The following is a 71,364-nucleotide window of genomic DNA, read 5'->3' on the forward strand; positions in this document are numbered from 1 at the left end:
GCCTCTAACCTGTGTTGCTATCACATTCTCTTAGTTCCAATAGATTTACGACGAGACTGGACACCAATGGTTGAGTCCTTTATATCATTCTTCAAAATTGTCATGGCTCTTCTCTATGATATTGTATTTTCCAATCCATGATCATGATGTAGTCTCTATTCAGCTGTGTTTTCTTTTGTAACTCCCAATAATAGGGCACTTTCTGTTTCCTCGATGGTACCTTTCACTGTAACCTCACATGATAGAAGGGGTCAAGGGTCTCTCTGGAACCTGTTTTATAAGGGGTAATCCCATTCATGAGGGCTTTGTCCTCATGGCCTAAGCACTTCCTGAAGGCTCCACCTCCAAACACCATTGCTGTGGCCTTAGACTTCAACATAAGAATTTTGGCGGGATATCAGGATTCAGTCGGTAGCATCATTCAAGGAAATTCATGTGTCGAAGCAGTAAATAGCCTAATCTGAGTAACAAGTTAAGAGATAAAAATATAAGAATAGTCTTTAGAGAAAAGAAAAGGACATACATAGCTTGAAAGGGTAACCCCATCTATTAATATGGAGGAGTTTCAGCAGTGCTAAACAGCATATACCATTTCTCCAGAATCCTACATCCTGAATGAAACAACCCAGTTTTCTATTTACTGAAATCTGAAGAAGAGTTCCTGGAAATTATTTTACAAAGAGATAACCCTAAATCCTTGGGGCCTCCAAGAGCAAACCAAAAAACTGGAGCCAAGTGAGGAAAGAGAATTTATGCAACTCTCAGGCTTGGTGTGAACTAACATGACCCTTGCACAACTGTAACTTTAATACACATTCTAGGAGCAGAATGTGAAACAGGTGTTGTTTGCATATATCCCTAGCTTGACTCTCAAGTGATGATGCATTTAAATGGGTGACAGGGTTAAAAACAAAGAGCTCAGAACAGGAAGAAGGCTGTCAGGAAGGAAGCAACTAACTTGCAGAGAAAATCCAGCCATTTGTGTCCTCTCTCCAGCACCTTCCCCACTAAGTTCTCAGTTGACTTTTTTTTATTTTTTTAATTTTTTTAGAACACCTCTGCTTGGAGAAATTAGGCATTTATTTATATCTGGAAGAAACTCCAGTGCCTAACTAGTTTGACCCATTAATTTTCCGGAAGAGGAAATATAGGTGTGAATTATAGCCCTCTGCTCTGGGCTGATCTCCATCTCCTGAGCAAAGTGACATGGAGGAATGGAAAGAATCTTGGACTTGAAGTCGAGAGCCTTCAGTCTCTTTGAGCCTCAGTTGTCATACCTGTCAAATGCGGACAGTCATACCTTTCTCACCTGACAGATTGTTTTAAGAGCCAAATGAGAAGATTTAAGAGCAAGTGTTTTGTAAAAGAGAAAGCAAATTGCAGATGGAAGTCGTTATCGCTGGTCTCACTCAGGACCACACAGCGAATTAGTTCTTTCCCTTCATTCTCTGTTGAGTTCCTTAACACAGTACGGAGAATCCAAGGATCTTGCTTTATGTTTTGGCCTTTGGAATCAACTCTGCCATGTGTCCCTTCTTTGCATTCCTCCCTTATAGGTACTTATGTGGCACATCACAACCAACTGTGTGATTACAGCAAAATAAATGATGCCCAGGTATGAGTTTAACTACCTTAGTTCAAGAAATACATACTGAAGACCCCTTAGGTGACAGAAAAGTTGAACTGGACTCATGAAATCTTAAAATTGGAAGGAACTCAAATGTTCTGGATTAAGTAGAGCACTCTCTCTGGTGACACAGGGAGACTTTTTGCAAACATCTTTTGCAGGTGATCAAGCTCCTGTTCCTCTCATGCTTCCAGAGAGAGGCAGCTCCCACCTCACCAGACACCTCATCCTATTTTACACTATTGAGTGGACCGAAGTAAACATGGGAGCAAATTCTGCCCATTGACACACAACTACCATATGCCACAAAAGTCCTAAGTGAAGATTCTTTGCAAATAAAGACTATTTAAAACTCTCCAGTCTTGTCTCTTAGAACCAGTGAAAAGGTGGAGTTCTAGCATACCATTTTAAATCTCTGAAAATCCTCAAAAGTTGCGATTCTATTTAGAGGTAAATAATTATTGTTGAGCTCGTTTTTTTTTCTGGACTTAAGCCATATCTTTGTCAGAGATCTATTTGTTGCATGTCTGCAGAGGTCACCAGGAGATGGATATGGGAACTTATTTGGTATTATTTGGCTTTGTTGTCAAGTGTGCAGACTTCTGGATCCCACCCCAAAAGCACTGAATAAGGGTCCTGAGTTACTTATGCACATTAAAATTGAAAACCACTCATCTATGCTACATGTTAGAGTTTATATTTTTGGTAAATCAATATCTCCTAGCAATAGCCCCAAATATTATAGATATTTGTGATCTATGCTTAAAATTCTTTAACTCCAAGGGGTGTTCTTTTTCAGAACTGTCTCAAGCTCTTCCCCTAGTAATAAAGATGAATAAAATTTACATTTTAAAGGCAAAAAAAATTGTTTAACGCTTAATGCAATTCCTTATCTTTCCATTAAAGTTAATATGCGTGGATCCTCTTTGGAGGATGATTATGAGTTAGATACATAGTACATTGCAAGAATTGAAATGAATGAACAATGCATTTTAAAGCCAATACAAAAGCACACCTGGGAGTGCTTTGTGATATTTAGGATATAAACAAACATATCTCAGATTTTCATTTACCTTTCTAGAGTAAAGGAATAGATTGGGGCAAAATTAATGAGTAAAATCATCTAAATCTACCTTGAACACCTAGAGCAATTGATTCCATAAAAGAGTAACTACACTTACGGAAATAGAGTGAAAGTTTACATTTTCAGAAGAGGTGGGTTTTACCCAGTTTCTGAATATTTCCCTTCCCAACACACTTGAGTCAGTCTCAGTTCACTACCTAGAAAAAAATCTCACTGTTATTGTAAGATAGCCTCTCATATGAAGAAATTGATCACTTGCGTGTGTGCGAGCATGCGCGCGCACACAGACACACACATACACGCACTCGCACAGACACACACCCTATGTGTTTAACTGCCTGATAAGCTATAGTCATTTGTTCTGTGTTAAGCAAACTAATCAATGAAACTTTTCCTTATCTGCCAGGATAAACTGCCAACTTTCAAGTATAAATTTGTTTCCCCAGGTGAATCATACACCTTTCTGCACCTGTGAGCCCGGGGCTGCCCATGCGTGTAATTGAGTCTTAGTTCCTGACTTGGAGAAGGCATGTTAGAAGTCTTCGTATGGCCTAACATCTTTGTTAGTTGTCACCTGCCGTTGTATTCATTTTTTGCACAAACCTTAAGTGTTCAGCAGGATGAATTTTCCACATGCACACACTATGTATGACACCCCCCAGATCAAGACGTGGACCATTCCAGCCAATTCCACCAGCTCCCTGGTGGCTCATCCCAGTCAATTCCTGCTCATCTTACTCTCCCGTGACCTCTATCTGGATCTCTATCACCTTAATTTTGCCTGATCTTGAACTTTGTGTAAATGAAGTCAGAGTCCTAGGTTTGATTTTTGTGTTGACTTTTTTCACTCAACATGATATCCGTGAACTTCTTTCTTGTGGAAGAATGTAATGATGATGTTCTTTCTATTGTTAGGTAGTATTTTTTTTTTTTTTTTTTTTTTTTTGGATATACTGCAGTTTGGTTTACCTGGTCCAGATGATTGATATTTGGGCCATTTCCAGTCCAACATTTGGGGTTATTATGAATAAAGCCGCAATTCAATTTCTTGAATGTGTATTTTAGTGGACTCTATGCACTCATTTTTCTTGGGGATGCAAAAAGTTCTAAATTATCCCCAACTTTTTCAATACATGATATTGTCAGTCTTTTTAATTTTAGCCATTCTGGTGGGTGTGTAGTGATATTGTATATGTTATCTTTTTTTATTGAAGTATATAGTTGGCATGCAATATTGTATTAGCTCCAGGTGTTGTTGGGGTTTTTAATTGGCATTTCCCTGACTAATGATTTTGATCACCTTTTCATATTCTTTTTGGCTATTTGATTAGTGCAGTGGCTGTTCAATATTTTTCTTTTCTTTTTTTCTTTAAGCATCACAATTTTTATTGATAGACACAAGTATATGAAACAGGGCATGAACACGACTTATTAAATTAAGCAGATTTAATTTCAATACTCTTATAAGAGGGACCAATTCAAATTTCGCATTTGTTTTGCATCCACAAAAAACACTTGAAAGACTTTAACCATCTCTCAAAATTGATCGGCCTTGTGTAAGTAAATTATGCTTCTTTAAAAAAGCCTGAGGACCTTACCAGGCTCAAAAATATCAAAACCCGGCTTATAAAGATAGCGCAAGAGATTTGTTGATTTGCCCATTTCTGGTAACAGCCACCAATTACAGTTGAGAATTTTTGTGAACGACCAAGTGGATCATTAAATATTGCAACAAGTCAAATACTATGAGCAAAGTACATTTCTATAGTAGTCACTGACCATGCTGCATTCTAACTTAAAATGGCCTGTGCTATCTGGTAGCCAAGAAGAGCTGTGTACTAAACTGCCTCTGCTTGAATTTAGGGTGGAATCTTTTTATCGAGTCATAGGATTTCTTTTATTTATTTGTTTATTTGGCGAGGCAACCCTTGGTTGACCTCACTGATTACAAGGACCTTGTCAGTTACAATCCCTTATTTTTTATTTTTTACGCCTGCAGCACCTGGTCTTCCTAGGCGGTCTCCCCTCCAAGTACTAACCAGGCCTGACCCTGCTTAGCTTCCGAGATCAGACAGGATCGGGCATGTTCAGGGTGGCATGACCATAGACCAGGATTTCTTTTTATGTTCTGGATATAAGTCCTTTCTTGAAAATATGTGCTGTGAATATCTTCTCCTAGTCTTGGCTTGCCTCTGCACTCTTAATGCTGTCTTTTAATGAGCATAATCTCTTAATTTTAACAAAGTGCAATTTAATCTGTCCTTTATGGTTAGTGCTCGCTTTGTCCTATTTAAGAAATCTTCGACTTACTGTGTTTTTGATTGTTATATTATTTCTTAACAAATTTCCCATTTTGTCTGCTCTGTATTTCTGACCTCTCGCCTGCTGGGATCCCATCACGATCTGTATTCTTCAAAGCCTTTCATATCTCTCCAGGTCAATGATCTACTGACTGATAGATCTCTTATTAGCTTATTAGTTCCTGTTTCTTGGGTCTGCCTATGCAGTTTTTTTCTGGCTTGCCCATTCACAGTTTTCCCATTAGTACCATTTCTTACAACTAACTATCCTTTCTCTGATTTGGTGTCACCATTCTCAGAGGAAGACGATGTCATTGTCTTGATGTGGTCTTAAGCAGAGCTCTGTGGAAATACACAATCAGGAAAAATTTACACGTGTCCTTGGTCCTGAGTTGGAGGGCACAGGGGTCAAACTTGGGAAGAGGATAAGATCAGAGAAGCAGTTGGGATCCACACAATTGACAGAGCTGGGAGCCAGCAGGCACGACAGAGTGTGGACAATCCAGAGAGCAGGTTAAATTGAGAACTTTAAAGTTGAAAGAGTAAAAAGAGCTCCATTCTCCTACTGTTTCGGTTATCCGATTAAGGCAGCATGAGCGCTACGGCTGGGAAGAGCTGGGGTTTTCAGGTGGAGCGATCGCTATGGAGAGGCCGGCAGCACCTCCCTGGAAGACTGCATCTTTCCTGCCTTCTTCACTTCTGCCATCTTCTCAATGGTGGCATGTAGTGGCTTTGTCCTTAAGCATGAGCCCTCAGCACCAGCGAAGCCGAGGAAACTCAACCTACCCTAGTAATGACAGGCAAACACAGGTAGCTAGCTATCGGCAGGTAAATATAACCACTGGCACTTTTGGAACGAGTATAGCAGGTTTTACCTGTTAAAGTGCCCCTCAGAATTAAGAGCATGTGCAGAAAAAGGTTACATAGCAAGCCTGAGATGGTGGTCCTCAGATAGGCCTGCTTCCAGGATTGGCCCTTGGCTGACGTCTGGGAACTTGGATCTCAGGAGGGTCCCCACCGTTCTTAGAACTGATCAGAGTGGCTCCCTGTGCTTGACTGTACAAACAGCGTGGATGAGCTGAACACCTGATTTTCCCATGGGAATTTAGGATTTTGGTACGTGGCAGGCAGAGGATGCTCATGTGGCTGGCCCCCAATAAAAAACTCCTGTGCACTGAGTCTCCCTGGTAGACAACACTTCATCCATGTCATCACAACTCATTGCTGGGGCAATTCAGTGTGTCCTGTGTGACTCCACTGGGAGAGGACTCTGGCAGCTGGCTGGTGGCTGGTTACTCCAGACTTCACCCCACATGCCTGTTCCTCTTGCTGCTCTCATTCTGTATCCTCTCACAGTAGTAACTCACAGCCATGAGTGGAGCTATATGCTGAGTCCATGAGTCCTCCTAGTGGATTACCAACCCGGGCTGTTCTCAGAGACCTCCAACTCAGAGAAGTATAAAAACAACACACCTCTTGGAGCACAGAGAGGGTAGGTGACTTTGGGTTTCTCAAGAGTGAGTCGATATCTGTCCTCTCAGCACAAACATTTCAGAATTCTCTTGAACCCCCCTCATGAAGCTAGGGCTTGGAAAGTGCGAAGCTAGAGAGGCAGGGACTCAAAAATGGAAAAGCGCTCCCCCCAGAAATCTCCTCACCAATTCCCTTACCTAATCTCTAACCTCCCTAAACAATCTCATTCCATCCTCATTTATCCTAAGAGGAAGGAATGATTAAGTTGAACCATATGAAACCACCCTTCCTGTAGATGAAAAACAGTCGAATATTGGCAATTTTACATAATATTACCACCAACACCATTATACAGATGAGGAAACTGAGGTTTAGGAAGATTAAGTCATTTGCTCAAGGCCATACATTTAGTGAATCGTGGAGCCTGGATCTGATATGGGGCTTGACTCCATAACCTATCATTCTAACTGCAGTGACAGGCTGCTATCCGTGGAAATAGGGGTTCCTGTTGGGTGATGGTAAGAGATAAAGTGGAAAAGTACGGCTTTTCCGGCTGCGGTAGCCATGGGGACATCATTGTAGATAAAAAGGCTTCAAGTGAGGGAGCAAAGAGTAGGATAAACAGGGACATGATATGAAGGCAGGAAGGTGAGTAGGCTGCTGTAGAAATCAGATGACACCAGGATTAGGAGATGCTGGCAGGTAACCGGAGAGGAAGGAATGATCAGAGAGACACTTTGTGTCTTTGGTCTCCTCTTCTTGGCACGTAGAAGTGGCTCAATAAATGCTCATTAAATAAGAACAGAACTAAATATTCAAGGTTAGAATTTGCTTCTAGGTGGTGAGGAATCACCACGTGGAAAATATAGGGTTTCAGGAGCAGTTTAAATGCAAGCCGGTGCACTGTGAATGATTCCTGTAATGTATATAGTGACACCTACTGCCAATAAAATATGCTGTGACCCATCCACTGCTGGCTTCTCTGTGTGCTTTGCTCCTACCTTTACCTAAGTGGAGTGGCTAGTGGAAACTTGAACACACATCTTTATGCAGGGACAGCTGTCAGTAAGCTGTGAGCTTAAGAAGCACATTTGTGAAAAGATATGAGTATAAACATACACAGCAGGCTGTTTTAAGAACTTCTTATGTCCTAGGTACTCTGAGTTCTGGAAGCTCGTTGCACATCATAATAAACATATTAAAATACCCCCACATTATCTAAATGCTCTTAAAGACTTTGACCTTTAAAAAACAGTTTTCATTTAAAATTATTTGGTGACAGGGAACTGAGTTAATTTATGATTGCTGTGACTTCTCAGCAATCATGGTACTAGGAAATTCTTACTAAGTGATTTTTAACTTACACATAGTTTTCAAATATAATGAAATGTTTATCAATAAATAAATTACGATTATGAAGTTGACATGTTATGTTATGGAGATCATTCTTTGACCATTTATGAATTTTAAATTCGCAGAGTACTTATTGCATTTGGGGACCAATAAAATTTCTTTTTCAGTCTCAAACATTTTCATAAGTCTTTGAAAAACCTAATGAATAAAATGGCCCTGTAACTATCGCTGCTTGTGTATGACTGGCTAACTAGGCAATAAAAGTCGGTGAAGACTCTCTTTTGCCTCTATTCTAAGTGTACCTCAGAATAGAACATGGGAAAACTTGTCTTTCCCTTCTGTTTCCAGGACTTTGTCCTCATTTCTTTTACAAGTGTTGTTCCCTCACTCCACTCTCATATGTACAATAAATGCCAGCTAACATCGAGGAGAGGCTGGACACTGAAGACATAGACACACAGGGACCCTTCCTCAACACAACTGCTGTTTTCTGGGGAAAAGGTTTATGATGATAATTTCCTTAATTGGACATTCTAGCGCTAACATGCTAGACACTCCTATTTTAGTTCTGATCTTCAGAGGGCAGTGGTTTCAGACACGTTTGTTTTGTTTTTAGCTGGGCATTTTTCTTCTGCCACTCTGGGTCAAGTGTAGACGAATGGTCATCTAGGACTCGGTCTGTAAGTGACTGGTCCTTTCCGCATCTCAGGTGGACTGTTTGCGACTATCTAGGGGCTTCATTTTGACTGGGGAGGTCTTCCACGTATCTCTGGAACTTCGGCCACACTTGATGAGATAACAGGCTGGGTGGGTAGAGGGGGTCACTCCGCGGGGACTGTCTGCAGCATTGACCTCTGGGTCCCCACCATTTCAGCCTTGACCTCTGCTATCTGACCTCCACCTCGGACCCTATCTCCGCCGTCTGGCACCCACCATCCAACCCACAGCCCTGACCTCCCTCATCTGGCCTCCGGCTGGGCCCTAACAGCCAGGCATCGCCTTGACCACCGCCATCTGACACCCATTATCCTCCCTGATCTTGACCTGAGCCGGCGGACGCCCCCGCGGCCCCGCGGGAATTCCAGCGGGCAACCCCGTCCCGCGTCTCCCCCGGGACCCCCGGCGCGGACTCCGGAAGACGCCGGGACCTTCAGCCTTCGCAGTCTCAGCCCAAATTGATTTCTCGGAAAGCCGAGCTCTTCAAAGAAGGCGGGCCGGGTGGGCCGCGCCCATTGGGAGGTCTCCCGCACCCATTGGCCAGCGCGGCTGTCGCTCGGAGCGCCGGGCCCTCCTCGCTCTTAGACCCTTGCGGGCGCCAGAGTTTGCGGCCGCATCTCCCCAGCCTGTCGGCGAGCGTGGGAACGCGGGCGGCTGCGAGCAAGGCGGGCGGCGGGGCGTCAGCGCACAGGGGCAGGTAGGTGGCCTGGACGGGCAGACGCGGGCTGGGCGGCGCAGCCAGGTCCGGGCGGGCTCAGATGGCGGGACCGCGCGAGTGCAGCTGCCTCTCGGTCCCAGGGCTGGCGGATCGCCGTCCCCTGTCTCTGTTTTCTCATATCCTTCTCTTTCTTTCGAATCCAAATCAAAGGGTCAACCTGTTGATCATTGTGTGGCTGCTCCCAAGGATTGGCTGAGGCTTAAAAAAAAAATCTCACTTTTCTTAAAATCTGGTTTGCATGGACAACTTTAGAATGGCTCACCTAATGAAGGGAAATATTGACCCTTTATTCTAAGACTTTCTTCGTCCCACTCAAATCCTACTACATGGAATAATGCTTGTCGGGTCATAACCGTGAAACTGCCCAATAACTTTCTCCTGTGAGTTAGATCGTGAAGGGGCACGCACACTGGATTTTAAAATTTTGATTGATGACATGATTTCTCAGTGGAGTTTGAGGTCCTTTGCTTTCATCATAGCCCAATCGTCTTTGGCAAGAAAGTCTGTAAAGGGTCACAGCTAACAGGAACATTTGGTGTAAAATGACCCCAAAGCAGAGGGCAGGCTCTCTAAGTTGAGAGGTTACTTACCCAGAGCTTTGAAGTGCTCTGTGAATGGAAACTAGAGACCAAATTTTCCAGGATTTTAAACTATTCCCCTGACAGATTCAGGGATATAACACAATTTTAAAAACCTAGATTAGAAGCTTTTCCTTAAATAAGAGTTCTCAGCAGGTCCTTTGGATTATGTCAGGTTTCCCCATGAAAAGAATGGGAGGGTGGGGGGTAGTTGAGTCATTTCAGCAAGACTGGGGCCAGAGAGAGAAATGGCTGTGATGTATGTTGGTCTCGTGGGGATGGAGGTTTGTGGTGGCCCTGAGAAGTGTGAGAGAAGATGAGTCCTGCGCCACCTCTCAGATATATCTTGAAATCCGTTGGTTGGGCCCAGGGCAGCATCTTATCACCTGCCACCTGGGAAGCCTGACCCCCGGACCCATTTATAGGGTGCAGATTAGCTCCAGATTGGACTTGGGCCATAACAAGAATTATTACCTAAAAATCAGGGAAGAGGAAGTTATAAACATGTGACTAGGCTTATAAATATATCCTGGCTTGGCATTTGGTGGAATTCATTTGTTAGTGTTCAGTGGATCATAATGGATCATTATGATATATGTATCATTCATCATATTAGAATCCTAGGCTTCTTATGCTGCTTAAAATAATGGAGCCGATTTCGTGAAAATTCACATGGGGCTGCCCATGTGCTGAGATCCCATAACTTAACCATGGCTTTTCTCTGCAGAGTGAGTAAAATGAGAACCCCCTACTAGGGTGTCTGGGGGTCAGGGTGCCTCTCTGGGCCTCAGTTTTTCCTCTTTCGAATAAAGAGAGGCCGGATTAGATGATTTCTAAAATATTTTCCAGCTCTCATATTCTATGACTCACTCTTCCTCTTAATACCACTTCTCTTACTTTCTTTTCTCTTTTCTTTTTCTTATAAATCACCAAAACAGTTGTCCTTAACAGTTTTAGGGTTATAAATCCATTAGCAATTCTGGTGAGAAGGTGTTGACCCACTTTCTAGAAAAACGCCCATACAAACCAAATTTTGCTTTTCATTTCAGGAGGCTCCTGGAACTTGGACTCTAGTTTTATGAACCTTGTACCAAGGGGGTGAGCAAAATGCTAATGAGTGGGCACATCTCCTTTAATTGACAGATCCACAGACCCTGATCCTTCTGTTGTATTCTGGCCCCGTCTCGCTCTCCTCCACGCTGTTCCTTCCTGAAGCAAGGGAAAGTCTCCTGCCTTTCCTCCAGGAAAGATCTGTAGGAATCTGTACCCTGTCAAGTTCTTTGCTGGAGGGAGCTTAGCGGTGACATTTCATTTCTCTCACTAGATACTCCTCTCAAATCTGTCTCTTATAAACACAAGGGACTATTTTAGAATTCTGGAACACTTGAGATCCCAGGGATTTGCAGGTGAGGAGAGCCTCAGAGAGAGGTGTAGTGACTTTCTCGAGGTCTAGTTAGAGAAAAGCCTTTGTTAAAGTTTACAGTTTCCAAATCGAAGTCCCATTCCTATTTCATATACTTCACCCCTTTTAAATCTACAACTGGGCAGCTGGAGTTATTGGATGACAAAGTTACATTTGATGCTCATGGGAACTCACCGCCTCCTCCCTGGCACCTGGACCCCCTCCCCAACCCCATGGTCACCTGCAGGATGGCAGGAGTTTCCAAAATGTGCACTTATTGCTTTAGGGACCAGTGTCGCTCTGGATGTCACCATATTCTTGGGGATATTATGTCTTGTCACTGCTGATTGTTTCAAACTTGTTTGCCCAAAGAAGTCACATTTTAATCAGAAGAATAGAAATGCTATTTTTTTTTTCCCTTTGGGTGGGTGTCTGTCCAACTGCCTAGGGGATTTCCACCTCTGTTCTTGTAAATGTGGGCTGTGAGTTGATATGGTGTGATTGTTCTCTCTCTTTCTCTGTGCTATTGGGACAGCTGCCTGCTCTGGCAAGAATGTTCTTCCAAAGGATGTCTTTGGGTGTCCTGGGATGGTGAGGTTTCCTGATTCTGGTACCTTCTCGTACAGTCTAGCCCAGAAAACTTCGTAGCCACAGTCGATTTCCTCATTTCTACCCACTATCTCCAAGATGGTCATTAGAGTTCCTAAAGAAGAAAGATGGGATAATAATAACAACATCCGTTATTTAGAGAGAGTTTTTGAAGCTCCAGGGACTCTCTCAGGTCCTTTGTATGCCTGTTGGAGCCCTCACTGCAATGACACCAAGTAGACCCAACGTTTCAGCCAGTGCAGCTGACATTTTGATGTTAAATGATGCTCCCGGGTCACCCAGCTGGAACTCGAATAGGACCCAAGCTCTGTCCTTCTTAAACTTATGCTTTTATCATTAAACCAACTGTCAAGGAACAATCTGGAGGATAGCCTGAGGATCTCCTCTTTCTCAGAGATCACAAATGTCATATTTGCTCATGAACGCTGGTCAAACTGGGCATCAGGTAATGGAACTAACTGGCTTTTAGAGTGACGGACTGCTCATTGAAGGGACCTGAAAATGTAGGAGTGATTTTTCCTTATCTTGTGCTAAGAATGGAATGATGCCAATAGATGTTTTTGAAAGGGAACATGGGGGTGAGAGCTGGACAGAGCACAGCCAGAACCGTAGGTGTGGCCAACATTTGGCTAAAGGGTAGCTAAAGATTTCCCAGGGAGTTTTCAGTTTTCATTCAAGGGTCTGAGGTCCTAGAGGCAGGAATTATCTTCTCACGGCAGGTGGTCCAGACCCCCTGGATCTATGCTCCCCCCTCCCCCAGCCCCCGCATTCCCCCCAACACTTGTGTTGTGGTCCTTTGATTTTTCTGTTAGCAATTTTGACAGTTAAGTACATGGGGTACTGTGATTAATGAGACAATATTTGTAATGTCAGAATATATATTTTTTCTTTCCAAGGATGTGTGACCGGAACGGGGGCCGGCGGCTTCGGCAGTGGCTGATTGAGCAAATTGACAGCAACATGTACCCAGGGCTGATTTGGGAAAATGATGAGAAGAGCATGTTCCGGATCCCTTGGAAACATGCTGGCAAACAAGATTATAATCAGGAAGTGGACGCCTCTATTTTCAAGGTAAAGACTGGACCTCACTTCCCCCACTGTGAGTGCAGTTTCTGTTTTCCATCATGGGCCAGAGGAGGTGTTGAGTGACATCTTTCTTATTTTCTGAAAATAAATCCAATTTTTAAAAACAAACATTGATTGAGGGCTGAATGTATCTAAAAAAAAAAAAATCCCCACATATAATTTAATCACTCTGAGGTCAGTTGTATATTGGTGGCATTTTTCCGATGAGAAAACTGAGGACACTTTCTCCACCTATAGACCATTTCTTTCCCATGAAGACTAGTAAACTGAGGTGGCAAAGGGAGAAAATACTTCTCGGAGGCCCTGAGACTAAGACCTTTACCCCCCTGGCTACCATCTAAATTTCATTTGGAATTTTAGAAAAGGTTTAAGGCTTCATTCTTGCAAAGTTATTACTTCTGTTTGGCAATGTAGGGTCAGTTCAAAGGAGAGAGACACCATCTGTCATTACTTCTTGGCTAGTCATGTGGGATGTCCTGAACTTGCGGCAGATGTCTAGAAATAGTCTGGCTTCCCTTGAGAATAGTGAGTACTCCAAGCATGGAGGGACTTGCCATTTGGTTCTGCCATTTGCATCGTGACAGCCAATGCTGATTGAGAATTTGTTCTGTACCAGGCTTAGCCTCACAAATTTTGTGTTCTCCTCTCACACAGTCTTATGCAGGAGGTGCTGCCCTTGTCCTTGTGCTATAGAGGCACTGGGAGGAGAAATGACTTGTCTAAAATCTCACAATTCTTGGATGATGAGGCCAGCATTTGAGCCTAGGAAGCCCAACCCTGAGCCCATGCTCCCAGCCCCTAGTAGTACTGATAAACAGAGCTTTCTTTTTTTAGTATATGTGCTACCGAAGTGAATACAAAAAGAGGTTTCTTGCCATTACATCTAGGCAGAGGAGTCAGGAGCCAAGGCAGCACAACTCTGTAGTCCAGTGGGGTCATCAGAGTCCTCCGTGGGCTCCTCTAAGGCTCCAGAAGTGGCTCTAGGGTAAGCGAGCCCAGGCTTCCATTTTTGCAAATGGAAACGCCCTAGGTGGTCTGACTCAGAGCCTACTTTGCAAACTGCTGCCGTGTGGGCTTGTTCTGTGGGCCTTTGGGAGCCAGGGGCAGGGAGGGGAGAGTGAGTGAGCATGCGGGAGGAGTGAGGAGGCTAAGTTATGGAGGGCCAGAATCAGACTTGAGACCTTTGATGAATGAGGGGAGCAAAGCCCTGTGCGACCCCAGTGCAGCACCAGACTCTTAGCCAGGGATGACGGTTTTTTGACACAAAAAACCAAAATGACAAAAGATTATACCTTGGCCCCAGAGGGGAGCATAAATGGGTCAAAGTTGGCTTATGAGGCATTTCGGCCCTTCGAGTCTCTGTCTGATGTTTGCAGTGGGGCTGTGCATTTAGCAATTCTGTTAAATCTGTCACGTGGGTCTCAGACCTCTTTGAGAATCTGGTGCCAGTTATCGGCCCTCTCCAAGAAAAGTGGGCACGTGTGGGTGTTTTGCACTCACCTTCAAGGGGACCCATGTGGCCTGAATGTCCAGAAGATTTCTTTCCATCAATGACCCTAAATCAGGAGCCTGCACACTGCCAGGTTTTCGAGCCGCTAGTAGTGCCTCCGCTCTCGTTCGTGGAGCTTTTCCTGTCTCGTAGAGGTTTTTCTCCTTTAGCATCATGGTGAACTTCTCTTGGGAATGACTCTGGCTAAATTTAAATGGTGCCCAAGATCCATTCAGTCAGCTGGGAATTCTAGATTATAGATGGCTAAAAAACAGAGCTCCTCAGCCTCAGCACTGCTGATAGCTAGTACCAGGTAGTTCCTTGTTGTAGGGCTGTGCACAATAGGATGGTCATCGATGTCCCTGACCTCGACACACTAGATGCCAGTTGGCACCCTTTCCCCCAGTGTGACAACCACAAATGCTTCTGATATTACCAGATGCCGCCTCCTCCACAGACAATCCCACTAGGAGCTGACCATGGCCAGGATGAACAGATTTAAGCAGAGTTGTGGGTGCTGAGGGCACAGTTGAAGGCTGGCCATTGCCAAAGCCTCTTCAGGAAAAGATTAGAGGGGGCTGGAGGAGACCCAAGGCCTCTCCCTTCACAGTACTCCCTGCTTCGACTTATGCTCTGGGGGGTACTGAAATAAAGCCCCAGATTTATACATCTTATGCAATGTTCTTCATGGCCGTTTCAACAGTGTTGAGAAAAATGTGCAAGATTCCCAATGTTTCCGTTGATTACGCAGTCCCTCGATGTGGCAATCTGAAATGAGTGTACAATCTCAGCAGGAATGGGGGCGGGAGGGAAGCACAGGTGCCCACCCAGAGCTGGGTGACCACTGGGAGGGCGATAGACTGGGCCAGTGAAATACAGATGGGGAGAACCCATCTGGTGCATCCCTGAGTTGTGCTCACTCACTCCATCCTCCGAGGGGCATATCTCTGCACTGCCTACCAAACATGTTTTTGCCATTGGAAGAAGTCAATAGGTAGGCCTTGGTTAGATATCTCTTTTTCTGTCTTAATAAATGGATTATAAGAAGCCACTTATACCAGAGAATCCTTCATTGTTTGCAGGAGTCATTCTGAGGTCAGCTTCATGGTGTAGACCAGGGATAGGTGGGGGATTGTACCATTAGCTCATTTTGTACCACCTCCGAGGATACTGACGAGGCCCTGACATCAGCTCATCTTTATATTTTTTAAAAGTATTTTGCCTCCTTTTCATAAGGTGGGGAGAGAAAATCGAGTTAACAGAGGGTTGTAATTCATTGGTTGCTCTCTCATTGACCAGACATTGCGATAGGCCTAAATGAATTAGAACTTACTTAGTAGCACAGATATTTCAAATTCAGTAGGTCTTCGAGGAAAAAAAAAATAGCATTTGATTTTTAAAACACAAGATGAGACAATAATGTTAAATTAGGAAGAGTTCACGGACCCGATGCCAGCCTAGGGCATTTCCAGCCCACTGGCCCTGCTTTGCTTTATGATGTCCTGGCTTTCTTCGTGGGGTGAGTATGAGGCTTGAAGAAACCGGTAACTATGACGGTAGGCTGGGCAGTTCCGGGTTAATACCATCTGGTCCTAGCATTGCCCGCAGATCCATGCTCTTCAAAGTCACCTTGGAAAATGGATTAACCCAGCGGTTCTCAAACAGATGTGTGTATGTAGCACGATTTTACCTCCTTGGGGGACACTTGGCAATCTCTGGAGAGACGTTTTTGATTGTCACAGTGGGGGTAGGGGTGCTACGGGCATTTAGTGGGTGGAGGCCAGGGTTGTGGCTAGATATCCAACCACACACAGGATGATCCAACCCCAAATGTCAATAGTAACGAGGCGGAGACACTTTTATTTATTTATTTATTTGTTTGTTTATTTATTTTTAGACACTTCGGTTTAATGTAATAAAAAATTTTAACTACTGTTCAGTGTGTATGCGGTTTGCACTCACATTTCTCTGAAAAAAATAAATTTATGCATGGTCTATGATGCAGTTAATAAATGATTGAAAAAATATTGAAAAGGATTGAGAACCATTCACTTTGAAACATAAGGGGAGTTTTGCATAGATGCCGGAAAAGGAAATGACTGCTCAAGCTCATTAACAGGAGTTTTCTAAAAGTTTCTTTACTTCAGACAGAAATGCTAAATCTGAGCTCTGGGCAATAAAAGAGGAGAGAGCTGGAAGTGAGCTGTGAGGTCTTGTATTTTAAGGGGAAAATACCCCAAAACTACTTTAAATGGAGCTGTGACAAACAGGGGAGTTTTGGAGTTTCTAGAAGTGTGGCCTCCTAAGTCATAATCACTGGGGTGCTGGCTAAAGATGCAGGCTCACAGACCTAACACGCACCGATGATGAGAATTTAGAGGGGCAGGCCCAGGAATCTGCATTTCACGTGCTTTCCAGAGGATTGACATTAAGCTCGGGAACACTTGCCTTGGTGGAAATCCACCATGTTAGAAGTTGGAACAGTCGGCGTTTAATCCCAGACCGGGTCATGTTGGGAAAGTTATCTCTTGGAATTGCGTTTTTCTGAGTGGGGCTTGAGAATTCCCTGTAGATCTGGTATGATTTTAGGTTGGAAGATGTGTCTGATTTTGCCTAATGCCAAAGGTTATTTTCACCTGATAATAGTGACCTCCTAATTGATGTGTCCTGTATTCCAATTTTGAACTTAAAACTATGCCGGTTCACATGTTTAACTTCTAAAAATATCTCCATGGCTATTTTGTAACTATCAATTTGTACTTCTTAATCCCCTCCTCCATTTTTAAAAAATACTGCCCCATTCTACATTTTGACTTTAAGTTATGAGTTTTGAGTCTCTGGTCCTAGTTTAGAGTCTAAGGTTTGGAGAGGTCAGAAAACAGAGCCATGAAAAAAACAACAGAGAGGGAAAACATTTCATTGCATTGTAAGCGGTGCCCAGGGGAGGTGGGGGGCAGGTTAGAATAAATGCCAAAATGCAAAACAAAATTTCTATTAAAAGTAGCAAGGGAGTAGATGGCCACACTCTGAATGTTTAGCTAAATTTTTATGTTAGGGGTTGATTAAAAAAAAATTGTTCTTTGTTTTGAACATTCTAGTGAAACCATGTGAGACTTCCTCTTTGTATTACTTGACCTCAGGCTCCTCCTGGCTCTCTGGTCCTGGGAAGGATTTGTGTGGGGGAGGAGCTTTGGGCTTGGGTTCCAATTTCAGCTCAACTGGGTGATCTTGGGGGACCCCTTCCTGGCCTTTTCAAATCTGTCTAAGAAAATGGTCTGATTGAGGTGTCTGAGCTTTAAAAGTTTCTTGAATGAGAGTTGATGACCAAAAATGACTTTTAGGATGGCAAGAATGTGCTGGTCCTGGCCTGGGCTGTGGGAGTCCACTGTTGAGGGGCCAGCTGTGTGTTTCATGTGCTCCTTTCTCTTTCTTTAGGCCTGGGCAGTTTTTAAAGGGAAATTTAAGGAAGGCGACAAAGCTGAACCAGCCACGTGGAAAACAAGGCTACGCTGTGCTTTGAACAAGAGTCCGGATTTTGAGGAAGTAACAGACCGGTCCCAGCTGGACATTTCTGAGCCATACAAAGTTTACCGCATCGTCCCCGAGGAAGAGCAAAAATGTAACTATCCTTGATGGCTTTTCAGCCTGATAGGGGCTGCCCGGCTTGCAGCTTCCTGTAGGAGAGCCTGGGCCTGGGGTCGAAGCCGCCGCCCACAGGATCTGGGTCGGGTGGTTTTAGCTAAACAAAATAGTTCTCTCCTTTGTATAAGCAGATATGGAGCTCTCTTTCCGCTGACCTCACCCGCCATCTGCTGCTGACCAAGTGGCAGCTTCCAGATGAGTGAGACGCAGCCCTGATGGGAGGAAAGGGCGGGGAGATTGGGCGGCAGCCTGCTCTGCTGCTCACCGTCAGACCAGGAACGTGTTGTAGGACCTCACTGGGGCTCAGTGATGAGATTAGATAGGAGCAGGGATCCTCTGACAGTGTGGAAGGAATTCCTCTTGTTTTCTGGCTACTCTCAGAGGAGGCTGGGGAAAATCAGGTAGACAAAAGGGATGGCTGACTAAAGTAGAGGGTAAGGTTCTTGAATGAATTTGTGGATGATCGCACTGTTGGTTTCATTACTGGAGATAGGATATGACTCAATATATTGTTAGATCGCGCCCATTGTGTGGGAATGCAGGATGTGATAATTCCTGAAGTCTCTTCCAGCTCTAAAATCCTAGGAAAGCATTTGTGAAGAGTTTAAGGCAGGGATCGCAATGGAGTGCTGCACGGGCCCCAGGCTCAATTCCTGTGCTCTGGTCAGACATCACTAATCAATCAGGATATGTGGCACTCAGATCTGGCCTCAGAATCTTTTCAAAGTGGTGTGCTGTGCAGCTGCTCTGAATCAGAGCTGTCCCATAAGAGAAAATCTAATTGCCATCTCTGGTTTAAAACATTTTTTTAACACATCGATTTTCTTAGCCATTCGATATGGCAATTAGAATATTGGTCCGACATCCTTATCTTCTTAAAGGTCCATTAGTTGCCTGTAAGAAATAGAACCCCCCAAAACCGCTTAGGGTTGTGCAGAAATTCTGAGTTTGAGCTTTCCACTGTGGGAAGGTTGAAAATATTGATGTATAATTTTTAAAAAGTAAAAATTGTGACCCTAGCAAATATATAATGAGCCTGAGTCAGAGATTTATTTGACTCATCGACTAGGGAACTAGGGGGATGACAAAGGTTGTTTGACAAAACATGACACTGGTATACGTGGTCAGTGAAGGACAGAAGGCTGAGCTGAACTGACGAGTGTCCGATCTGGCAATATGACAGTAGTTTGGGGGTTATCATTTCTACTGGTCATTTGTAGCTTAATCGCCTATAAATTAACACCTGCCGTTACTGAGTCTGAAGCCTATTTGATAGTCAATACTAAGTAAAAAAAAAAACCTGACCTTGCCTTGGAGAATCAGATGATCCTTAGGGGAGACCTTTGAGAATTCAGCGGTCCTCAACCTTTTTGGCACTAGGGACCAGTGCTCCTATGAGAATGTAAGGCCTGATGATCTGAGGTGGAGCTGAGGTGGTGATGCTAGCGCTGGGGAGCGGCTGCAAATACAGATGAAGCTTTGCTTGCTCACTGGCCATTCACCTCCTGCTGTGTGTCCTCGTTCCTAACAGGCCACGGACTGGTACCAGTCCATGGCCCGGGGGTTGGGGATCCATGTCTTAGATGATCCTCTGGAATGATTTTCAGAGACCAGTTATCTTTCTGCTTTATTTCCCAGTTTTGAATACTTTTTTTGTCATTATAAATTGTGATTTGAAGGAATAGAGTTTTTCTTAGTCCCCCACCCCCAGGATTAGCCAAGCTTGAACTGACAGGTGACCCTAACTTGTTTATAGCATGGGGCACAGCCAGCATCACCTGCAAGGGTAGGTTCTCAGGGGGCATAGAAATGTTACATTTGCATAATGCCTACATGGACCATTCTCCTCTGTACTTCAGTGATTTGCAAGCTACATTGGGGGTGCCCCACCTGCCCCCTACTTCCCCCATCAACAGCTTCTAAGTGAATTCTTGAATCTATCAAAATAGAATCAAAATTCAGTGAGGATGACATAATAGGTCAATTCTATAGATCGCTGGGACTAATGAAGTCCAACAAACAGGTATTTGTTGTTTATAATACGTCTCATGCTGATAAACTTAATCGGGTGAGTTTCTGGCTGGCAAAGAGGCATAAGAGTGGAGAAGAAACTAGGCTGGTCCGGAGTGCTTGTTGTGGAATCGCTCAAGCACGTGTAGTGGTTCCCGATGAAGATGGGTTCAAACTGGGCCTGGGCGAGTCTTTGTGGTGTGCCGTGTGTGTGCATGGTGTGTGTGTGTACAGATGCGTGCGTGTAAATTTGGAAAGGCCAAAAAGAGATTTCCTGCCAATTGTCTTAAAAAAAAAAAAAAAAGACTTCAACCTGCAAACACATTTTGCCAGGAAATCTTTGAGTGTCTTCACATACCCCACCTTGTAAATTTAACCTCTGTTGGGTGGTAAATGCCTGGTGTAAAAGATATCTGACATGAATTCATTTGAGATCTCAGCACACAGAAGGAAGAGACCACAGTGTCCTCCAAGTGTTAGAAAGAACCACCACCTTCTCTCTTTTGACTTTACTGATCAGATGACTGAAGAAGCATGGGAAAAAATCTCTAGGCTTTTCCCAAGCTTATTGACTATTATTTCCCTCAACTCAGCACTTAAAAAAAAGAAAACATACAGGTTATGGCCTCGATGATGGTTGTGATGCCTCATGGTCTTGTTTTGTCATGTTTGTCTGATTTTCCGTAGGCAAATTAGGCATGGTGACTCCTGGCTGTGTGAATGAAGTCACAGACATGGAGTGTGGGCGCTCCGAAATTGATGAGCTGATCAAGGAAGTAAGTGGGGGCAGCATTTCCAGGGGTCTAGCCCTGACCGCAGAAGCCTCATGTGTTTTGGTGAGCATGTCTCCCAGCAAAAGTCACCTCCACCCTGACAGAGATGGAACACAAGGTCTGGGCCAATTAGAAGCCTTGGGAGGCTTGCCTCTGCTACCTGGTTAGCTCCTTCATCCTGAGGGCTGGGGCAGAGCTGTGTGCTCAGTGTCAGTGACATTCCCTCAAGCTCTAGACTTCAGATTTAGACATTCTGAATGGCAGTCTTTTATAATGCAGCCTTCTTAGCAGGCTGCAGTGAACAGAATGTAAACTCTCCTTTCTGCTTGGGGTTGTACCTATGGCATGATTATTGTGCAAGTTCTTGTGGCTGGTGGGCTGCCTGTTTTCTTCCAATATGCAGCTTTTCATCTTTGTTGGGTTAGAAAGCCATGTAACCAAGCTTGTTTGAATTGTATGTAGAGTCATAGTTAATAGGCTATAAGTAAAGGATTAACCAAGTTTTAGGCAATGGGTTTTTGAATACCAATTTTAGCTATTTGGATGCCATTTCTTCTACCTTTAGCCTCTTATTTATTTTATTTTATTTTTCATGGCTCTTACAAGGCGTAGCTAAAGTAATCACATAGCTCTTGCAGATGGTGGTGTGGGGGGCTATAGAAATTCTTCTCAATACTCACGCAGCAATGCTAGTCTCCTTAGGAGTAGCTCGGTGGTCCAACAATATGGCTAGCAAAATGTAACCTCCTCTAAGCTGCCCGGCTTTTCTGTACATAGCAGCTGTTACGTTTCTGGGTGGTCTTTGGCGGCAGACTGAGTGAATTCCTGGCTCCATGTCTATCCAGCAATGTCCTGTTCTCCGTACGAAGCTTTTCTGCTGACTCAGCTAAGGGAGTGAGATTGTTGGATTGGCACACCAGGATCACAGGAAAAGCAGATCTTCAAAAACGTTTCCTTAACTGAATTTATCGACCTTGTTTAAGGAATAGGGCAGAGAGGGAAAATCTAGACATGGCACATTGAGTGAGATTCGCTAAAGCATGGCGGAGTTTGTTCGGCGTCACTGTTCAGTGATGTCCCAGAATTTTCAACAGGCAGTTCCACGTAAAAGCCAATAAACTTATTAGGGGCTGTGAAGGCGCTAATAATTCGGTCATGTGGTTTGATCACTAATTCCGCTGGACTGTCTTGGATTTTTCAAGATGCAAAGTAAAACTTCCCTTTTGTTTCACGAGATAAAGATGATGATGTGGTTTCAGTTAGGCATTAGCTCTTCATCTTTACAACACTGGGGTCCTGCTTCGGAAGCTCAGTGACTGCACTGCTCTTCTCTCTCGCCCCTAATCGCACAGCCTCCTGTGGACGATTACATGGGGATGGTCAAAAGGAGCCCTTCCCCACCTGAGGCCTGCAGGAGTCAGCTCCTCCCCGACTGGTGGATGCAGCAGCCCAGTGCAGGTGAGGATGGGAGCCCAGAGCTGCCCCAAGTGGTGCCGGGGCTGGATTCGTTTGAATGGGTTCAGCCTTACAGCATTTGGGGTCGGGGCTGGGTGAGGGCGGAAGTACTGCTCTGATCCCTGTTTTACTGAAGGTAACAGCCCAGGGAGATGGATGGCCCTTGAGGGCAGAGCCCAGCCGTGCCCTTAGCCTCATTCGCACGGCCTCCCAGAAAGGTGCACGTGTCCACCCTCCCCTGTACTCCGCGGAAGGTCGGATCGGAGGGACGGTGGGAGCTTCCCCAAGATCAGGGAGGATGCGCCGCTCCGGGTCATGTTACGTCTGTTAGGTCCACCATCTGGTTCCTTAAGACATTAGGGACCCCTCTGAGCCCTTCATAACCCAAAGCGTCTGGGGAGCACGAGTACTCAGGCCTGGATCTGAACCCCCTGTCGGGAAGTTGAGCATCTTATATGAGGCTCAGTTTACTCATCTAAAAGGCAGAGACACTGGTACCTGCCCCATGGGGTCATGAGGCTAAACGAAGCATTCACCTGCTTATTAGTTTCTGATGACTCTGTGCTTGAAATGACCCTCCCTCCATAAGCGTGAATGCCTTTGCTTCCTTCCCTGGCTTCTCTCCCACTGTCCCCTATAGGAGGCTGGGACCTGACAGCAGGCCTGGCGGGCCTCCAAGGTTGCCAGGGCGTGGGGTGGTGCCAGTCAGGGGCTCTCCGAGAGCGTCATCTCTCTGTGCGCAGCAGCACCTCTGGGAGAGCTAGCCTGGGCCTGGGCTCCCCTCTCAGACAAGGTCTGGATGATGGTCACACAGTCCAGCGATATTTCGGGAGCAGGCCCTCGGGAGGGAAGGAAATGTGGCCCCACAGTGTCACACTGACAAATGGTCAGAAATCCCACAGCACAGAGGAAGTCTCCCCCCCGTTCCATGCTGGTTGGGTTGAGGTCTGGTTTTTTGCATTTATGAAACATGGGTCGCCACACTGAGAGGGAAAAACATCAAATTCAGCGGAAGCCTGTGGCAGGGCCTCAGGAACACGCCATATGCGGCTTTTTAAGAAACTTTTGGAGAGGGGGAGAATTTGGCCTGGTTCTCCGCACACAACTGGGTCCGGCTGTGTCTGAATCTGCTTTTCTTTCTCCGGCAGGCTTGCCGCTCGTGACAGGGTACACGGCCTACGACACACACCATTCAGGTACGAGGTGCCCTGGGCTGGGCAGGGGACGGGGAGGGCACTCTTTGAAGACAAAGCTCAAAGGACCTGTGTGGGTTCTCGAGGGTCCGCGGACGAGCCGCAGTTTGGTGTCAGAATTTGGACACCCAATGCCTCCTTTTCAGTCTGGTTTGGCAGTGAATAAGTGGCTGGCCTTTTTGAGTCTCTTCTTGGACTGGACCAACAAATAGATCCAAAGAGCTCTTTACAGATGTGATTATGTGGGAGAAATCGCGTGAGGACAGACACACTCAAGGCCTCGCTCTGCCCCTCTCATGTGACCCCAGGCAAAATAATTGGACCACTCAGAGAACCTCAGACCCCTTGTCTGTAATAGGAATAATAATAGCAACTACCTTGTGGGAGTGTTCTGGGGATTAAACATAGTGTTATTACAACTTTCTGGTAGGGACATACTGGTCAAGGAATGTCACCAGTGTCATTTCTTTTACTCTCTTCCAGATCCATGTTTATAACAATAATGATACTAATAATGATCATGGTAGTGACAGTGGTGGTGATGGTGATGATGGTGATGGTAGTGGTTATTATGGTGGTGATAGTGATGGTGATAATAGTGACGATGACAGTGGTGGCTCACATTAGTAAATGCTACTGGGCCCAGGGTCATCACTAGGACGGACGTACATGGCCTCATCTCATTACCCTTTTCTACCACCTCTAAGTGGGTGCCATTATTCCCATTGTACTGGCTTGGAAACCCCTGATCTCACAGTCTGTAGGCTGCAGAGCTGGAGTGTGGCCCCAGGCTGTCCTACCCATGCTCCTGCCCCCTGTGGACAGGAGACGCCTGTGGGGCCATCTCACTGGGGACTTGGACCATGCTCCTTCCAGTGGCCTCTGAAACTTACATTCAGGCTCATTGATGGCATCTTCGGAGCAAAGGAAGTCAGTGTCTTCTCCAACAGCTGCTGGGTTCTATGAGAAGGGAACAGCCTGACTCATCAAGATGGACCACAGAACGTTAGGGCTGGGGATCTGAGGCCTCCTGGTATAGAGGAGGAAACAGGGCTCAGAGAGAAGCGTCTTGACCAAGGCCCTCAAGGGACGGGTGTTTTTTGGGGTAGCGGAGGCAGGTTCTCACCCAGGCAAGAAAATTATAAAGCTCTTATCATTGCACAGCAGCCCTTGGGGACTGTTATAACTCTGGCTTCACAGATGAGGAAACAGCCTTAGAAGTTAAATTGCTCATCCAAGGTCACACTGCTGGTAAGCAGAGTTGCCAGGTTCAAACCCAGCCACCTGGCTTCAAGCCTGTTTTCAGATTTACATTGGGAAGCAGCCATGCTCACCAGAGGCCCAGCTCCCAGAGGCCCTGGGTCATGGGACTGGGCCTTTGACCTGGTTAGCTCTGGGCTGCAGCCCAGGGAGTCTGCTGACCAGTGCTTTCTGGGGACAAGAGAGTAGTCAGGCACTGGGCTGTGGCATCTGGGTGAGAAGACACGGTCTGAGGAGGAAGCTTTCTCAAGTTATTCCAAAGCTGTCTCAGCACGCAGCAAATAGAGCAACTTTCTGCCCTAGCCTCGTGCAAAGGAAATACTACAACTTTCCTTTAGAAGTGGTGGACTTTGGTACCTCTGTTCAGTTCACCTCCCACTGCGTGTAAATAAGTGGATGTCAAGGGTCCCCAGTTCTTCACCCTGCAGGCGTGAGGTCATGTAGTGAGTGAAATGGCAGGTGCAAGACAACAGGGAGTGGCAAAGTGGAGGGGCCGCGCCTCTCAGGTTCGCTTGTGATGGTTAGTGCCTTGTGGACTTGCAGACCCAGCCAGGCTTAGTTTTCCCATTTCTTTCTAGAGAAACCGGAGGTCTGGATTTTTAGGGGAAATCTTCCCATATAAAAAGGTAGCAGCAAGTCTGCATTAATAACAGCCCACTGTGCTGGTGGATCCAAGTGTGCCTGTGGCTGCTCACTTGTGCTCTCCACTGTTTGTGTTTGAAATGATTGGGGTGAAAGGTAATGTTTGATTGGTGCTTAAGAACACAGATTTGGAGCTGCCTTCTGGGGAAGGAATTAGCAATAGTGCCATTGAGGGCAAGTGCCTTAACCTGTCTTTGTCTCAGTTTCCTCACTTGGAAAATTTTTAATATTTTTTTATTTTTAATTATAGTTGGCCTGCAATGTATTAGTTTCAGGTGTACCACACAGTGATTAGATATTTATATAACTTACAAAGTGATTACCCTGATAAATCTAATGCCCACCTGACACAGCACATAGTTATTACAATATTATTGACTATATTCTTTGTTATACTTTATATCCCCATAACTATTTGGTAACTACCAATTGTGCTTCTTAATCCCTTCCCCTTTTCACTCATCTCTCCCCCTCCTCCCATCTTGTAGCTATCAAAATGTTCTCTGTATCTATGAGTTTGTTTCTGTTTTGCTGGTTTGCTTATTTTGTTATTTAGATTGCATATGTAAGTGAAATCATACGGCATTTGTTTTTCTCTGTCTGACTTCCTTCTCTCAGTATAATACCCTCTAGGTCCATCCATATTTTTGCAGATGGCAAGATTTTATTCTTTTTCATGGCCGAGTAATATTCCATTGTAGATACATATCATCCCTTCTTTATTCATTCATCTATTTATGGACACCCAGGTGGCCTCCATATCTTAGCTATTGTAAATAATGCTGCAATGAATATATGGATTCACAAGTCCCTTTAAAGTAGTGTTTCGGGTTTCTTTGTATAAATATCCAGAAGTGGGATAACTGAGTCCTTCTTTGTCTCTTGTCATAACCTTCGTTTTAAAGTCTGTTTTGTCTGGCATAAGAATTGCTAACCAGTTTTTTTGTTTGTTTCTATTTTCATGAAATGTATTTTTCATCAAGTGTCTTTTTCATCCCTTTACTTTCAGTCTACGTGTGTCTTTTGATCTGAAGTGAGTCTCTTGTAGGCAGAAAATGTAAAGGTCTTGTTTTCTTATCCATTCAGCTAGCCTATCTTTTGATTGGAGCATTTAATCCATTTATATTTAAAATAATGGTCGATAGAGATGTAATTATTGCTATTTTGTTATTCATATTTTCGATCTTTTTCTTTTTTCTTTTTCTTCTTAAAGAAGTCCCTCCAACATTTCCTGTACTATTGGCTTGATGATGATGAACTCCTTCAGCTTTTTCTTGTCTGGGAAGCTCTTTATCTATCCTCTAATTCTAAATGATAGCTTTGCTTGTAGAGGAATCTTGGTTGTAGGTCCTTGCTTTTCATCACTTTGAATATTTCTTGCCAATTGAAAATGAGTATAATTATTAACAGTCTCTATCTCATATGGTCATTGTGAGGATAAAATGTGCTAATAGGCCATAAGCACTTGACGACAGCATTTGGGACATTCTCCGTAGTCCAGGGACTATGGCTTATAATTTCAGGAGTCTCATCTATGTAGTTGATCTATGTAGTCTCGCCTTTTGTCCTATTACTCCAATTAATTTGATAACTGCTGACATGGTGCTGGCATATGCCGAGCGCAAATACAAACTCACGCAACCCTCACGGCCACTCAGTCAAGTGGGTGTATTATTATCTCCACTTTGCTGATGGAGAAACCGAGGCAGAGCGGGAAGCTGCTTGCCCCAGATCACACACAAGGATTACACATCATGTAGGGGACTCCGGAGCCTGCTCTGCTGTCACTGTGGTCAGACTGTCCACTAGCAGGATGCCCTCGGTGGGTGTGGATGTAACAGGAGCAAGACAGGATTGTAGTGGGCCTCTTAGAATTGCAGAAGGGCTGGGCCGAGGACCTGGCAGCCCTGGAATGGCTTCTGCTCAGTGGGTCTCCGCTGCTTACGTGTAGAAGTGGCGAGTCACGTCTCAGGCCCTTCCAGCTCAAACCTTCTTGGAGCCTAAGCTGTCCCATGGCATTGGGGTCACTAGGACAACCCTGCCTGGGCACCTCTGGAACACCTTGTCTGCTGCTCCCTCTGAACCAGTCAGTTCACACGGTCAAGAGGCGCTAGTATGAGATAAGGCTGCAGTAATGACAGGGCAAAGGGGCAGAGTGGTGACAGAGTCATCTGGGGTGTTTCATTCATTTGGGACAAAGTTCAGAGTTGTTCCTGTGTGAAGGAAGTAGAATGTGTCAAGTCATCAGGAAGTGAGGATGTTGCAGACGAGGCGGTGGGAGATGGTGAACTGAGGGTAACGAGATATCGAGTTGGATGCTGGTGCTGCTGCTTACCTGCTGGACGATCCCACCAGGGCCTCAGTTTCCCCAAACATCAAATAAATGAGTTGGACTAGAACACCCGCAGCTCTCACTCCTGACCCTACATGATTCTAGAATGCTGTTTAACTCCAGTGTGGGAGAAAATGAAGCCTGTCAACAGTAGTGGAGAGTCTTAATATTTGACTGAGCAAATGTTTCTTGAACAGAGAGAGAGAGGCCAGTGGGAAGGTCCAGAGAATTGTGAGTGTACAGCGCTGTTAACCAGGCGGGGTAGGTGGCCACCCACTGGGCCGCTCCAGACAGTTGTGCAGGTCTGGAGCTTGGCGGCTCACAGCCTGTGTGGCTCCAGGGGACAGCCCTGGACTAGTCGGGGACCCTTGGAAGGTGCCCCAGACTCACCAAGCGCATTGAGAATGCATGTAATTCTTACAGTTTAAGGCTTTTAAAATGCAGATTCTTCAGGTAATATCCCCAAATCTAACTGTTGTCTTCATTCTTACCTTAGTTTAGAGGTTCCCAAACTTTAGTCACGTAAGCTCCACCTTCACAATCAATTTTTATATCTGGGTACCACCTGGACTGTTATTAACATCCTATTTTTCTCCCAATCTTACTTTTTCAAACTTAAGTTTATTTTGAATGAGGGTCATCTAATCATGGCCTGTAAAAGGAGATCCACTGTCACTTTCTGTAAGTAGGAAGTCAGAGGTCAAAGCAAATTCAGTGAAAACCAGATATATGGTTTAGAAATTCTGGCCAGATATTACCACCTGCTCAAGGCTTGGAGCCCCAAATCCTGTCCTTTGTGAAAAGAGAGGTGTCAGGATTTGGTGTTAAAAATCCATCGACACCAAACCGGGGCTTTCTTTTTGAGGTGATCAGAGACTGAGAGAATATTGAAAATGGAATAATCTTTATTTATTTAATGCCGTATCACCCCCACCCCCGATCATCTTATATGCAGCATATTTTGGGAAATGTTGCCTTGATTTAAACGTTTTTCATACTCTTTCCTGAGAATGGGTTTGGATGACAGGTTTCGGAGGGATTCTCAATTAGAAATCCAAGGAATCTCAAGGAAACTGTGACTTTGTCAAGAAAAATATTATGTCTTTATTTTCACTAACCTCGAATTCAAATCTAGCATTTCCTTCTGCTGTGAATGTAGGCAACAGGCCACACGCTGTTCTACAGTATATATGGCTATATATCTAGATAACATTGTATAATATATATTATAGAGTATAATGGATAATACATGTATATTATAACATTGTATAATATATAGTATAAGATCGTGTAGCAGTGTTACAGCAGTGCCTATGAGATGGAGCTATTTTCCTAAGAAATTAAGTTGTCAAAACCTCTCTACCCTCCAGGTGACTGGTAAATTGCAGATGTCAGGCCTTCCCCACTAGTACAGACAGCACTACAGTAGTTTTTAATATTCAGAATCATTAGTTTTCTCAGTAATCCTGTGCATTTATTTATGTTTATAAAAATCGTTATTTCTAGAAGGGGTGTGTGAACTTCCCAGAATGCCATAGAGGTCCTAGACACACAGAAAGTTAAGCTCCCCAGTTTGGGAGAAAGAAAGGTTCTGGGCATTTGCACGAGAAGGACCAGGGAGTCCCATTTCTATCAGTCCTGATGTTGTCCCCTTGTTCCCCACAGCCTTCTCCCAGATGGTCATCAGCTTCTACTACGGGGGCAAGCTGGTGGGCCAGACCACCACCACCTGCCCCGAGGGCTGCCGCCTGTCCCTGAGCCAGCCAGGTCTGCCCAGTGCCAAGATGTACGGGCCCGAGGGCCTGGAGCTGGTGCGCTTCCCGCCGGCCGACACCATTCCCAGCGAGCGGCAGAGGCAGGTGACTCGGAAGCTGTTTGGGCACCTGGAGCGTGGCGTGCTGCTGCACAGCAGCCGGCAGGGCGTGCTGGTCAAGCGGCTGTGCCAGGGCCGCGTGTTCTGCAGTGGCAACGCTGTGCTGTGCAAGGACAGGCCCAACAAGCTGGAGCGTGACGAGGTGGTCAAGGTCTTCGACACCAGCCAGTTTTTCCGAGGTCTGTACCACCATCACATGCTGCCCTAATCCTAACAATCACTCCTTCTTCCTGTGGGCCATTCGCCACCCGCAGTCCCTGTGGGGACATGGAGGGGCCAGGGGCACGGGTGCAGCAGGAGCACCCCCTACATTTGAATCCTGCTCCTCGCTTTCCTAACGAGCCACCCTGGGGAACCTCTCTGTGCCTTGCCATCCCTGTGTGTAGAATGGGAGAGCAGCAGCTGCGTACCTTTCTGGCATGGCTGTTGGGAGGATAAAGGAGCTTAGCACCTTGCAGCTCAGTTGCGGGCTGTCTTCAGGCACTGGGAGCTGGTTAGAAATGCAGAGTCTCAGGCCTCACTCTAGCTCTCTGGGTCAGAATCTGCATCTTTGTTTTTTTTTTTTAAATGTCTATAGCACCTGGTCTTCCTAGGTGGTCTCCCATCCAAGTACTAACCAGGCCCGACCCTGCTTAGCTTTCGAAACCAGATGAGATCGGGCACATTCAGGGTGGCATGGCCGTAGACCAGAATCTGCATCTTGACCAGGTCCTTGGGGATTGATGTGTGCTGGCCTTGCACGCGCTGAGTCCGCAGGACAGCACTCACGCATAGAAGTGCTGGGCATCAGCTGTTGTTATTCTGTGAGGGGGAGATTTAGGATCCCGCCCCTCATGTTCCCCCTAGAAGGTCAGGGTGTCTGAAGCCAATCTGGCCACCTGTAGTGGTGCGCACGACCCCCTTCTCAGTGCTCCCCAAACTCCCTGCTCCTCTTCCTATAACAGCCCCGGCTAGGAGCTAGTGTGACTCCTCTTCTGCCAGCCAGTGTAAGAACTCCCGGAGGCCTCCTGGAGAAGGGGCCCTGGAAAGGCAGGCGAGGTGGCATGTGTGAGCTGAGGTGTGCGAGCACAGAGGAGCCCACCAGGTGAAGAGGGTGACGAGGCCCCAAGTCGCCAACCTCCCCTCCCCCACCCCGTGTCTCTCCAGAGCTGCAGCAGTTCTATGGCAACCAGAGCCGGCTGCCGGACAGCAGGGTCATGCTGTGCTTTGGAGAAGAGTTCCCAGACATGACCCCCTTGCGCTCCAAACTCATTCTTGTGCAGGTAAGAACGGGCAGCTTCAGGGCTTGCGGCCAGGTCTCCTGGCCCACATGTCAGGATCCAGTGTCTACGTGGGCTGCAGGACAGGCAGCGAGGACAGGGGCAGGGGTACTCCCCCTGTGTGCAGAGGCAGGCCCAAGCGCAGCCTTCGAGTGGGGGAAGTGGGTTCTCGTCGCCTCTGCACCATCTTCTCGTGTTCCAGGCCTCTCAAGACCCACGTGTCCCCCCAACTTTTTTTTGTTTGTTTGGTTAGTTTTCTAAGTCAAAACCCCCTTCCCAGGAAGATTCTACCTTGCCTTAAGGTCTAAGTGACAGATGAGGGCTTTGCAAGCCCTTATTTAACTCTAGTCACAGGAATGAAACTAATGGTGGAATTCTGGACACTGGCCAGCCAGGTTGGGACAATATTGGGAAAGCATGTACAAGAGTCTTCGTAGGGATACCGCTTGCCCTTTCTTTGTATCTGCCTATTCTGGGTTCATTCATTTGGGACGCGAGTGGAGGTTCTGAATGACAGCTTCGGACTGGGGCGATCCTACTTCCATCTCTTGCCTTGTGCACCGTCCCTCTAGATTGAGCAGCTCTACGTCCGGCAGCTGGTGGAAGAAGCTGGGAAGAGCTGTGGTGCTGGGACCATGATGCAGGCCCCCGAGGAGCCTCAGCCGGACCAAGTCTTCCGGATGTTTCCAGATATTTGTGCCTCCCACCAGAGATCCTTTTTCAGAGAAAACCAACAAATCACAGTTTAAATCTCTCTTTCTCTCAGGCACCCCACCCTGCCCACATCTCGAATTTCATTATTACAATTACTGTCGTAATTATTTAAGGATGCGGGTCCCTCTGACCTGGGGTGGGATGCTTCACTCTGCTCTTAATTTAGTAAGGGCATTCTCTGAGGACTTGACATTGAAAGGCAAGTTGTATCACAGTTCTATTGTTCAGATGTAAACACTGAAACTCACACCAAATGGTCTGGATGCTGTAACTAGAACTGTGATTAAAACATTTATTTCCTGCATTTTTTCCTAATTATCATTAGTCGCTATGATTGTTTCAGCATTTTGGGATAACCAATATTTCCAAAGAATTGGCATTCAGTTTGGCTAGCACATAGCTGCTTCCAGTAAAGAAATTTGGAGAAGATCAACTTGTGAGAACAAGGCTGCTTTTCGTCTTTATCTTTTGTTAGAGCTATAAATTTATGATTTCATGTTCTTGATTTGCTGTGAAGTGTCTTTTTTACTTTTAAGCATGTTAATAAAACTTTAAAATACTTAGATACTAGCTTCCCTTTAATAAGAGAAAGCAAAACTTTTGGCTTGTTAGGAGAATGTATATTCTTCCGAGCATTTGGTGCTAGGACAGCATTTTCATCACCAGGGAAACCGGTGAGTGTGTTTTATCTTCAGACAATGAAAAATTTCCCTTTGGTCCTTTGTTACCAGGATGGTTAGAGCTAAATTTATTTTTTCATTTTTATAATTAAACCACCCCAGATACCTCTCTCTTTTCTTCTTTGTAAATGGTTTCGACCCATTTAAAAAATATTGGTACTTTTAATTTTCCTATTTTGTACGTCTTATTATAAATTGCCTTGAAGCTTTTCTTCTTTTTCTTTTTCTCTCTTTCTTTTTTTTATAAAGTGGGCAGGACATAAACCACAAGCTCAAAAAATAATTGTGACTTGGACCAGCATTTTGATTGTGCCTTCGATTCAGGAAACCCGTTCGTTCACCAGCCAGTGGTGTTTGGTGTGTGGGCACGGCTAGAGTGGATTGGGGCATGTGGATGACTCGCGCCTGTCACCACTGCACTGGTCATGGGGTAGACTGTGGCCGGGAGAAAGCCTTCCCCCATCCTCACCACCCGTGAGGATCAAAATGGCCCCACTCCATACCAAATTCTACTCTTCAACAGTCATCTCGTGGGATTTCAATGGAGAAGTTCCAGTTTTAGCCTTAGAAGAACTTACCCTATTTACTAGCAAATAAGATGCATTTATTACTCAAGAATGTGTCAAAATGTTTATCCTAAATCATGATACTAATCAAAAGCCAGGGGCAGAGGACAAAACAATGTCTTGGCTTGATGGCGAGGGCGGCTCACGCCATCTCACTAACATTCCGGTATGCAGTATAGCCCATCTCCACAACCACTTTCAAACCACTTTCAGGATTAAAAAGCACTTGAACATTTTTTTTCTAAAAAAATGTTATATTTTGCTAGATTTAGGTGCCTTTTATTTGTCTGTGTGTCCTGTGTGGTGCACTGGCACTACTAGAGATAGGCACCCACGGTGTGTGTCGAGTGCCTGCCCCATTTCTTGCAAGTGCAGAGTTAGTTGGTCAGTCACTCTGTGAGCATAGATGTCAGGCAGGTTTGGGGGGATAGGGAGGGTCCTTTTGCCTCCCTTTTAGTGTTTTAAAGGTGTGGAAAAGAACCTTCTTTATTCTTTTCCCTTTATCATTCAGCCGGGGTCACCACCACCCCTGACTCAGACTTTCACAATGAAAGGGCAAGAAGAAGCCTTGTCTGTCAACACTCATTTTGAGAAATGGGATTAGAGGTTGGAGTTTCAGGGACAAATTAGCCCAGCTCAGCCAATCCTGGAAGCCTTGTGACCACAAAAGTCTCTGATTAAAAATCTGAAAAGCCAAAGAATGCCTACTTATCTTCCCATTGTTAATGCTATGAGGATGTTGGTGTAGGACTAGTCAGACCTAATGATTATAGGGCCTTTAGATGTGTCTGAAGTCACATAAAAATATAAGAAAACTCCAGTAAGAGTGGCTTTTCTCCTTTGGCCAACAAAGTGAGCATTATTACATGTTTTAAGGATAATGGACCTGTCTCCTGCAATTTTGTATGATAGCAATAGGCTTTAGTCCTTAGCTCAAATGAATGTTAAAGCACATGTCTTTAATATAGCAAATGAATATTTATTTTTGTATGCATTCAAAAAGTATATTGATCTTTTCTATTCTTTATTAAAATAAAGTGCTCTTTTTTAAAGCTGATGTGTGCGCTGTTTTTTTAAGTCACTACCAAATATTTTATCATTTTCACCAAGTTCTAGGTTCTTTAAAGGGGGAATTAAAAAATAATACTGCACTGTGATTTTTAAGGATTTTTTGCTTATTTGTTTTTAACTCATTCCCAGAATGATAGCAAAAAGGTATGGAGACTTGCAGATCATACAGAATTTCCTGGAGCAGATACAGGCTCACCATGTTTTTATTAAAATTCGAGGGCCTGTTTGGGTTTCTGTGACCTGACTGATGAATGTGCAGAGGGTGTGGAAAAGTAGAGTTTGGCATTGAAAGCACAATCCCAGAAGCTGCTGGAAATGATTTGGAGGAGGGCCACCCAGGTTAGGTCTTCACATGCGATGGGGTATGCATCCTTACATTCATACACATGCTCACTGTGCTAGGCCCTAGGGGTCAACCGGGGACACGAGAGGCCCAGTTTGGGCCTCTGGATGTTTACCCCGGTTGAAAAACCCAGGACAAATCAAATCAATCAATATCAGGGAGGCACAGACTCTGGCGAAGCCAGGTGAAGAGATGTTACTCAACACACTCTGTCTTACACGGCCATGAGTATTCTTTCTCCAGCCTCAGATAAACCCAGTGTGACTAGGGCTGTTCTTATTCTCAGCTTATAGATGAGGAAACCGAGGTACAGGTCCGTGCTTGACTGACTGTGGGCCATTTGTGTCCTGGGGAGACAGCTCATCTGAGAGCCTTTCTGACATCTCGCCGCTGTGCTTTAAGGGTGCTAACACCACGCTAAAAAAGGTAGCAGCTGGGCAAATCTCTGATTTTCTTAGAAATCTTTGCAGTGAGTCATGTTAATTCCCGAATGTTGCAAGTAAGAATTTTGTTTATAAGCAAGCCCTTATTGTCCTGTGGATTCAGGGCCAAATGCAGAATCTTGATAAAGTCTGCTTCTCTCCAGAGTTGGATGTCCTCGTGCAGACAGTGGACGGACCTTCTCATTCAGCTTCTTGCAGCAGCCTTGGAGGGTGAAGAGGGAATTCAGAGGCAAGATGCTTCAGGAATAACTAGGGGCTCTAGAAAATGTTACGACTGCAGACGTGAACTAGCTTTTGAGAAGTTGACCTTTCTCCGAGACCTGAAGGGCAACGAGCAGGAGTGGGCTGATGAGACATTCTGGAAAGCAAGCAGCCTTCACTCTTTGCATTTAAAAAACATTTAAAGAAATGAAAGATATTTCAACAGTTGCTTTCCGAGTGCCACTTAGTGCACTAACTCTGACAAATTCCATCTGTGATATGAAATTTTTGTGTTTTTTTTTTTGTTTTAATAATGTCTAGATAGATTGAGATGATGACCCCTGGGGTAAACATCCACAGGCTCTGCTGGGCCCTGGGAATCCTGGGAGAATCCTCCCGAAGGGGCCGACTGGGCAGGCATCACCGTGTGCTATAGGGACAATTCTCTCCATAAAGAAGCAATTGTGGGAACTTATCTGTGTGAGTGATTCAGACTCTCCATAATAGAATGTTTTGCAATCCAACCACTTAGAAATATTTAGAAATTCTTTCTAAAGAATGATCTATAGCTAATGACTAACAGCCCAGTGTGCTGAGAGTGGGGGAGGGGTGGCTTCTCAGTGGAAAGTCTGGCCACTTTAAGTAAAAGTAGGAGGGAAGCAGCAAACGTCTCAACCCACTCATAATCTATACCTCCCTCTTGGACATGCACACCGTACACTGGCATATTAAAAGGTCTCACTTACGGTAAGGAACTCATTTAATCCAGTGTTTCCCAAATTTATTTGCTCTGACATTATGCCCTTGCAATGTGTCTATGGGTGAGTGATGCCTAATCCAAACTGAACAACCTTAGGTGTTGAGAGGAAAGTGTGCATATTTTTTTCCCTGCCCTCGGCCTGTCTTTCTGTCTAGATGGTGTCTGCCAGGGTGGGGATGGCTTTACTCATCTCTTTCTGTGTAACAAACTAACCCCAACCTCAGTGGCATAAGAACATTTTATTTTGCTCATGGATTTTGTGGGTCAGAATTTAAATAGGGTACAATGATGTTGGCTTTTCTCCATTCCATAATGTCTGGGGTCTTATCTGGGAAATTTCAAACAGTTGAGAGTGACTTGAGGGTCTAGGGGTAGAAGCACTTGAAGGCTTTTTCAACCACATATCTGGTGCCTGGGTCAGGAAAACTGGAAGGCTGGCCACAGCTGGAATGTCTACACGTGGTCTCTCTATGTAGTTTGGGCTTCTGTAGCCTCAGGGCAGATCAGTGGACGAAGGAGAAGCCGAATGGCTACTTATGACCTGGACCTAAATGCCATTTAACATCATTTCTGCCACACTCTATTGGTCGAAGCAGTCACAAGGCTGCCCAGATTCAGAACAAGCAGAGACCCCCACCTTCTGATGATAAGAATGTCAAAGAATTTGCAGCCATGTTTTAAAACTGCCGTGGGGGCCCAGAAGCATCTTCTCCTTTGCTACTCATCCCACCTACCTTTTTAGAAGTCTTTTGCTCTCACCCCACAAGTCCTGGCTGCTTTCTGACCAACTACTTGAGTACCAGGCAGGTAGACCTTTCCCCACTCCAATACAGAAGCATGGCAGTGGACACTTACTTTCTTCAGAATGTAGCCCTTGTGAATATTGGCCTCCTCTCGAGGCATGACTGATATGTTACTGGGTGAAGATGGAGGTATATGGGGAACTTTCCAGTTAGGGTTAATCTTGGTTGCTATGGCTAGAGTACTGTCTGGAGACCCTTTTCCTTCCATCCATCTGCTCATCATTCCTCATGGTTAGAGAGGGCCCTTCCCTATCCCTAACCTTATGGCTCTGCCAAAATTTCAAAAGATCATGCAGGTGGTTATGGTTTTAGTGGGGCCCAGGTTGAACTTTCAACTCTACCAACTGTAGCTGAGTGAAAGAGGGCAGGTTAGTAAAATCCTCCATGCCTCAGTTTCATTATCCATAGGCTTGTGAGAATAAAGTGAGTTAACATATCAAAGCAGCTTAGAACAGTGCTTGGCAAAGAATCAGCAGTGTATTAACATGAGCTTCGATTACTGAGAAGCCATGTGGAATCCTGGTTTGGATTCCCCCAGAAGTAGAGCCAAGAACAAGGATTTGAGTGTAAGTCTGTGTGGGAGGTCATCTTAGGAAAGGCTGGTCCAGGAAGGGGACGAGCCTGTGGAGCATCACTGTCAAGTTGGTGATGCTGTGGCTGCTGGAGCGTGATCCTGCTGGGACTCTGAGCAGTGACGAGGCACGGCCTGGAAGACGTAGCCCCCAGATGAGGGGTATCAGGATATTTACGCACCTACCTCCATCAGTTGTTGGAGACATTAACTACTTCGTACTTCTGGCTTGCCTTGTGTGCGGGAGGAGTGGGCTCTGGCGGCTGGAACAGCCTCAGCCAGGTGCTGGCAGCTGGAAGTCATCTGCTCCATAAAGCATCATCACCGTTATCAAGAGGGAGAATGTGTAACATGCCAGAGTGCAGCCTCCAGACTCCAGTTGCCCATGGTCCGAGTTTCAGCTCAGTGCTTATTAGCTGTGTGCCCTTGAGACTGTCACTTAAACTTCGTGTTCCTCGGTTCTCCTATCTGTAAAATGGGGATAATAACACTACTTACTGTGAGGATTAAACGACTTAATAAATATAAAGAGATTAAAACAGTGCTTGACACATAGTAAGTACTAAAAAAAAGTATACAGTATATATATTTATCATTAATGTAACTAAATGACTTTACATTTAAATATTGATGTCTTACAAGTAATTCAATAATTATAATTATTTATAATTAAACAGTTATATGTAATTATGGAATAATTCCTAATTAAATGCTTGATATGATAAATTATTTAGACTTTTCTACCTATTTGATTATCTTTTATTGTAGTTACTTAACTTTATAATTATATTAATCATTACATTAATATATTATTATTAAAGAACTGTATTATAATTATGTAAATAATTAAATGCTGTAGTTCCCCTTTATCAGGCACCCCAGTGGATGCCTGAAATCATAAATAGCACTGAGCCCTATATATGTTATGTTTCTTCCTACACATATGTACCCACGATAAAGTTTAATTTACCAATTAGACACAGTAGGAGGTTAACAACAATAACTAATAATAAAATAGAACAATTATAATAATATACGGTAAGTAAAGTTCTGCGCATGTCCTCTCTATGTGTGATCACTGAGACGGCTTCTGAGTGATTATCAGGTGGGCGGCATAGGCAGGGTGGATACACTGGCGCAGGGGTGATCCGTGTCTTGGGTGGGGCGGAGTTGCATGGCGTGAGCAACTGACACTTATGAATTGCTTATTTCTGAAATTGTCCTCTTCGTATTTTCAGACCATGGTCGACTGCAGGTAGCGGGAAGTACGAAAAACAAAACTGCTGTAATTGTAATGCGATAATTAAATGACTATAACGTGATTTCTTATTTGCTATCTGCTCTCGTGCAAGGGCAAGGACCATCGGCCCTGTCACCACCCTGACTCCAGCACCTGAACCGGTGCCAGCGTACCATGGGGCTCGGTTAACGTTTGTGGAGTGGGTGACCGGTGGGTGTATGTGGGTCAGGGCTCTGGCGGTGAAAGCAGCGGTCAGTGGGAGAGGCCACCGCAGAACGTGAACGTGAAAATGCAGGGCGCTGTTAGAGGACGAAAAGGCCATAGGAAGCATGGTCAAAGCTGCCTGGCACACAGTAGGAGCTCAAGGCATGTTCCCTTTCTATCCCTTCTCCCCATGAAAAGTGAAGAAATGAGAGTGATTTCACAGGGTCCCTGCGAGCTTAAATGAACCCACAGAAGTCTTGTGGCAGAGAGGACTGTGAATGAGTTTCCAGATCTCTGTCTTCCTTCCAGTCTCCCAATGAGAAAGCTCTAGTTGTAAGCTCGTTCTTTGCCTTTTCCTCCCTTCCTAGATGGACTGTTTCTTGCTAGAGAGAGACTAGGATGATCTATAGGATAAAGAAAGGGAGTCAGGTAAGAAAAGGAAAGAAAGCAGGACCCTTGAGTGCTGACGGAGCTTTGGCATATCAGTGATAGTGGTGCATAGGAGAGAAAAAGGCTTTTTACAAATGCTGTGATGGGTTATCTGTGTGATCTACATCCTTGGTTCTCAAAACTTGAAAAGAGGGAATTGGGGCTAATTTGAAAGTACAGCTGGTTACAGAGCTTTGTTTTGTCAAGAGAGACATTTCTGAGGCTGAGCCCCACGGCTCTTGGCTTTATCAAGTGCCTGGTACCTAGTAGTCGTCTTCTTTTTCACCTTTTAAAAAAATACAAACACCAGAGAAGAGTTAGAAAGGATACAGAATCCCGAAACTAAAAATCTCTCAGAGAAACATAAGAGGGAGGGACCCTGGCTGTTCTTTTGAAGATCTTTCGTGGGGGGGAAAAATCACAGTGCACTTAGCAGACTCAGATGTTATCTCTCCGGCCAGCATTTCCCTTCCTGCAGCATCCACGGAAGCCCTTCTTCTGCCTTCCTCCCTGCTCCCTCCGTCTGAAACAGGCATTGAGCAATCCAGCCAGTTAGAAATCCTGAGCCCAGAAATAAAGTGACTGTTGCTTTGGCGTCCTTGCACATTTGCTCTGGGTCCTGGCAGAGGCAGAAAGCAATGTTTGGAGGAAGCAGATGGCCTGGTCTACTGTACATTTCAGAATATTTCAACTGCAAGGCTGACTAGGGCTGTTGCATCACTGGTTCAAACAAGGCCACAGGACAGTGGCGAGGACCCCGGGTGGCAGGCTCGGTGGTCTGAAGGCAGGTCTAGAAGGGAGGCGAGGGTGTTGTTTGGAGAGGAGAAGGGGAAAGGGGGAATTTCAGCTACAGGCTGGGGAAAGTGCCTGAATTCTTACCTCTGTCCAGCATAGGCTGATGCAAAGGCACATATATGAGCTGAGAAGTCAGTGAGACCAGAGTTCAAATCCTGACTTGGTCACTGATTAGCTTCGAGACACTGGGGAAATGACTTCCCTTTCTGAATTTCTGTATCCTAGGCTATAAATTAGCCATCATTCCTACTTCATACGGATACTGTGAAGATTAATTGCCCTGACCTCCTGGATAGGTAAGAGGATTAAAGGAGGGAATCTGTGTCCAGTGCTTAGATGATCGCCCAGCACGTAGTGCTGGAGAAATGTTAGCTGTTGGGATGATTCTAATGACATCATTATAATGACAGTGACGATGGGAGAACGCAGCTCAGCATCTGAGGTCGAGTGTTTGGGTCAGCCTCTCTTTGTGGGCAGGTGATGTGGGTAGCAACTGGGGGCACTGCTTAGTGGGCGTGGAATTGAACAGAGGGAGCTAAGAGATTTTCAGAAAAGGCCTGTCCATGGAAGTAGTTTAATACTCTTTGAATAACTACCTGAGCAGACACTGTTTTAAGCTCGTCATGCTGGATGACTTCTGCTGTCCCCAGGAACCACCCTGCTTCCTCCCAGGGAGGCTGACCTCTACGGACAACTAACAGGCTTCCCTGCCCTCCAGCATCCGGGAGAGCTCAGAAAGTGGGTGCCCCTGTAGAAGATCAGAGGGAGGGAGGAGAGAGAGGTCAGGGTTGCTTACAACCCAGCTTTCTCCCATAGTCTCCCTGAGTCGTCTGTGTCCCTCCCAAGGCAGTGGACTCTATGTGACTTCCGGGGCTCCACTTTGGGCACTACCACTTTTAGGTGGTGACAGCTCTGCTGTTGCCAGTCCCTGTTCCTGTGCTGTCTTTTCTGATTCCTTAGACCAGGTGCCAGAAAAAGCTGGCAAATCTGGCTCGCCACCTGTTATTGTCAATAAAGTTTTATCGAAACACAACCACGCTCACTTATTTACATATTATTTTTTTTTGTATTTGCTTTTGTGCTATAATGACAGAGCTGAGTAGTTGGAACAGAGACTGAATGGCCCCCAAAGCCTAAAAATTTATTACCCGGTCCTCTACAGCTTTTTATACATCTTCATGAAAGGAAGGAGAATGTCTATCTTGCTTACTATTAAATTTCCACATTTAGTATGTGCTTTAAAAATAGTTCCTGATGAATAAACAAATGCTTACTGCCCAGAAGGAACCTGGCTGATCCTGCTTTCTAAGGTGCTGTCTGATCCATGTGGCAGGGCATGACAAGGACACTGGGACCCCAGGGACGGAGACAGAAGGCGCGGGGTAGGGGTGAGCAGACCCCTGATGGAGGAGGAGGGAGGGAGCCAGTGGGAAGGCATCTTGGACTGGGGCCTGGAGACTGGGCTTGGTGCGAGTGGGAGATGGGGTGAGTGTCTCCCAGGGTACAGATGGTCTTCAGAGGCAACCAGGGCCTTTGTACACAGGTTGCTCTTGTGCAGCTACACGGAAAACAACGGGTTCCGAACAGCTGCACTTGTCTGGCCCAGCCAAAGCTCCAAGGCTTCCAGCTAAGAAGGACTTATACTCAAGACGAGCCTGCTTTCCGGAAGTCTCAGTGAAGGTGCGGGACTCAGGCAGTTCTGAAACTCAAGGTAATTCCTGCAAGTGCGCCTTTCGTTTCCTGAGCCTGACAGGAGCTGAGAGCACTTCCCTTTCTCTAAGCGCGAAAACTTGTGGGAACCAGAGGTCAGCAGCAACAGTCTCCTCGGCCCCTGCCCACAGCCTGGGCCGGGAAAGGCTGGGGATGGACGGCTCTGCCCAGCGCTGCACATTCGTGATAGTGCGGCTTCTCTGACCCCCAGTTTCCTCACCTGGCAGATGGGTGAGAAGCCACAGAGAGATTATGTTTCTTTTTAATTAAAATTTTTTCAATTTCCATTGACATACGATATTATATTAGTTTCAGGTGTACGGCATGGTGATTAGATATTTATATAACTTACGAAGTGATCGACCTGAGAAGGCTAGTACTCATCTGACACCATACATCGTTATTACAGTACTATCTTAATCCCTCCCCCTTTATCACCCACCCCCGCAACTCCCCTCTCATCTGGCGTTATGTTTTGTGAAAGGACCTTGGCAGCTGCAGAGTAAGCCTGGGGTCAACACACCCTCCTCTCCTTGGGCTTGCTGGCCTCTGGTGCTGGAGTCTGTGCTTGGTTATTGCTTTCCTCTCCCTCACCAAGGGGGAAGGTGTTGGTTGGGAGGACAACAGTCTCTTGACACTTAGGGTAACTACCTCCCTCCTTTTCTTTACGCTTTTACTACCAAGTAGCAGCCCCTAAACACACACTTGCCGTTTGGGATGGTACACAGATAGGCTTATATAGAAAGTGTTTCTTTGCTTGTGACTTCCTCGCTCACCATCATGTGGCAAGCATCACCCCTGCTGGTCGTGTGCATCGGGGGTCAAACATTAACTTCCCAGACTGTATCGCGTGCCGTGGTGTGACTACATCGTGATTGTCCTCTTCCTCTGTGGATGGGTGCTTGGTTCGTTTCCAGTTTTTGTCTGGCACCGATGGTCCTGCATGAATGTCCTGGTACACACACACACCTTTCAGATTTCTGAGCCACCAGTGTGCGTACGTGCAGCTTGGCTACATGGCGTCGCACAGTCTCCTACATCCCTGACGGAGGGTGAGCATTCCTGATGCTTCATTGCCTTACCAGCACTCGATACTTTCAGTCATTTATATTGTAGCCATGCTGGTGGGCGTCACGATATCTCATTTTGGTTTTACTTGGCATTTCTCTGTTGGCTAATGGAGCTGGGCTCCTTGTTGTATATCAGACAAGATCTTTACTGAAGTGTTGTTAGTCTTAGCTTTCGCCCACTCTCTCATTGAGCTATCTCTCTTTTTCACAGCTTGTGGGTATTCTCATGGTTTTTGCCTCTGACCTATGATAATTCAACCAAGTAAGTGTGATTCCCGCCTCTGACACCAGGGTGGCTGCATATCCACATGGTCAAGGGCTCAGGCTCTGGGAAGACATGATTCAATTTTTAAATTTTCTGTTCACTTCCATGTGAATGTGGACAGGTCAGGTACCACTCTCTACCCCAAGCCTGTCTATTTTCCTCTGAGGTCAGAAGATGGGGATGGGACCTAACCTGTGGGGATGCAGGTGGATTAGCTCGGACACTGTGTAAAGGAGGAAGGACCGCTTCAATGAACATCAGCTCCCATTGGGACTGATAATGAGTTTCACAGAAGACTCATCCCTCTTACCTAGACTCTTAGAAAGATCACGAGGGAAGGAACTATGAGATAGGATGATGGCTCCCAAGATGTCCATATCCGAATGCCCAGAGAAAACGTGACCTTCATGGCAAAAGGAATTTTGCAGATGTGAATAAGTTCAAGACTTTGAGATGGGACATTATCCTGTACTTTCTAGGGATCCCCGTGTCATCACAAGGACCCTAATAAGGAGAAGGCAGGAGAGTCAGAGTTAGAAAGAGACTGAAAGGTGCTCCCTGCAGAGTATGAAGATGGAGGAAGAGACCATGAGCCAAGAAACGCGGTGGCCTCTAGAAGCTGGAAAAGACAAGGAAACAGAATCTTCCCCGGGAGCCTCCAGAAGGAACTGGCCCTGCTGACACCTTAGTTTTAGCCCAGTGAGACCCATGTCAGATTCTGACCTCCAGACTGTAAGAGAATAACTGGGTGTTGTTTTAAGCCACTAAGTCTGTGGTCACGTGTTACAGCAGCAAGAGGAAACTCAGGCAGAACCTTAGCGAGACGATGAGGAAATTGAGGCCCAGAGAGTGAGCCTCATGTGGCCAAGGTTCCACAGAGGGGACACACTGTCACAAGCGCCCTTCTCTCTCTTTCTCAGACTTACTTTCTTTTCAATTCTTTTTGGTGAATCCAGGGCCTTGACGGTGTCATGTGGGACCTACACTGCCCGAAGTACTTTGGGGGCATGGGGTAAAAACCCCAAGGGTGAAAATAGCTGCGTGTGTGTCCTGTGTAGTTGAGTTTCTGCTTCTCAGCCTGCTGTGAGGTCGACGACTCACAAAGCCACTTCCTGACTCGCTTCTGCCAGCCGCGTCTTCACTGGCATTTTCCTTTTCTCCATTCCCACCCATCGCCAGTCCTCCGTGTGCCAAGCTCTCTGCCATCCCAGGGTCAGCCTTGAAGTATCTCTCCTTGGAAAAATACCTGACACGTTCCTGGGCCAGGCTGTGACTAGCGACTAGAGGTTTCAAGTTTAGAACATTAATTCTTGTGTGCGTGCGTGCGTGCGTGCGTGTGTGTGAGAGAGAGATTATTACGGCCTTCCTTGTTTTGAGGTTAAAGTCAGTGCTTCCTTTCTCTGGTGTAAAATTCAACCATGATGCTGTCACAGTTAAGAAGATAGTTTCACTCAAAACCACTGTTAGTGCAGTGAATTAAGAAATTTTCCTTAGCTTCCATTGAGTTCTTGGGCTTGACCTAAAGGCCATTTGCTGGAAAATCTGAACAACATCATCAGACTCATTGTCTTGGTTGTGTGGGAGGAAAGAAATTATTTTTTCAATGAGGCTTACAATTTCTGTTTCATTTCAGGTAGGAGTGCTTCAAAATGCCAAAGATGTTTTAAAAAACCCCCAAAACAGTGCTAACCATAGAGACTCAACTTAATAGTTGCCTGCTAGGTGTCCAGCTTACTCCCTGGCACATGGTAGGAGCTCAAGGGATGCCAGGGATGTTTGTCAAATGAACAACCAAATGAATGAACTGGTGAGTGAGTGAGCTATGAATTCTGAAGCAACCGTAATGTTCTAGAACTGACCTCTATGCTCTTCCTCTAATGTGGATCGTGTGCTCCCTCACTATTATCAGGTGACAGTTAATTATCTCAAGTCTTCTGGTGGCCATAACACTGACTAGTTGGGGACCAATGTGCATTTCACTGTAGCCCAAACTTCCCGAGCCAGACACCCAGGCTGGAGCAAACTTTTCTGAGTCTGGAGGAAACAGCAAGGCTTTGACTCATTAGGTATGCCGATGATCGCAAAGGCCCTGTGGGGGATTTAGTGTGTAGGGGAAATAAATGCGTATCATACTGACAGTAGGGTGTCTTTCCAAGTTCCAGGAAATACACCTTTTTTTCTTTCTTTCTTTGTCTTATAGCTAATTACACCATGTGCAACTACAGAATGCTCCTTGTTTTATCTTACAGATATTTGATAATTATTAACCAGTCCCATGCATGTGGCTAAATTTCCGTGTGCCAAGCCAATGGGTCAGAACACAGGGTGCATGCCATCGCCGTGACTTCTCACCGCTGGTGTTGCCTTCGTTCACTTCGCTGAAGTTGGATTTGTCAGGCTTCTTTGCTGTTCGGTTTCTCTTTTCTCCCTTTCTAGCCCATGCTCTGGAAGAAAACTGAGGCCCGGGTGCTCGATGGGACTTTGCCAAGGTAACAGCGACAGGAAGTGGCGGACAGGCTCAGGCCCTGGCCTGTCTGCTTGGGGACCTGTTGTCTTATCTGCACAGGAGAGCAGTGGCTTGCGGCTTTTCCAGCACTGGCTGTTCAGGGGTTTTGACACGGACAAGATGCCTTTAACTTAGCAGCTGTTCAAATTCTTATTAGAAAGTTGATCTGGGCAACTTTTTTCGGAAGCCAAGGAGCATGGTTCTCCATAAATTCCTCCCATGGCTTTCCATTCCTCTCAGGATAAAGACCAAAACTTTTTGTGTGGTCCGTAAAGCTCTGAGTGCTCTGGCTCCATCAACCCCTTGAGCCTCCATGCTCACCCTTGCCGACCAGCCTGCAGTTACCCCGGACTTATCCCGCATGTCCCAGACTCTCCATCAACCCCAGGGCCTTTCCACAGGCCATTTCTTCTGTCTGGAATCTGTTTCCTTTCTTCCTGGACTGGTTAACTCCTGCTTCCTTCAGATCCTGTCTTAAATATCATTTCCTTAGGAAAACATTTTCTCACCAGATTAGGGCTGTTCCCCCGTCACACGTTCACAGAGAATACCATGTCAGTTAGCACTTATACACTCTAGTGTGAGGTTTTTCTTCTTCGTTAGCATGTCTCCTCTACAAGATATTAAGTTCAAGGAGAGTGGGATTATGTCTGTTTGTGTTTACTGCTGTATCCCCAGAGCCTGTATCACTGGGCAACTGGCGTACAGCAGGTACTCAGCTCAGTAAGTATCCATTGGGTGAAATGAGTGAATAAGGAAGACTTGGGCATTAGACGTCTCGAACACCACAGAACGACTAGAGTTCCCAGTAGCCTTTTCCCCCCTCCATTTCTTTTCCTTCCCTTGCGGGGCACTTAAGAGTATGTTTCAAATGGGATGAAATAAAATTTTTGAGTCAACTAATTTGGGATTTCCCATCTCTGGTCTATGCCTCAGCCTGCTTAGTCTGGATTTTATCAAACCAAAGTGGGAGTGAGATTCAAAGAGCCTGACCCTTGTTGGTCTTGCAGCCATACAACACAGGTTTGCGGTGCCCCATGAACCACATAGGCCATTTCTTCTTTGCTAAAATTCCCCTCCATGGTATTTCTGACAGCTGGTATACCAGTTCTCCACTACTACAAAATACCCTGCCCCAGGCTCGGCGGTATTAAACAATGACCACTTTATTCTGACTCATAACTACGTGAGTCAGCAGCTCAGGCAGGGCTCAGCTGGCTGGTTCTTTTGCTCCATGTGACATGGAGCAGGGTCTCTCAGTGGGACTCAGTTGGCCGATGGGCTACTCTGGAGGGCCCCAGGTGGCTTCACTCACTTGCCTGCTTCACTGATGGGGATACAGGAAGGCTGGCCCAGCTGGGCTCTGTCGGTCTCCTTGGAGTCTCAGGGTCTCTCCATAGGGTCTCCCCCGGAGGGTAGATAGACTTCTTGTGTGATAGCTCTAGAACACTAAGAGTGTTCTGAGAGACAGGAAGAGGAAGCTGCCAGATTCTTAGGGCTTAGTCCTGGAAGCGAACACAGTGTCATCTTTCTATTCTACTGGCCGAAGAAAGCACAATGCTTACTAGATTGACGAAGAGGCCATAGACCCCAACGCTTGATGAAATGGGTGTCAGAGAATCTGTGGTCATCTTGAATCTACCACGGTTGGCCATTCATGGTCTTGAGTACTTGAAGTAATGGAGAGCTTACTATTTTATATAGAGCTGCCTGTTCCATTGCAGGAAGACTTGGATGTTGAAGTTTGTCTTTTCTATTGAGTGGATTCCTCCCTACTGTTCAGCAAATTTGTCTGGGTCTGTCCTCCTGAACTTCACAGCAGCTGCTTCCTCTCTTGCAGGATAGTTCTTTGGAATCCTGCCTCACCTGATAACTCTCTTTTGGGTGGTTACAATCTCTACATGTCTTAAATCCCACTTTGGGCCCCTGTGCTCTCAGATTGTATGCCTTATCTCAGGCAAGAAGTGCCAGAATTAGCAATTCCATTCTGTGGGTGAGGGAGTAGGGGCTCATTAGGCTGAGCCCTTTCCTAAGGTCACCCTGCCAGCTAGGGGAGAGTGAGGCCTGCCCATGTTTAGGTCTGAGTCTGTGTGAGTCCCAAATCTGAAATTATAAGCATCTGGCTACATTTTTTTTTTTCAGATTTGTTCTGCTAGCTATCAAGTGATGGGGTTTTCAGAACACAGTGTTTCATCCACGCATTCATTAAACCACCCATCGAGCAACTCACTCACCCATCTACTCATCATCCAATCATCCATCATCCATCAACCATTCAGCCAGCCATCCGTCCATCCATCCATCCATCCATCCATCCATCCGTCTGTCTGTCTGTCCATCCATTATCCATCCATCCATCCATCCATCCATCCATCCATCCATCCATCCACACATCATCCATCTACCCATCCATTCATTATCCACCTACACATTCACTCACCCACCCATCCAGCCTTCGATTAAGCTAAGCATGGTTCCAGGCTCAGCACACAGGGTCAAAGATGTTGCTTCTGCCCTAAAGTAGCCAACAGCTTTGCTGACCTCAAACAATTCTAGCCAACTCCTGTTTGGAGCTTCTGAGGCTTTAGGATGTGGTTATTTCTTTCTTTGGACTGGGTACATAAGATGGGTTCAAGCTTGGACCATCACATTTGCATTTTTTTACCATTTTGGTCTTAGTTTTGCAGAGGAAACTTTTTGGAAGTCTTAAAAAAACTGAAGAAAAAAAACACAGGAAACTGTGTCTTGTGTTCTTTGTAGCGCGTCTTGAACCAAGACTAATTTTGAACCAAGCTTTATTTTTCTTTATTTTTAAACCCCAAGTCTAGAGTGTGAAGAGAGACGCTTCCTCTAGTGAAGTGTCAACCCCAGCCAGCCCTGGACCTGAAGTTGGAGGTGGGGATGAGAGGAACCCTTGCAGTGGGGCAGCAAGGATGAAAACCGTGCAGAGAGCCTGGGGCAGGCTCCAGAAGCCACAGCTCGACACTTACAGCCATTACTATCCTGACAGCCAAATGTCCAGGCAGGCGAATAATGCAGGCCTTTTGCTGGTGTCATTATTGAGGTGTGACTATGAGGAGGCAGAACATGCTGGCAGTGAGTGCTGCTCAGTGACAGGCATCTTGGTTGGAATCTTGTCTCTGTCACCTACCAGCTGTGTGACCTTGGGCAAGGGGCTACATCCTTCTGTGCTCCAGCTTCCTGTTTGTAAACTAGGGGTGCATCAAAAGCATCTACTTCTAAGGCGATTGTGATGGTAAGAAGGGTGACTGCATATACACGTGAAGTTCCTGGGGGGCCTGGGTTCCCTGGCACTTCTCATCTCGGCAGCAAAGCAGATGCAAATGGCTGGAGAAATCCTTCAGGTGAAGAAATACAGGGCATCCAGCTGCCACCGAAGGGTTAAGAGTGAGGATTATGGGAGTCTGCAGTGACTGCTATGTGGGTATCTGGGATAGAGCCCCCAAGGTCAAGAGAAACTTCCCTTCTTGGTGCTCAAACATTTCTCAGGTGCGTTGGTGCCATTGCCAGGTGGGAACTGTTACTTCGTCTGCCATCTCTCAGGATCTTTTCATGTGACCAAATCTCCTCCTGTGACTCAGCCACCACCGTTGGCTGATGGCTTCTAAATCCATGTCTTTAGCACCAATGTGATAGAATCCAGGAGAGTCTAAGTGAGGTACACGCCTTTCACCTCTCTGCCAAGATGGCCATAAGGAACTTGGCTCAAAATGTCTTAACCTAAGTTTTTTATTCCAACCGTTTCCCTCACCCCCAAAGCTGGCTCCCTCTCCCGGCTTTTGTAAACTGAATATCACCTTTGCCACCTTGCTCCCCTCAGGCAACCATCATTTCTTGCCTGGATTACTGCCATAGTGTGCTAACTATTTTTCCTGCAAACCTTCAGCCACGTTTCTAATATGTTCTCATCACAGCAGACAGAGTCGTCATTTAGCTACAAAAATCTGACCATGTCACAACTCCCTCCCCTAAACCCTATAATGACTTAGCACCGTGCTGTTCAATATGGAGGCCAATAGGCCTACGTGGCTATTTAATTTTGAATTAATTAAAATGAAGTCTTGACAGTCTCCCAGCTGGTCTCCAGGCTGTCTGCTTTGCTCCATCATCTGCACAAGATCCAGAGAGAATGTTCTAGAATCATTCTCTTGTGAGGCCAGTGTCCAACTCTCACGTTTTGCTTAACCATCAATGGCTGCCGCACTCTGTGGCTCCCATTCCTGGCTGCTCCTCATTAGCCCGTCTGACTCCTTCTCCCTTCCCCCCTCCCATGTTTCTCCTACCTGCTCCTGCCTTCCTATTTCCTTGGCACCTCCACACTTCATGCCTTTCCTTCACCATCCTCTCTACTTCCTCACTCCTCTTGCAGGACCCTAGGTGACATATTTGCTGGCCACCCAAGGAACATGAAGTGCTTTGTCCTCTGCATGCACTCAGTGCTTGTGGCCCTCCGGAGGAGGCCCATGGAGGAGGGGGTGGGCCAGGCTCTGGCATGGCCTGGCCCTGTACCGTAGGGCTCCGGAAGCTTAAGCTCTGGTGTTCCTTTCTCGCACTGCTCCTTTACTGAGATGGGCGCTGAACTTTGTACTCTTTCTTAAAGAGGGACCCTAAGTTGTCTAAGTAGCAGGCCACAGACTTAGATTCACTCTGCACAGGCCACTTGGCCCTAATAACCTCAGTTTTCTCATCTTTAAAGTAGGAGTAATAAGACCTACCTCACTGGCTTGCTATAATGATCAAATAAGGAAATTCCCAGAGCATGATAGGGTTGGAATTCCTAAGTGTTGGATTATGTTGTTTGATTGATAGAATAAATAGATGCTCAATAAATCATCGTCACTATTAGAATTAATAGTACCACTATATGGGCAGGGCAACTGATTCGAACCTCTATAATCTGGTGGGGTGGGTATTATTGTTGCCACATTTTATGGATGGGAAAACTGAGGCTCAGCAAGAGAACTGGTTTCGTGTGTCAGGCAGCCACTGCAGGTACAGCCAGACCTGTGTGGCTTAGGAGCCGGGTCCACTTCTGGCATGGTGCTGTTCTCCAGGGAGGACCCTGAGGTGCGTTTTGCTTGCAAAAAGCCCCCACCCCATGCAGAGACCCCTCCAAGAAGGACAGCTTCGGCTTCTGGAGCCATGTGACCAGCTTCTGTCCTGACTCTTCTCGTTTCTATTTCAGCTCTTCTCATTCTGAATTTCGTTTCGTCTCAGGCTCCTACCTTGACAGACACATGAGAGAAATGGGCGAAGTTTCAGGGACCATGAACATCAAGGTAGTTCCACAGTGATGAGGTGCCCAGCTCACGAGATTAGTCATACACCTTTCTGATAAGAAAAGCGAAAAGGCGAAGTTGAAATCTGGACTTCCTGAATCCAGCTCTCCATGTCCTGCCCTAAGGAACAAGCGACTCCCAAAGAGGAATCATTAGTGGAAGTCCCACGTTTCGCTGGCAGTGGAAGGGGAACTGGTCAGGGAGGTTTGGTTTTGGGATCTCACCTCACTGCCGGTGTGGGGTCAGCGAGGGCTCCCCCCTCCCCACCGTGGGAGGGTCTTGCTGACCTGGGCTCCGAGGCCAAGGCCAGGGTCCATGCTGCGCTTTGCTGGGGTGGCCTGTCTCTGTCTCAGGAACCTGTATCAGGCAGCCAGAGGCTGCGTCTTCCTGAGCAGCTGCCAGCTTTGCCGTGTGGCAGGGCCATATTGTTGCAACATGAGCTGCTGAGGTTTCTGTGGCCCTCCAGTCAGTAGGCAGCCCAGGTGCTGTGGGCAAGACATATGTGAGAGACTGAATTAGACCCCCTTAAAAAAAAAACACCGCCCCGCCTATTTTTTCTGCAGGGTTCGTTCATCTCTGGACTCATACCCCATAACTGACATCAGCGCCTAAAGCTGGCACTGGGTCTGGTCAGTTCAATAGCGAGTGGGAGTCTAGACTCTTTGGTCGGGCTTCCTGGGTTTGGTCCTGCCTCCTTCCCGTACGTGCTAGGTTGTCTTGGAAAGCTGCTCAAGTACTTGGTGCCCTCAGTGCCTCAGTCTTCTCATCTGTACAGTGGATAAATTCATAGGACCTGCCTCAGCGGGAGGCTGCTAGGATTGAGCATATTAATGCACATAAAGTGCTTGTTATAGTGACAAGTGTGGCACAGAATAAACGCGAAGAAAATGCTTATTGAATGAGGGAGAGTAGGCAGAATTCTTAAAATTCTGTTCACCTGAGAGAGAGGGATCTGATACAATCATTTAAAAAACTTATTAGGAAATAATTTTAAATGCACAATTTATGGTAATAGCGTGAAAACACTTTCCTACTTTTTACCTAGACTGGCCTATTTTTCTGTCATGACTTGACTGAAATAGAAATCACGTAACATACAACGCAGTCATCGAATGTGTACGTTCTGTGGCCTTCAGTATAATCACAGACCTGTGGAGCCGTAACCACAGTCGATCTGGGGACATTTTCATTACTCCCTTCCCCAAAAGCCCCACGCTCCTTGGCGGGCATCCACTCACCCATTGTTAATATTGTTAACATCCTCCCCTCCCCCCCTTTTCTTTTTACTGTTAATACTTTTATGCATTAATAGTAACTACTTTCGAACTATAGTTTCCAATGTTTTTGACTCTTGGGGACTCTTTTAAATATTAAAATTCTCTGCGAGACCTCACATTCATTTATTCACTCGACACATGTTTACTGAGTGCCTGCGTGTGCCCAGGTCAGTACTCAGAGCTGGGGCTGCAGCAGAGCGAACACAGACATGGCTCTGTCTGCAGAGGTGGGAACAGAATCAGAGGCCAAGAGGGGCCCATGTAAATCACAGTGTGGAAAATGCTAGACAAGAAGCTAGGAAAGACCCACCAGAGAAGGCAGCAGGGGACCTTCCCTTGCCTGGGGAGTGAGGGCAGGTGTCCGTGGGCGAGCAGAGACAGGAGGGACCCTGATGGAGAGGAAAGTCTATGGGAAGGCTGTGCTGGGAGGAGCGTGCGCTATTCAGGATGGTAGTGAATGGGGCAAAGAGGGGCAAGTGGAGGCCATAGGACAGTTAGGGGTGAGACCAGACCAGGTATGGGTTCACTTAGCAAATCCCACTCGCATTCTTGTCTCCATGCATCGGAGACCTCCAGAATTATCAGACGCCGTGCTGAACTCTCTTACACGCTTCAGCTAACAGATTTATCCCTAATTAATCATAGCAGCTTCTTGTCCATCTGAAAAGTAGCTACCTACTCATATGCGAGAGAGTGTTTGTGATGGGGGCTAATTGTGAGGGCTCCTTGGGCTCCTTGGAAATCTATGCCTTATTAGTTGGACAGCATTGTTTTAGCCTTCCCTTTATGTCAGCATTTTATAAATTCTGTCCTATAGGACACTGCCTCCCTCTCCAAAAAATCCCCCTCAAACCCAAAGGTTTTGTAGTTAAACAAGTTTGGAAAGTACCCAATAGTCTGGGGGAACACTTTTATTCCATTACTCCCAGCAAACTCATGAAACTAGTGTTATGTGGCGAATGCTTTGAAAAACACGGCTTAATTCTGCAAATGGGCCAGTGAAGGTATGGGGTGGGGAAAGGTCTGAGATACCTAGCCGGAGCCTGCCTGGAGGGAGGGCCCATGCGAACAGCAGGAACTGTAGAATATTGTAAAAAAGGTTCATTCACTCTTATTATTCTTGCAAGAAGGCCCCTGACACCTGGGCACCGTCCTGCCTCCCGGCAGGCCTGGGCTGGTCTCCCCTTGGGCATAAACACCCACCTCATACAAGCCATAGCCCAAAACGTAGTATGTATTGAATGATGCAAAGATATGGTTTCTTCTCTTCTCCTCAAGTCTGAACTTAAACCCGGTCTCCCGAAACAGGAGGGGAGCTTCTTTCATTGCACCCGCATCTGCCATCGGGCCACCAGAGAAACCGAAGGGATGGCCGCGGCCTGCAGCTTTGTGCGGGATTGACACACTCTTGGCTAAGGAGCAAGGCGTGCACATCTTATGGTTTCAAACCTGGGCTCCATCCCTGGATAACCGAGTAACTGTGGGTGAGTTTCTCCACGTTCCCGAACCTCGGCGTTCTCATCTGGAAAGTGCAGGTGCTCCCCCATGACTCACGGTCAAGGGCTGTGTGAACAGCAGACTAAAAGCGTTTAGTCCAGGGCCCCCATCAGCAAACGGCGACTACCATTTTTGTTGTCATTGTTATTATCTAAATAACAAAAGTGAGTGGGGTAGATCTTTGGTCGACATTCTTTCTAGATTTGATTAAGTTCTCAGCCCTGGCTGCCCATGGGAACCACCTGGGGGAAATACTGATGCCTGCTGCCCCTCAAGGTTAGAAATAAGTTGGCGCTGCCAGGGGTTGAGAGCAGCTGTTCTAGATCTGGTGCTAAGAAAAGCAGGGCGTGGTTTCCCTCCCACTTGAGTCCGTACAGCTCCGATGAATGAGCCAGAATGGCTGGTTCTGATGGTTTGTTCACGGCCCGGTTTTGCACCACGCAGGGCCACCTTTACAAGGTGCACCCCACTGGCTGCTCCCAGGGCTGCTGCAAGCCTGGGAACGGGCATCTCGGGGAAGCGGGCGGCACCAAACCTCAAAGCACTCTTATGTGTGATGGAAATCGCTCACGTTCCTTGAAGGCTTCCAGTGTGCCGAGTGCTGCACATGCATGCGTCCGTTTAATACCCACAACCCTTCGAGGTACGTGAATTAGTTTCCAGCTGCTGCTGTAACATTAGCACCAACTTGGTGGCTTAGAACAGCACACATGCGTTCACTCTCAGGTCCGGAGATCAGAACCAGGTCGATTCTGGAGGTGGTTCTCACTGGGCTAAACTTAAGGTGTTGGCAGAGCTGTGTTCCTTCTGAAGGTTCTAGGGGACAGCCCACTTTCCTGCCTTTTCCTTGGCTCAGGGAATGCAAGTGGCCTCTAGAAGTCGGAAAAGCCGGCAATGGCCGGTCGAATCCTTCCTATATCACACACTCAGACTCTCTCTCTTCTGCCTCCCCGTTCCACTTTTAAGGACACTTGTGATTATTACATTGGACCCACTCAGATAATCCAGGATAATTTATTTTAAAGTCAGCTGATTAGCAAGGTTTCTTCTGTTTTTAACAGTAACTCCCCTTTGCCACGCGGCCTAACATAGCCACAGGTTCTGAGGATTAGGATGTGGATGTCTTTGGGGAGACCACTGCCTTCCACTCTACATCCCACCTCTCATTGCATAGATGAAGAAGCTGAGGCTGAGCGTGGCTAAGTGGACTAAGACCACACGGCGATCGAGGACCCTGGTGAGATCCCTGGACCCTTCGTGTGGAGGTCAGGGGACCACCCTCCTCTGTCTTCAGCCCCTGCAGGCCTGACTAGGGCTATGTACTTCCACATTTCATGCTCCACGACAAAGAGGCTCATCCCATCCCTGTAGCCTGAGCAGATGCAGAAACCACACACGGCGCGGGGGAGGGGACCCACTCGCTCCCCACCCCATTCCTAGCCCCCTCGCTTCACAGATGGGCTTCAACCAAATACCTCACCACACCCTTTCCAAGCCAGTTTCTGTTCATTTAATTGGACCTATTGCGTGTTGAGTCGAGACCAGCTGGGAACATAGAGAGAGGCAAAAATAAGAAACCGTTGCGACTCCAGAACCCAACCGAAACGGTTCTCCAGGTCTCGTATTTCTAATTTTGGAGATCCACTCATTAGAAGACCTCGCCTCTTTGGCGATGGTTTTCCACCTGTGGGTCCATTTGGGGTGGGCTTGGGAGTAAAATCTATGGAGTCAATATTTACTCAGCATTTTGGGCGAGAGAGAAGATCTGGAAGGAGCAAGCTGAAATTACAGAACAAAATCTTCAGCGAGGTGGTATTTGTATTGAGGATGAAGTATATTTGTACTATCTCAATATCTAAGGAATCAGGAAAATCATAATCGAGGTGGAATCTCAGGGCTGGAAGGCCTTGTAGAGACAGACAGTGGAGCTCACCTGCCTTAGTGTGTTGGCAAAGACACAGACCCCGGGGGCCTTGCCCAGCCCAGGCCATGTAGAGACGGAGTGATGCATTGAGATCTCAACCGAGACCACGTCAGGGCACTGGACAGGCTTGTGACCTATTGCAGAAGGTTCGTCCTTCCATCTCCCTGTTGCTGTCTCTCATGGAATCCTCTCCCTGAAGCCATCCTTCCCTTACAAAGATTCTGGCAGGAGTCTGAAAGCGAACATTGGATGGCGGAGACACTCAGGGAACGTGCACCTGGGAGCCCATGAGTGAGGCCCAGCCCCACCTCCCGGACCCACAGCATCAGTGGCTCTGAAGTCCTGACTCTATCGTCGGCAGTGGGGCTGAGACACGTGCTTAAAAAGCTCCCCTGGTGATTTGGATGTGCAGCCGTGGCTGCGAATCCCCCTTTAAAGTTCTCTCTAAAATTTCCAGATCCTTCTGAGGGTGGGTGTAGGAATGAGTACAATTTTGGGTTTCATCTTCATATTTTTTCCCTGTGTATTCTGAATTAATTTTTACAATGAACTTTTTTTTTTTTTTTTAAATAACAGGTGGACGCAATTTATATACTATTTTCATTTTGAAAAAAAATGAAAAGCCAAGACTCTTGTCACACGGAAGGCTGTGTGTGAAGGCTGGTCCAGGAGACCCAGTCTTCTGTGTAGTTGCCTGGACCTGGGGCTGCGGTTCAGCCTGGCCTTACACTGGATTGAATACGGGGCATGAGGGAGAGGTAGTTCTCTCCATTAGAGGTTAGGAGGAAACCCTTGGTGACCAAAATGGGCCACAAATGGTGGGATTTCAGGCAGAAGCCAGGGTAGCTTCTGGTGGGGAGGTTTTTTCAGCTGTCCTATAGGAACACGTTCCACCCCGCCACCCTCACCCCGCCACATTCTGGAAATCTAGTTATGCTTTGGACAAGATGGCTACTCAGGGGCAGGATTCGCACATTCCTAAGGCTCTGCGTGGCCCTCTGGGGCTGGGCGCCAGTTCCCTGGGCTGGCCAGATTCCAGAAGGTGGTGGTGAGAAACCAGAAACGTCGGTGGGGGCGTTTAGTATCATGAGGAAGGGAAACCAACCTGTTTTGTTGCCCTCCCCTCGCTCTGCCATTGGTTTGGTCTGAACACATTTTCCCCCTTAAATTTTTTTTTTTTAAATTATAAAAATAATGCAGCAACTGCATTATATAAAATTTGAAAAAGGAAAAAAAAGAACCGTTTCCCTCCACACTAACCCAACAGCTCTTGGTCTTCGTTCTGGCGGTAGACTATATTTTGAACTTATTATATCACACATGTGTTCCTTATTGCCGCGAACCCTTCGCCACTGCCTTTGGAGAGTTGAGTAGCACAAACAGAGCTGGTGTGCCCTCCTCTATTAAACCATCCTGTGCAGGTAGTCAGTCATTTCGGCCATATGGAAATTTCTGATCCGTGGAGACAATTCTACAAATGCCTGTGTGTGTGTGTGTATTTCACTTCTGTTTAATTGCTCTCTTAAAATAACTGGGTGGCCAATATGATCTAGTCCTGGTTATTTCTTCAATTCACCCCCCTGTATCCTCACTCCACTGCAGCCACCTGGGGCTCCTTGCTGTCCTCAAATGTGTTCATCATGGTCCTACCTCAGGGCCTTTGCACTGCTGCTCCCTCCTCTCAGAACACTCTGTCATTCATGTGGCTTTTCTTTTACTTCGTCCAGGAGTCTGCTCGGATACCACCTTCTCAGAGACGGCAGTTCTCAGTCTCTCTATAGCTGTCCAGCTTTATTTTTCTCGTGGGTACTTGTCACCATGTGACATTGATGCAATAGGTGGCTTCCTGCTGGGTAGTAAGTGCCACGAGGACTATGTCTTGTGCACTGGTGCATCTCCAGCTTCCTGCAGGTGCCTGGCACACGGAGGTGCTCAACAACACTTGCCGAATAAACTTTCGAACACATGGAGAGTTACCAGCATTTTCAGGTCTGTTGACATGGACGACCATGTTCTTTACGGAAGGTGTGGCCATTTCCTGGCATTCGTCAATGGCTGGCTCCTACGGAGGAGCTTGGGGACGGGGCAGTTTCAGTTGGGGATTTTCCCTGGTGAGTGGTTCCGACACCTTCATGCCTCTAAAAACACCTAAACAAACATGTTTGGGTGTTAATTTGGTAGCAGCAGAGTGGGTCCAGGGTGGAAGAATAGGTCCCAGACCTTAGAAGTGACATTTTAGGCATCATTTGACTGCTTGAGTCCTGGAGATTTTATGCTATGGTTACGGAAGGAGGAAGCCAAATTAAGACATCGTGAGAGTCCACACACTCACCAGGGCAAGAAGAACCAACTTTAGAAGCCAGAACCCACATGGTCCAGGTGCTGATGACCTGTCTCCAGAGTGGTCTGAATAAATGGATCCAGGCCCAGACTCCACTGTCTCAGCTCTGGGACTTTGACCCTGACTCTGATACAGATGAGAAAGTCAAGAAGTGGATCAGTTCATGCTGCCCTGAGTGAGGACAGCTTCCCTGGAAAGGAGCTCGCCTCCTCGCTCGCCCCCTCACCTCCTGGCCTCCTCGCCGCCTCGGTTGGGCTTGGCTCCTGTTGCAGGAATGTGGTTGGATGGATCCTCTGGGCAGTGTGACCCAGGGACCGAGAGAGGAACGTACAAGCCTATATTCCAAGATGGAGTCTGACACCAACTTGCTGCGTGACCTTTACATGTCCTTCACCCTCCTGGAGTCTCGGCATCCCCCATGTAGACTTTCCGGGGAGGAAGAAGGTTGGAACAGAGCTCACTGTGGTGGTGGTGGGGAGCAGCGGGACGTATGTGAAAGTCTTAATGCCTGGGCACCACTTCAGCCTCCCTCTGTTTCCCCCTGCCTCCCCCACCTCGCAACTGACAACCTCCGTTAAGTATGACAACCCATGTAAACCCTCGCACACAGTGGGCCCTCGATCTTGGAAGATGCTTGTTTCCTTAAGAAACAGTGTTGGGGTTTATTTCGACAAGTCTGTCAACTCAGTCCCCTAGTACCTAGGAGGCAAACCACCATAGGGCAATGGGCAGGGCTTGCCCTGGCTGCCAGTCCTGGTTCAACTCTTTCCAATCTGGGCGGCCTTGGGTACATGGCTTACATCTCTGAGATGCGTGTTCTCACCTCTGCAGTGGGCATGATGGGAGTTCCTCTCTCCGAGGGCCATTGTGGTTACAGAGAAAGGTGAATGGAAAGCCTGAGTTAGTGCCTGGCACATGGGAAGACCCTCAGCAGAAGCAACCAGCGAAGATTAATGTTATTCATATCGGAAAGGCCCCTTTAAGAGGGTGATGGAAGGTGCCTCTCACTGCATCTTAGTTTACGTGGGAGACAGCTGGGTGGGGTTAAGGGTTCACATGTCCTGGGTTACTCTCAGCCCACTCAGAAAAGGGAGCTGGTTATTCCTGCCAGATATTGGTCTAGTCTCTGAAAGACCTCAGGCCCCTGTACCACCTCTGTGTACAGAGATCTAATGCTGGTTTGAGACTCAAAGGAGGAGTCGAATATGGAAAGTCAGGGGACCCCACAAGTGCAAGGAGGTGAGGTGTTTCCAAGAGCATCCCATCTTCTGAGGGCTCGCAGCCTGTCTAGTTTAATTCTCTCAGCAACCCTAGGGGTAGAGAACACCATCTCCATTTACAGCTGAGGATACCCAAGGCTCAAAAAAGTGGATGATTACACAGTAAATGATAGAGAGGGGATTGGGCCCCCAGGGCTGTCTGCACTTTTACCATGAGTTGAGATGGACAGCCCCCCATGTCCCTACACTCCTGCTGCTCTCAGGACAGCCCCACCCACCATCTGGACCGCTGGGCTGTGGGCTGGTCCACTGCAAGCAGAGATCTTGACAAGGCTTTTTTATTCCTGGGCCTTGTCTGCAGCAGGTCTGGTGCTGAAGGTCTCACTAGGGCCCAAGGACCTGCATTTACATAAACTCAGCAGACGGTCATGATGCAGGTGGCTACAGACACTTGGAGAAACCACTGCTCCGGAAGAATCGAGCCTCATCTTGGCTCGTCTTCCCCAGGCGCTGACCGCATGAGAAGACACCTGACAGTGTGTGGCCGGCACCTGCAAGAGCCACAGTGCTTTCCCCCACAACCAGTGCAAGGACATCCTATTTTCACTGGTGCTAATTAAAGAAAAGAGAAAAACCCTGTGGACTCTTAGATCTGGAAGGACACCTGGAAATCATGCAATGTGATTTCTGTTTTTAAAATTTTGATTTTTTTAAAAAAAATGGGCTTTATTTTTAGAACAGTTCTAGGTTCATAGCAAGATTGAGTAGAAAGTACAGAGAGTTCCTTTATGGCCCCTGTCCCCAGTCTCCCCACCATCTCCCCAACTATCAATAACCCTCACCAGAGTGTTGCATACATTACAATGGATGAACCTATACTGATATATCATCATCATCCAAGGGCCGTAGTTTACATTAGGTTTGCTCTTGGTGTGCATTCTGTGGGTCTAGACAAATGTATACTGGCGTGTGTCTGCCATGATCGTATCTCACAGAGTAATTTCACTGTTCTAAGAATCCTCTGTGCCCCACTTATTCATCCCTCCCTCCCCAATGCTCTTCTTTTTTTTTTTTTTTAAATTGAAAAATCCCATGTGAGCGGATGTTCCAAGCTCCAGGCTAAACATGACAGCCTTCTCTGAGAGTTCATTTTAATGAATGACTTGGTAGGAGGGAATAAAGTAGAAAAACTGGCCATTACAAAGATTTTCTTAAAATCAAAAATAATGTTTTGTGAAGTAAATTGCAAAGCATACGGGAATGTTAAAGGCAAGACTAGGTCCTTCAAAGAAATTCGAGCCTGTTAAGATGGTATGCTGATAGAAATTTAACAACTGGTTCTCCAGGGGGAAAAAAAAAGCCTTAGCCAATTTCCATGGCGTAAACACCTCTGCTAGGGCTGATTCGGGCTACCAACGTGCTGTCATTGAACGCGGAGCAGGAAGAAATGTGTACCGTTGGCCCCAGCACATCGCTGGCCTTGTAAACCTATGGGTGGAATGCATTAAGCTTTCTCCGTAGAATATCCAACAGATTTCTCTGTTGGATCTAATGAGTCTGGAGACATGGAAACATTGATTATATGTCTCTCAGGGAACTAAAGGCACAACCCACACTAGAACCCAGTTCCCACTCTGCAGGCAAGTGAGTTGTGTCCACACATTGAGTCCTAAGTTCTAGGTGGTGACTGAAGAACTTACCCGTCCCACGTAAATAAAGATCGTTGTAAGTAAAATGGCATCATAGGTTCTAGACTCACGCAGATCATGCAGCGAACAAGCAGCTCTCTGTGTTCCGGTGTTAGTCCCTCATCCGCACACTCTTTCACTCATTCCTGAGCTAGGTAAGAAAATGCTGACACCGACTTCATGCCTGGCATTATTTTAGGCACTGGCAATGCAGAAATGAGTGAGCAAGGCAGCCACTGGTACTCCCTGGGTGGGGCTCGGATGTGCTCACGGGCAAGAGGGGATAGGATACACGGGGAAGCTGAAACGGGAAACAAGACCTGATGGAGCTTTCTGGGCTTTTCTTGGGCTCTTATCATGCTGGTTTGCAGTTGTCTGACGACTTGCAGCACTGCTCACTGGGCGGTGAGCTTCCCAGGGCAGGGCTGGGTCTCGTTTCCTCGTAACTGCACACCCAGTCCAGGACCCACACAGGACAGGTGTGCAGTGAGTGTTCAGGGAACACATGGGCCCTGGGTTTGCAGAGGTCCTCCCTGTGGGGTTTTCTGACCGTCATTTCCACTCTTGGATGTGGTCTTCCTCATATCGCCCACATGGGGAAGGTCTGGTCTCTGACGAAGAACCCCACCTGGCTGCGGAAGGATTACTGGAAGGCACCTAACCAACATGGGTTAAAGTCCCATCGCTACTGCTCACTCTCAGTGTGGCCTGCCTTCTCTGAGCCTCAGTTTCCCCATCTGTACAATCAGGATAAAAAGGCCTACCTGCCACGGTTTGCTGTGAGGCTTAGAATAATGTACTAAAAGTACCTAGCCTATGTCTGGCATAGAGGGGTCCCACGGCAAGTATTAAAAACCTAACTAAGGCAATGGACCTCAGTTTAAGCAGCAAGTCTCAGCATGTTGAACAAAGGGACCCTGGAGATGATCTAGCTTTTGACTCATCAGATGAAGAAACTGGGAACAGAGAGGGGAAGTCACCCAGCCAGTTAATGTCAACATGGAGACTCAGCCTGGGGCCGACTGTCAGCCTTCCAGGGAGTTGTGTTAGGAGCCGATGATTTTAGAGGCAGCTGGAAAGTAGAAGGGAGGTGGCAGGGGGAGCGGGGCCAGGAATTTCTGCTTCAGGATGAGTCTGAGCTGCCTATTAAGACAGAGCAATAGTTCTTTTGGGTGACAAGATAACAACCATGAAAAGTGCTTTGCAAACTATAAAGGGCTGTGAATTCTTACCAATAATTAGACACATTTACTGATGCTTAGTACGCACTGGGGAGCACATTAAGTGCTTTTTGTGCATTACATCCTGCCAAAAGAAAGCCCCAGAGGAAGTTACTGTCGACAGCCCCATTTTGTAGACAGGAAAATAGGACCAGAGAGGTGAAGTTACTTGCTGATGGTCATACAGGTGGGAACAGGCATGGCTGATACTTGAACTTGTATACAACTGACTCCACTTTGATCCCCACATAGCTGCTTCTTTAAGGTGTCCTGGCTCCTGGATCTGGGAGAAGGTCAGCAAATGTTTGTGGCTGGAGAAGGCGACTGGTAAATGTGCTCACTGTGGCAGCGGGATTTTCCTTGCTGCCACCACTGCCTGGGTCCATATCTGGATCTTCCAGAAGCCTGGGCAGGGCTCTCCAGGGTCCAGTGTGTCCCAGCAGTAGAATTCACCCCATGTCAGAAGAGGATGCCGACGCTGTCTCCTTTTCGGATGAGAAACAGAAGTCAAGGGCCTGGCTACCTCTTGCATGGAGCACCACGGGTCAAGACCAAAATACTCTCCTGGGCCTTGAACTGCATCCTGCCACACATCTCCTGGGCCCCACCAGTGTCCCCTCACTTCCCAGTGAGGCTCAATGACCTGGGAAGTGAGGAGACATTGGTGGGGCCCAGGGGATATGGGGCAGCATGGAGTTCAAGAGCCAGAGTCCAGTGGGAGGCCAACAGGGCAGAAGCTTCAGTCCACTTTGGAAACATCTGGCTCCTGAGGATGTTTTGTGGGAAACTCGTATCCCCCCACCTTTGGGTCCTCAGCTGAGCCAAGAGCAGGCGGAGTTCTCAGAAACTGTGAGCCAACCACCCTGATTACCCCCGCCCACCACTGACTTGGGTTGGGAGAGGGGAGGCAGAAGGAAGGGCAGGGACAGAGGTCCTCATGCGACAGCCGCATCTCTGGGATTTCCATCAAGGGGTGCTCAGGGGTCACTCTGGTTGTAAAGGAAGTGGGGTGGGGGTTGAAGTTGGACTTTAATAGCACTTTGAATAAGAATCAAGGAAATGTAAATTATTCAAAAGAAAGTATACATGGAGGGCTGTTTGAGTTGGAGGGTGGGGGCTACACCCACCCCTTGGCACCACCTGGAACCTCTCAAATCCACAGTTATCCAGAAACTAAGAGAGTGTACCAGCCTGGTGGGCGGGGTCTGGAGGTTTTGCCAGATGATCTTTATGACCACTGTGCGGGATGTTCGCTGGGTGGGGATTCCTGGAATTGGCGGCAAGTTGGGGTTGAAAGCCAGCTGCATCCTGCTCTCTAAGCTGGGTATCCTCCTGGAAGAAGGGACATCTTTCTAAACTCAGGCAAAGGCGTCATTATCAGCCAGCACTGGTTTAGCTTCCTGGTCTCTTATCAGGAACAAAGTGAAACCCAATAGTCTTACAGAGTAAGTCCACTTATTATTTCACATAACAGGAAGCTACGAGCCAGCTTCAGGGCTGGCTGGTCCCACAGCTCACAGTTGTCCTCAAGGACCCAGGTCCTTGCAATCTTCCTGTTCTGCTAATCTTGATGTTGGCTTTGACCTTGGGCTGGTTATAAGATGGTGGCAGTGATATCTATCAAGGTATCCCATTCATGTGACAGGACCCAGAGGAAGAAGTGAGACCATCTTTTCCACGGTACTTGCTTGGAAGTGAGGATATTTGTTCAGGCCAGCTCCCTCCCTCCCCCCATGTTATCTTACATTTCATTGGCCAGAACTGGGTCACATGCCCATTCCTGAACCAATCACTCTGAAGGAGTGGGGTTGGTGATTGGATTGGACTAATTATAGGGGGTGGAAGGGAGGCTCAGGGCGGTCAACCTTAATGTCCACTGCAGCCTGAAAGTCTACGAGTCCTGTGGAGTTCTTGCCTCTGGAAATCCAGGCCTCTTAATTTTTCTGTATTAAAATAGACAGTCAGGGTAGTGTCCCCAAACATAGCGGACTCAGAACAGCTGCGTTGAAACTCCAAGTCTCAGGAGCCAGTCCCCACTACCCGCCCTTGCTACCGATCAGCCTGTATCATACTCCTTGGCTGACGGCTGATCGAGCCGCACATGCGCAGTTTCCCACCGCTCCTTGTGTGTCCGTGGTAGTTCTGCTAACGTCCTGGTGCCCAGAAAGTGCCTCAACCACGGCTTCTCTCCCTTCCCATTCTTCTTCTTTGTTCCTGCAGCCTCTAGTCTCCAAGACTTTCCTTTCATCCTCACCCCCTGCCCTTGGAGTTGAGGCCTAGAAAAATAATCACCAGAACTTTCTGGTTCACTTATTCATCTTTCCTTTCTCTTCGCAACTTCTTATTAGGAAAACTTTTCAAACGTACAGAGAAGTTAAGAGTGATAGACACCAATATAGACCCACTATCCACATTCCACAGCTGTTACACTTTGCCGTATTTGCTTTATACATCTGTGTTTATAGACTTGTCGATCCATTTGAAAGTAAGTTGCAGGCATGTTGACAGACCATACACAAATATTTTCACGGGGTCTACTAAGAATAAAGAATTTCTCCCTCAGAATCCCAATGCTATGATCACACCAAAGAAATTTAATATCATCTTTAATATGCAGCCCTTCTTAATAAATTTCCCAGTGATGGATCTATTATTGGGATTCATTTGAATCTGAAAAGAAAGTAAATTTTTTCCAGTCTCCGAGAGGTCAATGAGGTTGTTCTAAAATGACCAAAAATACATTGAAAAACACATGCAATTTTCCCAGCTCAGAAGTCTTCCTTATTCTTTTCTCTGCCCCCACTTATATCTCACAAAGTGATTTTTTTTTTTTTTTAGGTCACGCACAGGGCAGAAGCCAGATGGTTTTTTAATCTGCAACTCAAATACATGGTTCTGGGAAGGCACTGGGTCTTGGCCTGAGATGCTGCATTTCTGGCATCCAGTAGCTGGATTAGAAGTGGGTTCTGCTTCTCCTTCTAGCATTTGTTGGTTCACATTCTCTCGACTTGTAATAATACCGCAATGACTGGTAGCCTTCTGCTTTGTCGGTACTCCAATGCTGAAGCAGTAATTCCTCCAAATTCGGTTTTTCAGTAAGGTGTGTTGACTGAGCCTTTTCAGGAAAGTGGCCACAGAGTGTGTGGCCACAAAAAAGTGAAGGGCCTTTGCTAAACAGCAGATATGTCTATTTTCCAAACAAACGTGTGAGATAGTGATGATTCCGTTTTCTAGACTCACAGAATGAACAACAGTTTCTTTTTTCTTCTCGTATGCTCACAGGCACCTCCAGGACAATGTTGAGTAATTGTTATTATCGAGACAGATAATATTCATGGAGCAGTTGCTATGTACCAGGCATGACTTAACCTGCCTCCGTGGGGTAATGGGGTAGAATGAATAACTGCCCTCCCACAGGTATCCATATCTTACTCCTTGGAACCTACAAATATCACCTTATGACAAAAAAAGGATTCTTATTACATTGAGAATTTCGAGTTGGGGAGATATGTTGAATTATCTAGATGGGTCCTAAATGCAACCACAAGTGTCCTTATGGGCGGGAACGAGAGGGAGATTTTACACAGAGAAGAGATAAAAGCCTTGTGACCACAGAGGCAGAGATGGAGTGCTGAGACCACCAGCCAAGAAAAGACAGCAGCCATCAGAAGCTGAAAGAAGCAAGGAGGATACATGGTCCTGCTACACCTTAATTTTGGCCCAGCAAAATGGATTTCAGATTTTTGGCTTCCAGAACTATCAGAAAATGAATTTCTGCTGTTGTAAGCCACCAAATTTGTGGTCATTTGTTATAGTAGCCACAGGAAACTAACATAGGAGGGTAGAAAGAATATCATCATCCCCATCTTATAGATAAGGAAACCATCTAAGCAGTGATTTTGACCTATAAGGAGGTGTGATGATGGGTTCGTTCAGTTTGGCTGTGGCCTGTCTATCCAACTGCCACAGAAGACTAGAGCCCAAGTGCTCTGGACTTTAAGCACCATGAGGGCAGGGACCATCTTTCATGCTTCTCTGTAGACCCTGGTTCTAGGAATATTGGTAAACTTTCTAGATATCCCTTTGAGTTGATTGAGTAATTTCTACTCTATGTGTGTTGGACTTTCAGAATTGAGGTAGTTCAATTGATCTATCTATCTATCTATCATCTATCTAATCTATTTTCTGTTCATCCATCTACCCTCCACTGCATCTGTCCAACCATTCATTTATCCATCTATTCATTCACTTGTCTGTCTATCCCTCTTCTGCTCTTTCTTCACTCTTTTAACCATCTATCCATTCATTCAGCCATTCAACCACCATTCATCCATCTGTCTTCTCATTCAGCAAAAAACATTTGTTGAGCTTAAGTATGGGATACTTAAGAATGGGGCACTAAGTATGGGTTTGAGGGGTCAGGGCAAGGGAACACAGACACAGCTGCAATGCTGGGGAGCAGAGGGAAACCCAGGTTAGAAGGCCGATGTCTGTGCAGGGAAGGTCATCACAGGCCAAAGTGGTCAGTCAAGGGGCAATCAAGAGAGTCTTGACAGAGCAAAGCTGAAAGGGCATTTGGAACAGGAGACACTTGAATGTCCAAGCAGGCAGCTCTGCTCAGCATAGGAAACTCTGTGAGCAGGAGGTAGGGTTCTAGGACTTCAGGGAACAGCTGTACTGACATGTGATTTGGGAGCCTTGGAATAGTTAAGAAGAAGAAATTAGGGTCCCGGACAAGGAGATCAGATGTAACAAGCAAACAAATAACTCCAACCACTGTTAATTGGAACTCGAGGTGAAAAGAAAAGGCTCAGAAACAAGGCCAAAGAAACACAGGTGCCCAAGGTCAGTCAGCCTAATGACCAAGGTCAGAGCTGGTGCTCAATGTCAGCCTAATGAGTAGTCCAAGCACTAATGCTGAGACTCCAAAGTCCTGGGCTGGCGTGCCTGCCCTGGGTGAAGCAGGTTGGGCCGGCCCTGCTAAGGGGGTTCAGGGGTGCCAGCTGTGGGCAGACAAGAGCGAAACTAGTCCCTACTATGCTGGGCAAATTTTGAAGAATTACCGTGGATTGGTTCCAGCTGTGTACAATTAACCTTGTCTGTTTGATTCCATACATATTTTATGAGACCTTATTAGGTGCTGGGCACTTGGAACACACTGCAAATAAGATACAGCTCCTGACCTCTGGGAGGTTGCAGCCTGTGGGAAAGACCAATGAATAGGAAACCTGACTAAGTGGCTAAGAGCTGGGTGCTGTGGGACATCACTGGGGGTGTCTGACCTGGTGAGGGTGGATGGATAAGATTTTTACGCAGTGCTCTTTGCCTCTCATCCTCAAGTGCTTCCGACATGTGGTATCAGCGGAGGCTGGTAGAGTTGGGTGTCCGCCCTCTCCCGGGGCGGTGGGCACCCAAGATCAGGCATAGTATCTTATGTGTTGTATCATCCCTGGGAAATAGGCAGGCACTGTGAGAAATGCCAGAGTTAAAAAAAATAATGCCGTATAGAATATACAGATGTCAAATTATAATGTACACCTGAAAATTACATAATTGTATTAACCAATGTTACCCCGATAAACTTAATTTTAAAAAAATTAAAAAATTAAAAAAAATACTGTTGTACAAATGAATAAATGAACTGCAATGTAAAGTGGTGGTCCTGGGGGCTAAAGTGCAGGTTCTGATCAGTAGGTCTGGGCTGGGCCTGAGAATGTGCATTTCTAACCAGCTCCCAGGAGACCCAATGGTGCTGGTTGCAGTTTGAGTGGCAAGGGTGCAAAAATAGTCTTATTACCACTTGATGGGGAATTATGTTGGAAGTTTTGAGTGGGTCTTAAAAAAAGAGTTCCTGTGATTGGCTGGTCCTCATGATGCGTGAAAGATAGAAAGCAAATACTTAAGTGGAGAAAAAAAAAAACAGTAGGGTGACAGGCAGGTGGCCCCAGGGGTCCTAAATAGGACAAAAGATTCATTTCACCTCCCACTCACTCTGCCAAGGAGCAGCGTTGGCTCTCACTTGCTCAGTCAGCTCTGAACATAAGAATAAGATTTAAGAACAGCACAGTTCTTTTATAATCATGTCGTGTTCCTCTTACATATTCAACAATATTCCATTGGGGAGGTTACGTTTCAAAAATGATTTCCAATAGACTCAGAATAAAGTATTGAAATGTTTTGTTTTGTTTTCAGAATGAATGAGCAAGGTTTGATGGAATTTTACAAAAGAGACCCCAGGAAGGGCATTTGGCGTTAAGTATACAGTAATAATTATTTGAGGAGGAGGCAGAGAAAGTTGGGGGAGAGAAAGTGGGGCGAGGGGAGGGAGGGAGGTAAGAGGAGTGAGCGAGAAAGAGAAAGAGAGATAGAGAAAGAGAGAGAGAGAGAGAGAGAGAGAACAAGGTTAGGGGACAGGAACTAAACAGGAGGGTGTGAGAAGAGAGACCTCACACCTCTTGTAGAAAGGGGATTACCCATAATTAGTTTTGCTCTTTTAAGAAATTACCTGAAATATGAAAGTTTCTGCTGTCTCAAGGCAGCTTTTCCTGGCTAGACTATTTCGTTACTTTTTTTTTTTTTTTCATTTATATATTTGCCTTTGTGGCTAGAATCTGGTGCCCTGGCAGGCTGAAAATTGCCCTCAGAACGGACTTTTTTCATGGTACTATCAACCCATTTCTACCTCACTTTGAAAGTCTTGCTCAGGGCTTTCCTGTGAATTTAGGTGGTGGATCCCTTGCTGGAGGGGCTCTTTCTGAGTGTCCTGTGGGTCCTTTAACTTGTGTAGGGCAGGCGTTCGCTCTAAGTTACTCTGACTGGTCCTGGCTTCCGGCACCTGCTTCCATTCTCTTATTAGGGCTCATATGTCGCTATTCCAACACTGTGACTCTGGAAAGTCAGATGCCCCCAAATTATAACCATCCAGAAAGTAGCCTGCAACAATCAAAATGAGGGCAAAAAGGCTCAGAGCTGCACATAAGCCTCAGGTGCACATACGTGATCTAAAGACCAAGGGTTCAAGTCCTCGACCTCTGGTCAGGATGGAGGTTTTCCAATTTTTGCCCAGAACCTATCAATCTCAGTTTGAATATAGTTCTAACTTTCTTGATGTAAGAGTTCTCAGGCCATAGCAGCTTGCCGTGCTGCCGGAGATGGGCCAGCTTGGAGTTATTGAGGAATGACGGCCACGCACATTCAAGAGAGAGAGAAAAACAGAAACATATGTGTGGGCGGTTCATGCCGATGCAAAGATTCGATACCCTTTGACAGGCCTGTGTCCTCCGCCAACTGAGTCTCCAAATTCGACCGAGGCAAACGCACAGAAGGGGGAATTTTTACTTCTTTATGTAATTGCACGAGTGGTGAGATTAGTGATGATGTTTTGTCATGTATATTTTTTTCAATATTCCCCAAAAAAATTTCTTATGGAAAACGCTTTCCTCTCCAGAACAATAACGGAATGGGGCCTTTGCTTCCTTCCTCATCACCTTTCTGCCCTTGAAAGTGCCCGGCTTCTTCCTGCCCCAGGGCATTTGCACGCGCTGTTACTACCGTGGCTCCTATTTCTAGCACTGTTGTTTGTTGCCACACAACTGCTTTTAGTGCTGCGATGCTCACTACCAATCAGATGATCACTCGTGTGGTCACCACTCTCACCACCGTGAGCTACTACGGCATTGGTTACCACCGTTGCTGCTGGCGTTATTTCTCCCGCTCCGTTACTTGCAGGTGGAGGGAGGGAGGCTCATCCAGCTTCCTGACTGAGTTCATCCCAAAGAGATGGTTTTACATCATCATGTGAGCTCAGACTTGCCACACATGTTTCCTTACCTCGTCTTGGGTACCTCTCCTTTCCTGTGGACCCACAGTTTGACCTTGGTCAGGCATGAGCTAATTGCCGACTCCTTGGTCATAGAAACTTCGCGTTGTGTTTCTGTTCAGCGATAATTTATAGAGTTATTCAGGTTGGTAGTGTTTGTTATACAGTACAAGCCTCTTTATTCCTCTTAATACCCAATATTTGACACATTTTACGGGTAAAATATTCCTTTAAAGTGATGTCTCTGTGTCCTTAAGAGTGCGGGACTGGAGCCAGATGGTCCTGGCTGTGTGAGCTCAGCTAAATGGCTTTCCCTCTCTGAGCCTCCATTTCTCCTATGTAATGAGGGTCAAAACGGCACCTACTTCTGGGGATTAATATTGAAGTTTAATGTGATAATGCAGCCAAAAGTGCTTGTCAAACTGCCTGATGCAGAAAGTTGCATAAATATTCCTTATTTTTATACTAGACAACTTTAGAAATGAGAGCTCCCTGAGAGTGGAGATAATGCCATTTCCCTCTTTGCGGCCTTGGCTGGGTGACCAGCACACAGCAGGGGCCGGTGCCTGTTGGTGGAATGGAGCGAAGACATTCAGGGCTGAGCTCGCAGGGCTGGTGCTGGCTGAACAGTGAGGCAGGTGCCTGTGGTTTTTTCTCTCTGCCTCTCATCCTGCTCCCCCAGCTCTGCTCCCCTCTGTGACGCCCCCACCCGGCCCCACCTTCCTCAGCTGGGACTGATGTGGTGTCTCCTCTTCCTCTGTCACACCTTGCTCTTATTTATACCTCGATATGACTTAAATCAACACAGCATTGCTTTTAGAGAAACTACAGGGCCACCTCTCCTTGATTTTAGGACGAACCAGTTCTTGATGCAAGAGTTTCAGGTGAGCGGGTGTGGGGGGCTGTTTCATTAAAACTGTGATGGTTGAAGGTAACCAGCCTGGCTCCTGCAGAGTCATTCTGACCTGCCATGGTCCTATACGAATGTAAGACTGCAGGTGTGGCTTTGGAGGGAATCTCAGATTGGAGTCGCCATCCATTTTTGTTAATGTTTAACAGAGGGCTCATGGCCAAGCTCAAGGGGAGAGGCTCATGAAAGTTCCACATTCACTGAAAACTGAACTCATAAAAGTGCCTCATTTTTTTCCCCTTTTCTTTTAAATCAGACCACACCTTGAGCTTCTCTTCCTCCTTCTGACCTTGACATAGAGGCTCATCAAAGCCCGCCTTGCTCCTCTCCTCTCTCCGTCGGCTCTTCCAGCCTGGAGCCATCACCAGCCAACCTAGATGACTCTCTTAAGTGAACGGGGAAAAGGCACCACTACTGGGAAGATGGACTAGAAAAAGGTGCCTCTCTGGGCGAATTTAGCCCGGCTCACGGCCATGGCTCTTGTGTAAAGTGGAGCCCCTTGCTTCAGACAGGGCAGCACACAGCTCGTAGTTTTAACTCTACTTGTGCAGTGCACAAACTGCACCACTGTACGTGGGAACCCGGCTTCAAACACCCGATCCATTGGCCTTGAAAACTCAGTGGTGTACTATTTTGCCATCCATGCAGTTATGTTTCTCAAAAATACCCTGGTTGCTACACACTACAGTTGGGGAAAAAGTCACGGAGAAAACGAATGACATGGAATTAAATGCCCTCGAACCGGATTTCTAGCTGGCATCTGCTTCCCCACAAACCGAAATTTCTAAGCGTTAAAAACCTGCTCCCGTAAGTGAACCTCCTTCTGATTCACTTTCTCCGAACAGCTCAGGGACCGTCGCTGCTGTGTTGCCATCTTTTGAGTCCATGAGGTCTTTGTCATGCAAACTGTACTTTAAGACCT

General features: G+C 46.4%; 1 protein-coding gene, 1 non-coding gene and 1 pseudogene across 4 annotated transcripts; 1 reads left to right on the forward strand and 2 right to left on the reverse strand.

Annotated features, from left to right (window-relative positions):
- Positions 1–4,701: 4,701 nt before the first annotated feature.
- Positions 4,702–4,820, reverse strand: LOC118611615 (annotated as a pseudogene).
- A 4,311-nt stretch (positions 4,821–9,131) lies between these two features.
- IRF8 (interferon regulatory factor 8) lies at positions 9,132–33,522 on the forward strand. Of its 3 annotated transcripts, none has more exons than XM_016129480.2 (9): positions 9,132–9,251; positions 12,758–12,932; positions 17,872–18,055; positions 20,776–20,864; positions 22,214–22,319; positions 23,465–23,512; positions 29,409–29,795; positions 30,763–30,878; positions 31,448–33,522. In XM_016129480.2, exons 2-9 carry the CDS (start codon positions 12,759–12,761, stop codon positions 31,622–31,624), a joined length of 1,281 nt encoding a protein of 426 aa, XP_015984966.2. In that variant the 5' UTR covers positions 9,132–9,251; position 12,758; the 3' UTR covers positions 31,625–33,522. The 3 variants fall into 3 exon arrangements, with proteins under 3 accessions (XP_015984966.2, XP_015984965.2, XP_015984967.2); XM_016129479.2 differs by lacking the exon at positions 9,132–9,251 and adding an exon at positions 9,301–10,948; XM_016129481.2 differs by lacking the exon at positions 9,132–9,251 and adding an exon at positions 9,301–10,578.
- Positions 30,185–30,303, reverse strand: LOC118611706. Its single transcript, XR_004954540.1, has one exon. It is a non-coding gene; the product is annotated as a 5S ribosomal RNA (ribosomal RNA).
- Positions 33,523–71,364: the final 37,842 nt, after the last annotated feature.

The sequence above is a fragment of the Rousettus aegyptiacus genome, unplaced genomic scaffold (genome assembly GCF_014176215.1).
Source record: "Rousettus aegyptiacus isolate mRouAeg1 unplaced genomic scaffold, mRouAeg1.p scaffold_m13_p_14, whole genome shotgun sequence".
Classification (NCBI taxonomy): domain Eukaryota; kingdom Metazoa; phylum Chordata; class Mammalia; order Chiroptera; family Pteropodidae; genus Rousettus; species Rousettus aegyptiacus.

Coding starts and splice junctions, on each gene's coding strand:
- IRF8 (XM_016129479.2), top strand. CDS start 10,929: ATGAACCTTGTACCAAGGGG. Junction 10,949..12,757: donor ATGAACCTTGTACCAAGGGG/GTGAGCAAAATG, acceptor TTTCTTTCCAAG/GATGTGTGACCGGAACGGGG. Junction 22,320..23,464: donor GATGCAGCAGCCCAGTGCAG/GTGAGGATGGGA, acceptor TTTCTCCGGCAG/GCTTGCCGCTCGTGACAGGG.